Source organism: Neolamprologus multifasciatus, chromosome 5 (genome assembly GCF_963576455.1).
Source record: "Neolamprologus multifasciatus chromosome 5, fNeoMul1.2, whole genome shotgun sequence".
Classification (NCBI taxonomy): domain Eukaryota; kingdom Metazoa; phylum Chordata; class Actinopteri; order Cichliformes; family Cichlidae; genus Neolamprologus; species Neolamprologus multifasciatus.
Genome location: NC_140443.1, coordinates 33206421 through 33277459, shown reverse-complemented (window position 1 = coordinate 33277459; position 71039 = coordinate 33206421). Strand labels below are relative to the sequence as shown.

The 71039-nt window shown below is 41.5% G+C and overlaps 4 protein-coding genes across 7 annotated transcripts in view; 3 read left to right on the top strand and 1 right to left on the bottom strand.

The window, feature by feature from the left end:
• Positions 1-8664, top strand: part of LOC146519157 (phenazine biosynthesis-like domain-containing protein 1) — a 9413-nt gene extending 749 nt beyond the window's left edge. Inside the window, exons 1-10 of one of the 4 annotated variants that reach the window (XM_085159478.1) lie at positions 350-377; positions 1819-1918; positions 4826-4924; positions 5105-5214; positions 5345-5374; positions 5471-5559; positions 5799-5890; positions 7543-7626; positions 7827-7889; positions 7997-8662. In XM_085159478.1, the coding sequence (XP_085015604.1) occupies positions 372-377; positions 1819-1918; positions 4826-4924; positions 5105-5214; positions 5345-5374; positions 5471-5559; positions 5799-5890; positions 7543-7626; positions 7827-7889; positions 7997-8109 (786 nt within the window). In that variant the 5' untranslated portion in view covers positions 350-371 and the 3' untranslated portion in view covers positions 8110-8662. Of the gene's footprint in view, positions 1-349; positions 378-1322; positions 1561-1818; positions 1919-4825; positions 4925-5104; positions 5215-5344; positions 5375-5470; positions 5560-5798; positions 5891-7542; positions 7627-7826; positions 7890-7996 lie in introns of those variants that run through there. The other 3 variants (XM_085159479.1, XM_085159476.1, XM_085159477.1) reach the window with 3 other exon arrangements.
• Positions 8665-10266: 1602 nt separating this feature from the next.
• On the top strand, positions 10267-14187 carry snrpe (small nuclear ribonucleoprotein polypeptide E). The gene is made up of 5 exons (XM_085159482.1): positions 10267-10467; positions 11373-11399; positions 11503-11565; positions 12654-12732; positions 13978-14187. Exons 1-5 carry the CDS (start codon positions 10414-10416, stop codon positions 14031-14033), a joined length of 279 nt encoding a protein of 92 aa, XP_085015608.1. The 5' UTR covers positions 10267-10413; the 3' UTR covers positions 14034-14187.
• Positions 14188-14787: 600 nt separating this feature from the next.
• On the top strand, positions 14788-27002 carry cdc42 (cell division cycle 42). The gene is made up of 6 exons (XM_085159480.1): positions 14788-14910; positions 19565-19705; positions 20155-20227; positions 20452-20561; positions 20940-21137; positions 25218-27002. Exons 2-6 carry the CDS (start codon positions 19601-19603, stop codon positions 25305-25307), a joined length of 576 nt encoding a protein of 191 aa, XP_085015606.1. The 5' UTR covers positions 14788-14910; positions 19565-19600; the 3' UTR covers positions 25308-27002.
• Positions 27003-41728: 14726 nt separating this feature from the next.
• Positions 41729-70542, bottom strand: wnt4 (wingless-type MMTV integration site family, member 4). Its single transcript, XM_085159475.1, has 6 exons — positions 69602-70542; positions 48002-48083; positions 45469-45622; positions 44998-45129; positions 44543-44685; positions 41729-43079 (listed from the first exon to the last, which is right to left on the bottom strand). Exons 1-6 carry the CDS (start codon positions 69676-69678, stop codon positions 42609-42611), a joined length of 1059 nt encoding a protein of 352 aa, XP_085015601.1. The 5' UTR covers positions 69679-70542; the 3' UTR covers positions 41729-42608.
• Between the last annotated feature and the right edge of the window lie 497 nt (positions 70543-71039).

Genomic DNA, 71039 nt, shown 5'->3' with positions numbered 1-71039 from the left:
ACTTAAAATATTTTTACAGAACTATTGTAATATTTGCTGCCATTTCTGCTGTCCTCTTGGCCAGCTCACTCTTACAAAAGACATTTTAATGTTAATGAGATTTTTTTTAACTGCATAAATAAAGGTTATATAAAAGTCGCTGCCAAAAACTGATTGCGGCTTCTACCTTGTTACACGAATGTTGTTTGTGGCTCAAGATGACTTTATGTCATCCATAAGCGATGCATTTGACATATGTTTCACATATTATAGCCCAACAAGTTACTTATAGCAGTTTAAATACAAGCAATCAGTTTTTGGCAAATACCGGAAATCAGTTTTTGGCAGACAATCACTTTTTGGCACAACACCGGTGTTCCAGATGAACTCAAATGGAGGTCAGTCCACTACTGCCACCTGTGGCCAAGTGCCATAGCTTACTACTAGATTAACTTGTGACACATCTGCAGAAGAGGCTGAGCGGCTGCACTTACATCTGGATCATTCAAATCGACCCACAAACATGTTGAAAGATGCAATGACAGCAATGTGGATTGTCAGGACTAAAACCAATCATTAAGTAAAGACAACAGGGACCATTTGTTTCTGTTTATTTAGCATGCACAACATTTGTAGTCTGGCCTCCATTTGAGACTGCTCCAGCTGCTATGTGATAGTCAGTAGATCTGCTACAAATTGCAGATCATATGCAAGTTTTGGAAATAAATCATGAATATTCCTTGCTTAGCATTAAAAGTAAACATTTCTAGCTCTCCCCCACACCCAAACACAGATGACAAACCAACTGACACACCTGAGTCACTCGCTTTCTTAAATCCAATCACTCTGTTTGTTACTAATCACTGTGTAACAGCTGCAAATTCACGGTAACTGCCATCTCCTTACAAATGTTTATAGATTAACCACAATTACACAGACTGTATATAACTACAAACTCTCTCCAGCCATGTTGATGTTTTACTGGCTGAAAATGTTCATTTGCAGAGAAAAGACACAGGCAGACTATGCTTACAGGATGTGATGTTACAACACCAGTGAAATATGAATGTGTCATATATTTGTTCAAGACATATTTCTTTGTTATGGGAAGAAATATTGAAATCATCATGAACAACGGGAGTGGTGATTTCTATAACTATTTCTATAACTTTGTGTATATAATTGTGCATTTCTTACTGATGTAGGCCACAAATAAATACATAATACCATTTCATTTATTTTAAAGGTTTATTTGCAAGACATGCAAACAGACAAAATAGAAAGTTCCAAATGTATTGTGCATGAAATGAATTCAAACGTGGCGATAGAGCCAGGTGCAGATGTGTGTCACAAGTTAATCTGGCTGTAGGCTGTGGCACTCGGCCACAGGTGGAGCTAGTTGACTCGACTCCATTTGAACACAAAGTAAACTGCACGCTTTAGTTGTGAAGCGAAAACACTGAAATCGGAGTAATAACACGTACGAGGGGAACAATGACGACGACATGCTGTGAACAGCATCGGCATGGTGTTAATTGTTTGCCGTTTTCACGATCGCCTCCTGCATGAGAATATCACCAGGTACACAGGACATGTTCTTTAAACATTTAGTTGTTCATGAGCAACAAGATTGAGGTAACCTCACAAATATCACAGATGAAATGTTTGGTGTTTATTTGCTGTTTTGTTGGTAGCGGCTCCTGAAAAGCAAGTCTACCACACATCTGTTCGACCAACCCCAGTAAATCTGGAACAGCGGTCATAGCAGCTCATATCAGTGCATGTTTACACTCATCACAAATATTTATATTTGCTCGTCAAATCGTGTGTTTCTAACAGGAGCTGAGTGATGACTTGTATCACAAGATAGCAGCAGAGATGAACCTCTCAGAAACTGCTTTCATCACCAGGATTAATCCCTCTGACAGCTTTACTACAGGTATGTCTGTTTTAATACAGATCACATTTGGGTTGCCAGTGCCAAAGCCTCTTAGATTATAATGCTGTAATGGAAAGCTCCCTTTCAAAAGTATACAGTATGGTGTATGATTCACACACTGCTTAAACTTAAAAGTAGTCCCTATAGGTGCAGGATAGAAATGTTTCAATATAGATTAACAAGTTTGTATGACTTTGTAGTTATAAGAACCGTAGTATATCGTATTTGCAGAAAATAAAAAAGACTGAAATAAAACAACAAAAACCTGAAAACCTGAGTAACATGACAAGTGAAATAAATGAGTCAAGGAAATTGTATGATAGGAAAAAACGGAGTCACTATTTTAAAAAAAAGAAAGCTGTGAGTAGTGGTGAAGAATTTTCACAGCTGTGAGGCTCTAAGAGAAAACGCCACGTCATTTTCTAATGATGTGAGCTGCAGGAACAGTTAGCAGTGTTTGAATCAAACCAGTGGCTCTGTTAACAAAGTGAGACAACAGACATTTCAGGATCAAAATACAGTTAATTGGAGAAAAATATCTTTAAATCACCACAAAGTCTATTTCATGGCACTTTGTACCTATTGAGAAATGTCATTCACGAAAGGTTAGCCTTCAGCAAAATTAAACTAGTGCCATCAGGCAGAATTAAGGACCCACAACCATTAGCAGGAGCTCATTATTTTTCAAGTTTATCTGTTCAATAGCTTATGTTTACAGAGATCCTATACAGTTAAACACACACAGAGCTGCATTGTACTCACTTTGTGCACAAACTGTCCTCAGCAGTCTGTCAGGTCAACATGTAACATTGTATGGAGTCCAAAGAACTGTGCAACAAGCTGTCACAGTGAAAAATGCAGTGTGCAGTCGGTCCAAGAGGAATGCAGGTATCAGTAAGACAAAGAAGAAGCAGGAACAGATACAATAAGTTTAACTTCAGACTTAAAAATGTGACTTTTGAAGAATACTCTGAATTATATTTGCTGAGAAAGGAGAAAAAACCCGTATTAGAGGGAATTACAATAGTCCACATGTACTAAGATCAAAGGATGTAGGACTTTTTAAAGTGTTCCTGATATTTAAATTAAATAAGTAAAAAGTGAACCCAAACCATGACAGTAACAGTTCAGTATTCTTCTTGTAATTTGCCAAAAGTATCATCTGGCATCTGCAGTTCTCTGCTCACACACAGATGTTGTAGAGCCATCTCCCACATTTTTTCCTCATCTCCCACAATTTAATGACTTCCAGCTATGAGCAGCTTCTCTAAGGCTACGTCCACACTAGCCCGGATAGATTTGAAAACGGCGTTTTCGTCCGAAAACGCTCTGCATCCACACTAGCATCTTAATTCGTTTTCACAGAGTTGTGCGTCCACATTGAAACGGCCGAAAACGCTTACGTTCCAGTACTGTGCACGCGTAAAACGCAAGAAGATTCGACCTGCCTCATTTCTATCTGCCGTTTATTTAATTTCTGGCTCTTTGAAACGTCACAGCAAAATGTTGAGGAAAAACACCAAGTTTTTTTTAAATGGACTAACAATGAGGTGGAGTTGTTGCTGCGAGTAACACAAAAGTACAACGTTGCAAAAGCGAGTGAGAATTAAAGAATGTAGAAACTGATATTAATCTTTAATAGGGCTGTCAAAATTGAGAGCAAAAAAAAACAACTGCTGTGTAATGCCCTCCTCGATCTTTGTTTAATTGGTCACATGACTGCATCATATGACTAACATGTGTCATCGTTTTCGAAAGTCTGCGTTTTCAGTCCACACTGTGATGCCAAAGCACCGTCTTCAAATGTATGCGTTTTCGACAGCGTTTTGAAAACGCTGTCTCAGTGTGGACGGGAGACCAAAACGGAGAGAAAACGATGTGTTTTCAAACGAAAATGCATTAGTGTGGACGTAGCCCATGTCCCCCTTTGACTCCACTGACAGAGTCCAACACCATGAGCATGCTCAAAAATATCTCTATAAACAAGAAATACTCAGAGCACAAACCTTAGACCGCTCACTCTCTGGGCAGTATTTACTTTTAATAGTATTAAAGTATTTACCTCCCGCACTCTGTAATACGTGTGTGTTTAATAAATCACTTTTTGGACACTCCCTAGGACTCTGTCTGCGCTTACTTTTCCTTCCAAATCAAAAAGAACCGTTACAGGGAATAGCATTGTATTTTGTACATATCCCTTCAATAATTGGTATTGATTTGAAAATAACTGGACACACATTAACACATTAATAAGCTTCTCATATTATATTATACTATTGACATTGATGAAGAGGTCAGAGATACAAAGAAATATGGTATTTATAAACCCCATGTATCTTTCCCTGTATGCCTACATGTTGACAGTACAATGGCAGTAAGAAACACATTTAAGTAGCTCTATATAGCATTATTATAACATTGACATTTAGATGTCTTGACCTTGAAGGGGAGGTCATAGGTCGAATGTGACATATTTGACATATTTACAGTACTTTTTATATGTTGACAACACACCATGCTTTTAAGAATTGTATTGTTTTGTATCTTTATTTATTTCAGACATACAGAAAAAACGATATATACGAGTACACATACTTGCATTTACATGTACAAATATGAATATATATGTAAATACACACACGTATGTGCTCAGACAAAACAAAAAAGAAAATGAATAAAATAAAATAGAGTCTAAATGACATGAAATTACAATTATTAAGATGAATGATGGTTTCTAAATTATAAGGCTTTTTGTCAATCTTTAACCAATAAATCATTAAGTTGACCTTGAAGACCTTTGTGGATGTAAGCCAATCACTAACATTATTATCTACACTGCTTAACTCTGTGTATTTGAAACTAATACCAAAACAAAACAGAAAAAAGTCTTAAATGTGTGATTAACAGGATCAAGATTCCGCCTTCGATGGTTTACACCAACTACTGAAGTAGACCTGTGCGGTCATGCCACTCTGGCCTCTGCAGCAGTGCTATTCCAACACATCAGTAAGATGCAACATTTACACGCAAAAAGGTTTTTCAAAAAACAAAAAAGTGACATCATGGTGCACTAGAAAAGGCCACTGGAGCTATTTTTAAAGATGCCTGTAATGCACAATGCAGCTGACTGCAAGAAGGAGCAAAGAGGTGCCAGCATGTAACCATGTAATGGATTTTTTCCTTCAGAAAATGTAAATCCCACCCTGGTGTTTGAGACCAAAAGTGGAGATCTTTGCGTCACCCAGAAGGAGGAAGGGTACATCATGGACTTTCCCCTGAATCCCCCCACCAGAGTGGTAAAACAAACTTTTCCTGTTTAGTTACATGAACAATTTAATCAAATCCTGTAATGTAAAAAAACGAGCTCTTGTGTTTTATTAACAGTGTCTGTAAAATGGCTTTCTTTCTGAACTCCCTTTATTTCAGGATCCCAACGACTTCAAAGACACCATCAAGGTCAGAAATCACATTTTTGTGAGCAGTTTGTGAAAGTGTAACTACATTCCTGTGTGTGTGTTCAGCTAAGTCTCTGCCTTTACATGTGTGACACAGGCGGCAGTCGGACGCCTCCCGGTTCAAGAAGTTTTATTTTGCTACAACACCAAGAAGCTGCTGATTCGACTGGCTGACAGCTGTGACACGTTGGTTAAAAAACACTTTGCTTGTTGCCAAATTCAAAGGAATCTCAAGAGTGGTCCTACTGTTCATGAGATCTTAAACATTTGTTCAGCAACAACAATCAATTATATTTCTCAGGTGCCCGGCTAGTGGGGCTTATTCATATGTTTAAAGCCCAAACAAATAATCAAGCAACTGGCCTTCTACACCCACTCATCACGTTTTAGTAAATGTATATGTGCTTTTTGTGTATTGTCTCCAGCTCTGCGCTTACCGATCTGAAAGTTGACACTGTGGCTCTTGAGAATACTGAGAGAAGTGGAAGATTCTGCGCCGTCATCGTCACTATGAAAGGTAATCGGAGCTGTGCGTTTCGTAGAGTTGTAGACTTGCTGGATCGGACCACATGTAGTAATTCCATTAAAATGAAGACGTAACAGTAAAGAATAAACCAGAGGAAACCCAACATGAAGTGTTTAAGTGAGGTGTGGTCCCACCATGTACCATCAGAAAAGCTTCAATGCACCTCTGTTAGAGGGATGAACAGCACTCTGCCAAAAACATTCCCTCATTTGGTGTTTTAATGATGATGGTGATGAAGAGCACAGTCTGTGATTCCACTCATAATATAGGCCAGGGTCCCCAATCCCAGTCCACGAGGGCCGGTGTCCCTGCAGGTTTTAGATGCGTCCTTGATCCAACACAGCTGATTTAAATGGATAAATGACCTCCTCAACGGTCGTGTCCAAATTCATGGGCTGCATCCTCCTGAGGACCCGGCCTTTGCGGTCTACTTGGGCCGGGTCCTCAGAAGGTCGGGTAGGCCGGAAGTAAACGGCTGGGGAAATTGGACGGTCTAGCCTTCTGATCTGCGTCACCGCTGTCTCGGTGGAGTTTAATAAACTCGGCCGTCTGCTCCTTGCTATCTAAAATATAACAGGACACTGGCGTAAATTCTCGACCGTCTCACACTTCTGTTTAATCAGTTTTCTGTTTGACGTTTATTCAGCTGTGTGAAAATCCCGGAGGAACCCACCCGGGGGATTAATAAAGTTTTATTTTATCTAATCTAATCTAATAACTTTAATCTCAGCCAAACCGATTTACTCACGAACAAACAAAACACTGAAAAAAGCCCAACAATAACATTTTTAGATTGTCTAAGTGACTTATATATTACGTTTAACCCAAGTAGCGAAACTCTGCGGTGATCTGAAAATGATGTGCGGGAGTTGTGCCGTTCTTGGCCGCATCAGTGACCCTCGCGCTCCCGGCTTGCTATCGAGCTGGTGGGTAGCAGATGCTCCAAAAACGTCGAAGCACTTTTGCAAATATTTGATATCTTGATAAACCGAGCAGATATTTGATGTTTACACAGCTACTTTCTCGCCTGAAAATATGTTAAAGGTTTATTTTGTGACCCAGAAAGATTAGTAAGAGTAATTTTTAAACTTAGTAGCGGCCGCCATTATTGGAAACTGGAGTTTGGCTGGGCCGCGCTATGAATTCTGGGATATGGTAGGCCACGAAGGACACACCCGACCCATCCTTCAAATTCGGGGAAAAGGAGGACGCATTTGTCGGCTGCATTCGGAGGAGTCTACGAATTTGGACAGCCTTCGGCGCATCGCTGTGACGTAATCGGTCTACAAATGCGGCCTCAGGAAGAAGCAGCCCATGAATCTGGACACGACCAACATGTCCTGAAGTTCTCCAGAGGCCTGGTAATGAACTAATCATGTGATTCAGGTGTGCTGACCCAGGGTGAGATCTAAAACCTGCAGGGACACCGGCCCTCGTGGACTGGGATTGGGGACCCCTGATATAGGCCTTCACTTGGGTTGAGCTCTGGGGAAATGTTTGATCACAGGACAAATGGTCCGATTTCTCCTTTGCCGTCACCATCCTGTGGACTCGTTTGTTGCCCATTTTTATTTGTATAACAACATTCACTGAATGTTTCTGCCAACAAACATTAAACAAACACTGCTAACATGTGGAAACAGGATCACCTGACTGCCAGCCACGATATGACTTCTACTCGAGAGACTTTTCTCCATGGGTTGGCGTCCCTGAGGATCCTGTCACTGGTAAGATGGTTGCTCTTTACTAGTATGTAATCTATAGACATTATTCCTCAAATAACATAATTCTGACCATGTTTGTGTGTCTAAAAATGTTTACATATAAGCAGCTGGACTAAAGTGATTAAGGAGGATGCATTTACAGGTGTCTTATTACTGAGAGAAAGTGTTAAGCTATTCCTGCTATGCATTCTTTGTTCTGGCAGGCTCTAACCACACAATCCTAGGTAGCTACTGGTCTGAAAAACTAGGAAAGAAGAAAATGCTGGGTACGTATTTGAACCTTCTCCGCCTTTTACTAATGTGTCATTTATCTGATAACAGACGTTGTGTTCCACTTTTATCCATTATTAATCTGCTTATTGTGTCTGTGCAGCTTACCAGTGCTCCAGTCGTGGTGGCCAGCTGGAAATTGAACTGAGGGATGATGGAAGAATCAACATAGCTGGACAGGCCATCACTATTCTGCAGGGAACAATCAAACTGTAGGCTGAGACACATCCAAGAAGACGGTGTCTGATGTTGTGTCACAACCATTGTGTCCCTGCAGATAGACACTTTATGGCTCTTGTTTAAAAATGAGATGGCTCAAATAAAAAGAAAAAAACGCACTCAAGTCCTGACTGTTCTATTCTGAAATGATTCAGCTAACAAACGTAGCTTTGTTACGCTTTTTATCATTCATAACATTACAGCAAAAAAATTACAACCAAAAGATTTTAAAATGGTAAAAATGGTAAATGGCCTGTATTTATATAGCGCTTTTAAAAAAACAGAAACACAAGAACACAGCAGGTAACATTCGAAGAGTCACGATTAGCCTTGTGGTCAGGAAAATTTGCTACTTATTAATAAATGGGGTTCAATAAAATGAAGTACAGCTGATATGGACTAAACTAAAAAATGATACTGTGCAGATTCGTTTTGATCCTAAATAACGTGTACATATTCCTGAAATTAAAAGTTATCATGATGACATGTTTGTTTGTTTTTTTGTATAATCTGTTCCTGCACAGATGTAGTTCTGCCGATCTGACTCATGTAGGTTTTTACTGACAAACCTATGTAACCTATGACATAGTTGAGTTCTTTTAAAGTTGACATTTCTGGTTACATACTATAGCTCTATCATAGGAAATGACACTACACCTAGAGCTGGAGAATGTTAACTTTTCTCACATACAGACGATGATGGATGCTGTCATGGCTTTTTAGTTTGTTTTATGCTAAATAGTGATGGGTCGTTCGCGAACGAAATGGCTCTTAGAGCCGGGTCTTTGAAGTGAACGACGCGAGTCGGTGGGTTTTTTTTCTTTCTTTCTCTCACCCTCTCTCTCGCCCTTTTTTCCGCTAAACTCCGCACGCGCGGCCTGTACTTTGCGCTGGGCAGAGGGGGGAGGGGCGTTAGTTACACTCACAGTAGCACAGGAACAGAGCGGGAGGGAAAGAGAGAGAAAGAGAGCCAGGGACAACAACGTCACATTAGAAAGGTATAGTAATCATCCACTATTTTCAGTTGCAGATGATAAAGGATTCAGAAATCATGCAGGCCCATATGACAGAGAATGTGCATCTTCTTTTTGTTTTAATATTTTAATTTATATTTAATTGTGTTGTGGTTTGCAGTGTTTTGTGTTGTTTCACGTTAAATTTGTTTAAAAGGAAAAAGCTGAAAATTTAAATAGTTAAAAGTTTAAAACGTAAATAGTTGTTTTTTGTATTATATGATTTATTTATTACATTTTATGTGGAGTGAATAAATAAAGTATATTTATGGTGGCCCTTAGAGACAAAGCACGTACAAACTCCAAAACACGTACAAACTCCTAAGCATGTACAAACTCCAAAACGCATAAAAACTCAGACGCACTTACAAACCCCGAAGCACGTACAAACTCAGAAGCACGTACAAACTCCAAAACACGTAAAAACTCAGAAGCACGTACAAACTACAAAACACGTAAAAACTCAGAAGCACGTACAAACTCAGAATCACGTACAAAAGACAACAGAAGTGCTCCAGGATGCAGGGCGCAGTGTTGAGCTTTTGTTACCTAGTGGCTACACCAGCCAGGAAGTATCAACAACCGGATTTGGTGTGTGGTAGTAACAGGTAAATGATTTTTTTTTGAATTATTTGAATAAATATGAGTGCTTGTCTATAAATACACAAACAATACACACATGCTTTCAATTGTGTAATTTAAGTGATCTAGGTAGCTCTGTTTTGGAAGTTCAGTTAACGCTAGAAATGTGTTTTGGAGTTTGTACGTGCTTTAGAGTTTGTACGTGCTTTGTCTCTAGTGGCCATATATAAACATATATAAATAAAACCACCTTTTTTACGTTAGTAATTCCTTTTCTGCATAATTTATTGTTGTTAATGATTAAATAATTAAAGCAACAAAACAACCTGAAGAGCCGGTTCGGAGCCGAAAGAGTCGTCTCTTTTTAGTGAGCTGAGCCGAAAGAGCCGGATCTCTAAAAAGAGCCGGAAATCCCATCACTAATGCTAAAGACTGGGCGCGTTTCACACTGCCCGCAAACTTGCACAAGTATGTTCTCGCGAGATTTCGGGTTATAAACGTTGATTTGTTCTAGCGTTTTTATAGTGACCTCCCACCCGCAGGGGCGCTCTTTCACATCACAAGACCTCCGTGCTGGCAGAGCACGCGAAAGGAAACCCGCCATTGAAGACGTCTCACAACGTGAGAGTTTCGTTGTAGTGCACTCTTTTAACAAAAGGTGCAATTTTTTTCAGCATATACCTACAGCTGGTAATTAGTTGGAGGAATGGCATACAGAGGACAAGGACAGAAGGTCCAGAAGGTTATGGTGCAGCCCATTGTATCCTTTTGTATTGCAGAACGACACTGCGCGGTTGAATTGGTTGCTACAATAGCTTAGCAGCTAGGCTAACATTTAGTCATTCGTAAACATTTGTAGTCGCTCATGTGAGGAGAGGAGTTTTACAAGGCATGTAAGCTTTTGTGAAGACCAGTTTCACCCAGAGAAGTCGCGCGGGTATGAAATATGTTTGCAGAAAAAAATGTGGTTTATTGAAATGCAGTCAGAAAGCCAGTGTATAGACTTAGCCGCGTTAATCCCGGTGTCCGGCTCTGTGGTTCCGTGTTATAGCTAAACGCAAAAGAGGCTAATTTCTGCCTTCAAACTACTCAATATGATACCATATGGAGGGTCCACCAATCGATAGTTATTAACACCAAAATATAATATGATGTGGGAGAGTGAGGAAGTTACGGAATGCTTACTTAACGAAAGTGTTTTGACAGTTAATAGCTATAAAACTGAAATTACTTTCATCTTCTCAAATATTTTAAAAATATAATTAGTTAATTCTTAGTGAAACTTGGTAGTGTTTTCTTTGATTTGCTATCGATCCACGTTTACATGGTATCTTATGGGAATGCCAGCAACTGATATTAGTGCTAATATGATGTAAGAATTACCTAAACCTAAAATAATGACAAAAATAAATGTAACTATATTTTAATTATTTGTTAAACAGATTTTTATTTACAAAAGGATCAGGGGAAAATAAAGTTTGCCCTCAAGATATGAAGCCCAAAAGCCAATTTTAAGCCAGGAAGAACCCCTGACCCAAACTCTGAATCACATTTCCAATAACTTGGACTAAATGCAAATATAACCATTAACAACATATGTGCACATTTTAACTATAAACATGTTGAACTTGAGTCTGTGTGTATGTCCTTGACTGTGGTTGTCAGAATCTCATTTTCAGGTACCTGCAAAATGTAAGTAGCTTGTAACTTTTTGGTGCATCCTTCTGATTAGTTTTGTTTTCTGGTAATTTTGAAGATAAAACTGTATTCAGTTTATTCTCCCTCTCATTCCCAGCGCTCACGGATCCAGGTTTGGTTGTATGAACAGGTGAACATGCGGATAGAAGGCTGCATTATTGTAAGTAACATGTAACCTTTCTCCATTTTCTTGGTCAGTTTATAAAGCTTGATGTTGATGGGCAGTGTGGAAACCCCTCTTAGCCCGACGTCGTAACCTTCCAGGCCAGTCAGTTGTGGCGGGCTGCATTGACCTGGCAGGCAGATTTCTCAGGAGGTGCACGTCGGGTTATGTGGAAGGTTATGGCATAGGGTTAAAGGGGATTTCTGGTTATGTTGTAAGCTACAATGCAGATTTCCCACTGAAGCATAATCTGAGCCTCAGTAACCACCCTCTGTAACACACGTTCAAATGTGTCCAGTTGACAGCCAGTCACAGAGCCAGCCTTCCTGATCAGTTTATCCACTTATTTGGTGTCAGTGTATCTTCTTGTATACAGCCTCAACCTTAGTCTTCCAGTTCAGTCTGTTGTCAGTGTGGATGACCAGGTACTTGTTCTCCTCCTCCACATTAGCATTTTGTCCCAGGATTGACAGAGGTGGTATAGCCACCCATTTTCTTCTGCAGTCTGTCATCTCTGTGGTCCTATTCACATTCAGAAACAGCTGATTCCTCTCTGACAACTCCACCAAATCATCCACCATGCTCTGTACTCATTCTGCCCATCATTGATGCATCTGACCACTGCAGAATTATTAGTTTTGTATTAAGTAAGGTGTGCAAGGTGAACAGGAGTGGAGATGGCTCAGTTCCCTGTGGAGCTCCTGTACCATGTCATCATTTTGACACAGAGCACTGCCCAGTTTCACATACTGTTTACTCACATTCCCTTTAGCCTTCTCTAAGTAGCAGTGGCTGAAATGTGTTATACGCACCAAAGAAATCAAAGAAGGTGGTCTTCACCATGCGCGTGTTGCTATCTAGATAAAAAATAAGCTCTCACTAGGAACAAACCTTTGTCACTTGCTGTTGCCCTGTATGGCCACATTATGTCCTAGCATGGCTTAAAATGATTCCTCTAACTTGGAATGGTCTGATCTATGAGTAGCATTTCCACTCAGGCTGAACTTTCTGTGAGATCAGGCATGTACAAGTTCTAGTTAAACCGATGTGACTCACCTTTGTTGTCTTGTGTCTCATTGCCTTAGGGTTTCGATGAGTACATGAATCTGGTTCTAGACGATGCTGAGGAAGTCCACATGAAGACTAAGAACAGAAAACCATTGGGTAAGAGCGCATCACTTTTTGTAAAGCAGTTTTATTATTTTACAATTTTTAGGAAGGTTGACTGTGAAAGGTAAGAATGAAGAAAAATTGTGTGTCATCAAGACGTTGTTGCTTCTCAGGGATTTTTGAAAAACAATTGTCCTGCATATCCCAGAAACGGCAAACCCAATTCTGAAAATGTTGGGATGCTATGTAAAGTGTAATTAAAAACACTTACAGTGATTTGAAACAAAGAAGCAAAATACAAACACAAAACACGTGTAAGAATTTCAAGACAATCGTCAGTCTGCTTTGGTGCATTTTCTGTTTTGTGACATACTAAATGTTTTCAAATGGTGAAAGTGCAGGCCAATTCTGCAGCTGGACTCTGCTGCTACGAAGCCATGCTGTTTTAATAGCTGTGCTATGCGGTCTAGCGTTGTCTTGACATCATCAGGATGATATATATATATGTTGTTCTAAAGCCTGTATACAACGTTCAGCACTGTTGTCTTTCCACACCTGCAAACTGTCAATTCCATAGGCATAAATCCACCATCGGAGATGCAGGCTTATGAACTGAACACTGATAATAAGGCAGATGGTCCCCCTCCTCTTTAGTCCAGAGTTCATTTTTTTCCAAAAATCTTGAATCATCTGATCACAGAGCAGTTTTCCCCTTTTTCTCAGTTCATTTTGAATGAACTTTGGCCCAGACTGGAATTTCTGGATCATGTCCACATATGGCTTTCAACCTGCATTTGTGGATGGCACAGTGAGCTGTGTTCACAGACACTGATTTCCATGACAGAATCATAACAAATTTCCCACGTGTGAGACTAATAAAGGTTGTCTTATCTTATGTCTGATTTTAACGCAGTGCTGCCTGAGGACCTGACCATAGGTGTCAATATATATACAAGTCATTTTATTCTGTTTTTAATTTACAATTTACACAGCATCACAACTTATTCACAGTTGGGATTGTAAGTGAAATCAACTCTTGGATTTTTAGGTGTGTGTGTGTGTGTTTGTTGGGGGCTGTAGGTGGTTGGTGAGAATTGCTCTGTTGTTGCATCATGTCCCTGGCTACTGATCTACTTTATACTGATGTTAGATTTCACATTACTTTTACCCAGCGTTGATGGGGGCATGATGCTTTGTCTGAAAGTGAACAGACACTTTGCGCCTCCCCTTGTCCATCATCTGGCAGTTCTGTTCTAATTTAGCTTTGATCTCTCCTTCATTCTTTTCTGTGTTGCCCAGGGAGGATCATGTTGAAGGGAGACAACATTACCTTGCTGCAGAGTGTGTCCAACTGAGGCGAGAATGGAGATGTCTACAAACTTCAACTTTTGTAGAAGGAATTGGTTTTTGTTTTTCTTCAGAGATTAAGTGTTTGTGTTTATGACATGAATATTGTAATTGTTTCTTTCTACCACATGGATCTGTTTGGAGAATAAAGGTTTTTTTTTTCTTACAGTTGTTCTCTGTTAACTTTTTAGTGTTTCAGACTCTAGATGTGTTTTGGTTTAATGGACTGTGCTGCCGTCTAGTGGCAGACAGAACTATTGCAGTGCACGTATATAGGTCAAATGCACTGCAGCGGCGCAGTTGCATTTAATACGTCTGTCTTGTAAGTGCAGGCGTTATTGTGTGTGAAATACAGAAAATGAACATGTGCTTCCTTGTGTAACTTTTCTATGCTGTACATAGTATGAAAGCAAAACTGCTACAAAGAAAATTAGGAGGGCAGAACTTGGGTGCATGCCCAAATTACGAGTGCAGACTACTTAATGTATATGTACGTTTTGTAAGTCGTGTATAGCTTGTTTATTTTACTAAATGCAGGGCGAATATAAATTGAAACAAATTAGACAATGTACTTTGTACAGTAAATGCTGTATCTACTGGTCTGATTAGCAAACGGCACAGATGCTGTGAATGTTGATCTTGAATGTTATGTTGAAAAGTTATAAAATCAGGTTATTACTTTACTGGAACCACACACTACTTGGTTTAAACAATAATACCATTTTAGCTTTTGGCCTCAAAAAATGAGCCTTAATGTAGGCAAATTGATTAACGTAATTACGTAGTGAGTCGCTACGCAACTCAACGTGTCCCTGTTCTGTTGACTGGGAAACCCCTAGCGCGGAGCTGCCAACGCCCGGCGTAAAGACACAAATAGAGGATACGGTATGGAAATTTTTTACTCGTTTCTTATTACTATATGTTCTTTTGGCTAATATTTAGGTCTAACTCTTGTCACTTTACTGTATAATATGTATTCCTAACACGGATTGTAATCAGCAGTTTATCAGTCTCATTCAGCAACAGCATCCGCTAAGCTTAGCACAGCTCGTTAGCTCGCAAGCTAATTGGGGAGGACAGTAGTTAGCTAGCGAAACAGGCAGGGTGTCTATCGTTAGACCGGTGTGTAAATCGAGCTCCTGGAGTTACTCATAAAGCACACGCAAGTTTTTAAATTGGTGGTTCTGATGTTGTAATGATAAAATAAAACACCTCTTTGTTATTAAGATAAGTTGGTGACGAACCTAAGAATTGACTAGTTACGGTACGCGGTAAGTGGGTTAACAAACAGAATAAACGAGCATAACAAGAGTTTGGTTAAGTTATGATTTTGTAGACAGCATAGCCCCATCGTATAGATGGAAAGCGTAATGTCTGGGTACTAAGGAAAAGATTCATAACACTGACCCTGTAAAAATAGGGGATCAGTTGTAAGTTTATCGTTTTAACAGCGGGCAGGAAATTAGGCCAGACTGAGGCCGAGGATGTGGCCGAAATATATGGCTAATGCTACCAAGCTAACAGATCTTTAAGTGGTAGTTATCTCTCAAGTGTGAGGTAAAATGTTCCATAATAGGATATTTACATGCTGATCCTAACAGCTTGGCACACCACTCGCGGCTGCGTAGTTAAACATGTTATAAACTCAGTGTACCAACGGAAGACAAAGTCTAGTTTGAGATTTCGGGTCGGTGATGTCAGATCAAAAATACACATGATTGAGGTCTGTTTTTGTCAAGAATCAGAGGGTAACATTCTTCCCCCCAACGTGCGGAAGTACGTACATGTATCAGTGGAAATTAGAAGTAAGTTATGACCAATCTTTAAGGAAATGCCTCCAACGTAACGATCATTACCGGTTTGTGTTTAAATGTACTGATATTTGATCATGTAGATGACATACGTGTCCGCTTTAAAATAAATCCACACTGCTCAGAGGATTAGCTGACCCGAACATACAAAATCGCAAATTATACAGAGTCCATTTCAGTATGGCAGCTAAATATTTGGAAACTGTTATCAGGCTCAGTTGAGCCGCTTTCGCTATTAGTATTTAAGCAGGGCTGCAGTTAGTGCTGGCTGGCCTACAAACACAAATGTGAGGATTAAGTCTGGCGGCATTAATGCAGCTGCAGTCATCCTTTGGTGCCCATTGCCGTTGGCTTACTACATTGTTACACTTAGATTTATATTTTTTACTTTTACAAGATGAGTTGAGATTTTTTATTCAGATTGATGGGACACACAGTAAAATACTTGTGTTCATACACTACTGTGTTTCATGGATGTCACGGTGTTCATTGTACAGTGAAATTGACCATGCATTCACCAACCAAAGAATTGCTGAAGACAGTGGCGCTTTCTCTTAGTCAGTAATTAGTTGACTTGGTCCTAAGGCACAGTTCTCCTTGATGATGTGCGTTGGAATGTTGTTGATTAGTGTTATGCTTGATTCATCTGCCAACATATGTAATAACAGTGTTCTTGGTTTTCGGAGACAGAAATCTGTCAATTTGTTGATATACCAGTGGTGTGTACTCTAAGTGGACTAGAACATGATCAGATAACACCTGCTACTTGTCCATGGTGTCTGCAGCAGTTTGCACGTACATCTACGCAGGAGTGTAATCCCAGCCAAATGGAGTGTCTTCACTTTTAGGATCAAGATGAGGCATAATGCAGTTGCTTTATATATTGATTTTTTGGGGTCAACCTTGATAACATATGTACTCTGATTAATCAAGTTTTGCATGTCTGACTATTTACTTGTTCAGTAAGAGTGCTTCCTGGCTCAAAGCAGACCAGGGGTGACAGTCCAGGTAATCTTGATGCATTTAAGGCAAAGAGTCTGTTTGACCTTACTTACAAGTCTGTGCATTTTCCTGTTATTATTGTAGGGTATGTGTTTTTACAAAATGATTTAAACTTGAAAAAAATCAAAGCCAACTTAGTCTCTGTTTTTTAGTCTTGTGTCCTGGTGATTTTACTTTGAAAGGCCAGACTCTTTTTGGTGGCACCAAATTTTTGTTCATACTGAGAAAACTGCTGTGTAGCATTGTGACACACATGAAACAGTTATCACAACATTAACAAATTCACATGAACGGACAAGCATTTATAGTTCAGCATTACAATTCAGTATTTTCAGGCAATGTACGTATGGTCAATTTTTTTGTTTTTACATGTTAAAGTTCACATTATTCACATTATTTTATAAAATCCCTCCTAAAAGAACTGCCCTGTATTGCATCACACCTGGAAAATTTCCAGCCGGAAGCGCCCATTGTTCAGTTTCCGGTAATGCTAGCTGCTCATATGATGCACTTGCGGTAATGGGTAAGCTCCATTAGCACGTACAGCTCCATTCAATTAGATGTTTAACAGCTGTAATTGTGTTAAACATTGTTGTATTATAACAACATACTGGATAGAAACATGTTGTATTTTGTGATGAGGTTTTTGTTAATAAGGGGAGATTTGACTTGTGCTCAGAAAATGGTACACGTGTGGGGAAATGATTTTTGGTTTAGAAATGTTCATTATTAGAAGTGGACAACTTCATTTGATTGTGCTGTAATTGCTGGAATAAATCATTAAAGACTTACAAGGCATTTTAAACAATGACATATGCATTAGACATATGCAGTGGCATAGTGGTAGAAATCACATAAATCTGTAGCAGGCATTGCACTGATGATGCCAGGGAAACAAAAACTTGCAGGTCTAATGTAAAAGCCTTTTTTTGAAAAGGAGTGGTATGTTGAAGATATTTGGGCTGTTAGTTGGGCACCTGTTTTAACAGGCTCTGTTTCTGTGTTAAACACTGTAGCGTTTGGTGCCTGCAGTTTTGTCCCTCATGCTTCTCTCAATGACATCCCCACCCCCACACTGTGCTGCAGAGCTCTGCAGTGGCTTAGCACTGACAGACTGTAACTTACAGAGGAGAAATGGGGGAATAGTGTTGCTTGTGTACTACATACAGTGCGTTGTCTCTAAAATCAGGCACACACTGAACAATGTTGTCAGACCAAGAAAATAGTGCTGTGACATTATACATTACTTGCCAAGAAACATGGAAAGACAGGCAGCTTTAGAAATAAAAGCAAAAAAGACGAGCAGATGAAGTCAAGCAAAAGCTGTAGTTAAAGCTATACATAGTCATTTAGAAGTGGTTTGAGGTGGATGATGATTGTTGAAGAACCATCAATGACTGTCAATGAATATTGAATAGTTCTTTTGGTTGAGATTCCCATCCCTACGTAGAACTTGATATTATATATCTATGATAGCCTAATATATCAGGAGTGCCCCAACCTTCTATATGCCTGTCAGTCACTCAGTTAGCATAACAGCAAAGCATCAGCCCCATCAATTAATTTTCTTTGTTGGCTTAGTCTGGTTCCTTTTCATAAATCACTTGTTGGTAAGTTTTTATTTCACTTAAAGTTACATAACAAATTGTTTCCTAGTCGAGTCTTCCTGTCCTCATTTTTATGCGCACTGTCTGCTCCACTCTTAGTGTGTTAGTGGGTGCAAACAAAGTGAAACTGAGAGCGGAGGAAAATGCAAATTAGAATGGCCATAATGGCAACAAGTGAAGAATTCACACTAAGCTGGAAGAAAAGTAGTGCAAATACATTAGCTTAATAACATATATATAATGAGCCCGTGTGCATCCTGTAATATGGACGTTCTGACATGTTAATATGCGTGTTGGTTTCAACAATAAAACACGTCAGTGTAGGTAGAGCCTTGGTGGTGTTCCTACTGGCTCACTATCACAACTGAATAGAACAGATTTGTTGTTTCTTTTATTTGTGCAATTTGAGCTTTTCCTGTGATAACAGTCAGAAAGAACTTTGTAGGTTAGCTTTACTCTTGGAGTTGTGTTCACATCTACACTACATTCATGTTTGATGTTTTAGTTTCTAATTTTGTATAACAAATTAAAACAAATAAAATAAATCATGAAGCCACCATTAGTGTTTTTGAGTCTGATCTGTTTCTTGGGCCATATGGGGAAGAGAGACTGCGCCAGCTGATGTTTTCCCTTTTTTCCCAAATTTCCTTTCATGTTTCCTTCCTTCATTTGTGTGAAGCAGGCCTGTGCTGTGTCCAGTTGTTAAGCTGTACTGACCCTCAGTCCATTAACTGTAAAAAAGCTCATTGGAGCCTTTCCAGTTTAATTCCCGTAGTTAGTGGAGGTTACTGGTTTTCACTTCACTTCCTGTGGCAAGTAAATCACGATTTGTAGTCAAAGTTTAGGTAAAAAGTTCTTAACCAACATTTTGTCTTTTACAAATAATGAAAAAAGCCATCTGGTACTCAGCTTACAAAAAATGGCTAGTCCTTGGTCCATGCATTTTTCTCCTAATATGAGCTCACCTCAAACAAAATGCTCCTATCAGAAGTCCACATGTATTATGTAGAGTAAAATAATAATGATCAAAGATGATATTTTTAAATTTATCTGTGGTATGTCTGTGAAAGTTGTTCAGCCAAAAAGTAAATTATTAAATGTGCCTCTTTTGTTTTCCAGATCTTGAATGAGTAGCAAAGACTGTAACACACAGCTATGCAGACCATTAAGTGTGTTGTAGTTGGTGATGGTGCCGTGGGTAAAACCTGCCTGCTCATCTCTTACACCACAAACAAGTTTCCCTCTGAATATGTACCTACGGTAAGTGCGTCAATCTCTACATTAGATTTTAAATGTTTTAGTTACCACGTGTTCAGCGAACCACACGCACGTGAGTTTATATTTGCTTGTTGCACAATTTACAGAAGATTCAGCTGGAGTTGGGAGTTTGAGTACATACAATGCTGTTTGCATGTTTCCGTTGATCCTGCAGAGGTCTGAGCAGGATGTTTGCTATTGTTGACTAATTGGCCTTGACCACTAAGTACGTGATCAAAGTTGTGTTCTGTATGCAGCTTTACAAACACACAATCAGGTCGAAGAACCTGCTGGAATATGGTTTATTTGAAGGATGTTGAATAAGAGTAACAGACGAGCATTTTGAATATATTATTTCTCAGCTCTGTAGTGTAAATAAATGTGTCTATAACTGTATCTTTAGTTCTATTGCGTTATGAGTGGCTGAGCTGATTTTGGTCTGTGTGTTGCAGGTGTTTGATAACTATGCTGTAACTGTAATGATTGGAGGTGAGCCCTACACTCTGGGCTTGTTTGATACAGCAGGTATGTTACATTTCACTTTCTATTATAAAGTAGGAATCATGCTTTCAGAAGCAGCTTGTCTGTCTTCACACTGCAGCCACAGGGGAGCTTTAGTAAATGTAGAGTTTGTGTGATGTTTTCTTTCAGTCAGAGTTGTGCTTTCTGTTTTTGTTGCTCAGCCTCTGTTGGCTTACGTGCCGACCAAACAATTAGAGTTAAGTATAATTTTTGTGTGGCTTCTCCAGGTCAGGAAGATTACGACAGGTTACGACCTCTGAGTTATCCCCAGACAGATGTCTTCCTCGTCTGTTTCTCTGTCGTGTCCCCATCCTCCTTTGAAAATGTCAAAGAAAAGGTAAGTGTGACCTGTTCATTTTGGCTTTTTTCTGTTAGTGTAAAAATGAACATGTTGTAACAGTTTGTTTCATACTGTGTAATATATACTGCATATTGTTTATTTTGTAAAAATTATGAATTATGGGTTGCTCAAATTTTACTGGCAGGTACAGTACTAATTAGCCGTTTGGTACAAAAAGTCAGAGGGAAGGGAACTTGGTTAGAAATGCACTGCTTATCTGAGGATGCAAATGCCTTAAAAAGGGTTAAAATAAAGGGCTCTCTTCAAATTTCTAAAATAAAATTAACATTTTCCTAATTTTGTTTAATAAGAAACCCCCCCCCGGTATTCCGCACATGTGTGGTATTGTGCTGACTCTTGTATTTGTCCATTTAGTGGGTTCCCGAGATCACCCACCACTGTCCAAAGACGCCCTTCCTTCTAGTTGGGACTCAGATCGACTTGCGAGATGATCCCTCCACTATAGAGAAGCTGGCTAAGAACAAGCAAAAGCCCATTACTCCGGAGACAGCCGAGAAGCTGGCAAGAGATCTCAAGGCTGTGAAATATGTGGAGTGCTCAGCCCTCACACAGGTACTGTATATACTCGGATATAAAAGATTTACAGTCACACACACACACTCTCAGAGACGAGTATGATGGATACTTCAGTGGCAAGAACTAAGAAAGTGGAGGAAAGAGGAACATGCCTGTACCCCCACTGTCCTGTGCATGTTTGTTCTGCATGCTGGTTTGATCTTGGTAATTGATGTAACTTGTGGGTTCACTGATGTTGCTAGTTGGAAATGATCCTTGCTACAGTAAGCAGACCTTCATTTAGGTAAACTGTTACTTATTCAGCTGCACTGGTCTTGAGCATAGTCACATGGTAGATTAGCCAACTTTTCTTAACAGTGGGGTGGATTTTAAGCAAATGCACTAAATGTTAGAGTTTAGGATTCTGGGTGAGCAGACCTAAAGCGATTAAAGCGTAGGAAGGAGTGAGTTCATGTTTTGCAAACCTCTCCAGTATATGTGCTTGTTAAAGCCTATGGGCTTTACACCACATCATGGACCAGCAATCGCTCCTGGGATCAGCTGATGGTGTTTGCAGTAATAGAACAGGCACAAACACATTATTGTGTCAGCATTTTGACTAAATGGCAAAGTAAAATGTTTCTAGTTTATGAAGGCAAACCTGCTGCTAGTTAGTTGTTTGTTTGGTTTTTTTGCACTGTTTCTAAAGAGGACCAAAGGTAGACAGTGGGCTTCATGTCAAATTTAGGAGCGTTTGACTTCTCTGTGGTAGATTAAATGTTGTATTATTGAGTGCTTGTGTTGACTAAATCAGTCAGTGCCTTTAAAGACTTTACCTGCTCAGTTATGTCCCGAGTTTGTTTGCGTTGGCGTTGATGCATAACTGTTAGAAACTGAAGCACAGTAAGCATGACTCAGAGGAGAGCAGGTGACTTGGATCTCTGATTCTGAACAATAGTGTTGATAAAGCTGGGGTGCCCCCACCTCCCTGCTCTGCTCCTTCCTTCCTCTACTCCCCCCTATCTCACTGGCACAAAAGTTGCATAGCTGCTGATGTCATTTCCTGTTTCCTGTTGGGGATCTCAACACCCAGGCACCCAGCTCACTTTCAGCCCCCTGCTAAACAACTTCCTTGTCTTCATTCAGTGTTGACACGGCTGCACGGCACTCCTCGTCTTTACGCTATGAAACCTTCCTCCTCACTCTGCCATGTTCCTCTTCTTCTCCTCCTCTTCTTTGGTCTCTCTCTCTGTGTTTGCTCTGCTAATTACACTCTTGTTCTCTTCCCTCTCTTCCTGTCGTCATAGCGAGGGCTGAAGAATGTTTTGACGAAGCTATCCTAGCTGCCCTAGAGCCGCCTGAGACGCAAAGAAAGAGGAAATGTTGTTTATTTTAAACTTTCTGTGCCACATCGCTCATGTCTTCTTCCTGTCATTGCTGTTTATCCATTTTTCATTCCCTTACTCCACTTCTCTCCTCCTTCCCATTTTCTCTCTCTCTCTCTCTCTCTGCATTTGCTGCTTAAAACTCTCATCTGTCTCAATCTCAGCCATCTATTAACAGATCCACCAGTTTGATACTCACACTGCTTCTCTGCTCTGCATTAAGATTGCGTTTCTCATCTTTGTTTTGTGGCTTGTTAAACTAACCAGAGGCCTTTCTGCACTTAAAAATACTTGTTGCGTTTTCTAATTTGGTTTACTCGGCATCATATCTTCATATTTTTCTTCTGGATTAGTGTTACCACCTGCATCATTTCACATCCTAATTCCTGGACCACTCTGTGTCTTAAACTGTTTTCACACATGAACTCTGGACAGTCAAACACAGATACCTCCTTCATTCTAACATGGACTTAAACGCCACCACGCCTCTGAATTGAACTCATTCTAAAAGATGAGATTAAACATTATTGTGTGTGTATTTAAGAGCCACTGAAAACTGATCGCAGTCAGTGGCCACATTTTTTTAAACGTGTCACTTTCTGTAGTTTATAGTGCTCCAGACACATAATGTTAGGGTGCTGAATGTAGTAGCACCAGCAGTCTTCTTTCCTTTTTAAAATACGAATGGAAAAAGAATAGAGCAAAACTAGCTAGAAAATACAAACTGTAAGAACTCACACATCTGTGCAGCGCTGTTTACTCACTGCTGTCTGTAGGCTGTTGACACAGTCTGCAGACAACTTTCCACTCTCTACGTCAGAGTGCTACAGGTCATCTGTTTTACTTTCCACATTGTTTGTTTGTAATTTCAAATTAAAGAGAAAGCAGAAATAAGCCTAACACCAATATTAAAATCATACAATAATAAAATGTGAATAAATAGCACAGCAAGAGCAGCAGCTGCGTACATTGACAGTCATTCACACACTGTGTTGAAACAGCCGGGTCGGTAAAGCTGGTTCATTGTGACACCGTCTGAAAGGTTCGTGTGTGAAAACGTCTTGAGTTTAGCTTATTAACAAGACCTGTGTCTAACAATAGGTGGCTAGTGTCTAGAAGGATACATCCTTTGTTTGGGATGGTCCTCGACTCTTCTCTCTGCTCTGTGTGAGTAGTAGTCGGTGTGAAGGTGGTGGCTTTACAGGCTGAGATTGAGCTTACACTCAACAGAGCTTCCATTTTTAATGCTAAAGTATTTTTTATACTTCTACAGTTATGTTTAATTTATCAGAATCTGAAGTGTGACTGTGGTTTCTCACGCAGGGCTTTTAACTGCTCAAGTCACCTATGGGAGTGTCTGACCTCAGCAGACATTGCTATGTGCTGGTGTCATGGTACTCTCATTGATCTATTTTATAGCTAAGCCACATGTGATGATACTTGCAAGCCGTGTTTAGTGACTTATTTTGCTTTCTCTACATATAACATCAGCGTGCCATTACCTGTGGTACAGATTGTGTTGTATTAGAAGTCTATATAATAATAAAAGCTATAATTGTGTGAAATGACTTGTGAACTGAATTAATAAAGGACAACTTGCGCTCATCTGGCTTCCGTCTTTTTTCAGTGCCGTGTCAGAGGAATTTAGTAGCTTGGTCAGCTGAGATAGGCAACGCAGTGCAGCTCTGGTTACCTCACATGACTGAGCTCATGACGTAAGCAGTTCTGCTCGGGTTAATACAGAGGTTCCCCTCTTGCGCTCGGCAAGTGCTTGATTGTGGTCATGTGTTTGGAACATGAACCAGTGAAGTCAAGAAAAAGTTCTTGTTTGCCGTTGTAATGTCAAGGGTTATGTCCTGTTTTTCCTCCACTTGCTTGTTTGACTTGCCTTTGATTTCGGCTGTCTCAGGTCAGCTGCACTTTTCAGACATGCATGTGATTTGTGTTGTTGACACTTAATCCCTGATCTGGCTTACACAACTGAAAGCACCACAAGACATCGTTTCCCACACACAGACTTTACTTGGGAGGGTACTCCAGGGATGCTGATGGCTAACTAAGTATAGTGTGTAACTTATTTTTTATTTACAGTGTGATCGATTTAGTCACTGCTAAGCATGTAGACTAATAATATAAATTCTGTAATGCAATTGTTTGGTTCCGCAGTCAGATAAACTCCAAGTAAACTATGCTGGACTGCAGCTGGTCAAAGTAGACTTTATTCTACTTAAAAGATGTGCTTTAAGGCCACTCTAACCTGACCTCACAGCAAGATGTAGCTCACTGAGACCACAGAGCAAAACAAGGACTACAGTCAGCAGCTCTGCACAGGATCAGGAGTTTAATGTAGAGGCAGCAATTTTTGCGTATTATTGTCACAGAGAATGTGTGCTATTATTTGTTAAATTATTTTAAAAAGCACAGGTGCACCTCCTGTGTCATTTGTCTGATTCTGTGGGAAACACTACATGACAGTCTCCTGACTTGTTCATTGCAGATCCTACTTGGAAATTTTATGTTGTTTATCTTTTTCTTTGCATTCCCACCAGCTTCCCCCCTTTCTTATGAAACCCCTCTGAATTACCTTCAGTGTGTTTTGATTTTTCACTGCCCCCCCCCCCCCCCCCCCCAAGTTGAAGCCATTTCTGCCTTTTGTTGCAAGATCTTTTTTTTGTTTGTTTTAAATCTGTGTGTGTGTGTGTGTGTGTGTTTGCGCTGCTCCCTCATTCTGTTTGTATGTTTTTGTTCACAGAAAGGACTAAAGAATGTGTTTGATGAGGCGATATTGGCTGCATTGGAGCCCCCAGAGCCCAAGAAGAAACGCAAATGTGTGCTGCTATGAGAGGCTCCTACCTTTCCAAAGCACACACCCCCTTCACTCACGCATACACACACACACACACAGAAATACACACGTCTTTAAATACATACATCCCTGCCTCTCCCAAACCCCCCTCCCTTGCTCTGCTAAGGCTGCTTGACAGCATTGTTTTCCTTGTGGAAGACTAGGAAGAAAACAGCCTACCAAGTTTCAGATAATTCTCTGCAATAATAACAACCAAGCTTCACCCCTGCGTCTGAGTTCGGGATAAAACATGAACGTTACATGGCCAAGAAGCCAGTGAGGGCTCAGACAGGGATCCAGATACCAAGCATACTCACAAGTAGAAATCCCTCTGTCGAGCTTTGGATAGCTGATTTCATTAGTTCAGTCAGTGTTGTGGCCTAATCGAGTTCTAGCTGTCCAGCCGTGTAGTCGTCTTCAGCCAATGTAAGGGTCTCGTGGACATAAGCCCAGCCCCAGCCCCTCCCAGCTGCTTAATTAGCAGCTGCTCATGCTGCTGTTCCCGTCGCCTCAGTTGACGAGCACGCTCATTGCTCAGCCCCCTCTATGTTCTCACTCAGCACTACCACAAGAGATGCTAACAGAGTAGTGTTGTTGATTTTGTTTGCCAACGCCTCCTTTATCCCTCAAACAGTCTGAGATATTTACTCGATGTTCCAAGTAGACGCGCTCTTAACCACTAGGACACCGTGGGGGTTTGACACAGCTCGGTAATTCAGTCAAGGCTCCATCAAGCCTTACCTCCACAGTACAGAGTAGCAGTCTTTTTAGAGTGTGGAAATCACTTGAAAAGCTAAAGGCATTCATTAGTAATGGGTCTCATAGTCGACCACAGGAATTGGCCTTTTAGATGGAGGGAACTTAAACAGTGTTAGCAGAACAAGCGGTTGTTCTTCATGCGTTGCCAGGGACCAAGTAGAATACTGTTTTCACATTGTCATCACCGTACACTGAGAACGGGCATAGCAGAGACAACTGTGTTAAATGACGAATGCTTATTGGCCAGACAACAGATGAGCAAATGTGAATTTTCACCAGATTTCTGTGCCAGGTCAGAATTTGGTGCCTTCCTGTAGTGCGTCATATCCAGGCAGAGGTGTGAGGCCTGTTGTACCCGTTCACACTGTACGGTGCTGCATGTAGCTCGGCCTTGGTCTCTGTTCTAAATGATAGGTTTAACAGATGTAATTATAATGTAAGCTGGCACACAATGTTCATGTAGGCTCCAGGTGTTTTTACCAAAATCTGTTTTTCTTTATCATTTCTGTTTGTGTGTTGTTGTTTTTTTAATTTTAATTTTTTTTTATTATTATTTCATTCATATATATATATATATATATATATATATGAATGAATAAAAAAGGTTACTTTCACTCCTTTTACATTTTAGGGGTCGGAACTCATCTGAACTCTCACCCGCCAGTTTATACCAAGTAAACCTCTGATTGGTTTAGCTGAATAAAAACCTCCAATGGCAGCGAGACTGTTTGGTAATGATTATTTGTGATTGGTTGGTTCTTGTTTTTCTTTACTGGTGTGTTAGAGTTGGGTTGACGTCCAGCCCAAGTCAGTAAAATTATTATTATAACCTGTTGTTGTTTTGGTGCAAAACCAAATGCTTTGTCTAAAGTCTTTGTTCTTTGTATATGCATTCTTTTCAAAAATATTAAACTTATACCTTAATTGCCTTTACCACGTTGCACTTGCTGTTCTTTGTTTTTCCAGCCAGCAGGTGGAGCTGTCTAATCACATCTCCATCGTCTATATCCTTCATTCGAAGCTGATATATGAAAATGTTGCAAAACGCCCACAAAGGTTCACTGAAATGTTTTGTTTTTTTTCCATTACAAAAACCTAAAGCATCATTACAAAAAATATTAATTATGTTGACAGGTTTGATCAAATTTTCAGGATTGCATTGTCAGAATATTTTAGTTTAGAGGTCCGTACGTTGGGAAGGTGTGTGTTTACCTGCTGAAAACTACTTCGCTTAGCATGTTACCATGTTATCCTGATGAGAGACGAAACCATTTTCCTACTCATGGACTCATGACCCATTTTTTACTGTGTATCATTGGTGATGCTCTTAAATTGAGGGGGGAAATGTAAGTTGTCTCCATTACATACAGTATTCATCTCATTACATAAGTCTTACCTTACACGGTAGTAAAGTATAGCCCCTTGTACTTTGATTAAGCTATTCTGTAATACTTGGCCAGTAATTAAAATACTGATCATAGTTAAACTGTCTAGCCAGATTTTCATTCTTTTCAAAATGAAAGTGCACTGTTACTCTAGTGACTCGATCCAGAGGTTCAGCCTCAAAGAGAGATCAACAAACCAACTTGACTAGGTAGGATTTTTTCCTTTTGTAAAATAACATATATTTTGGAGCCTTTTTTGTTTCTTTTCTACAAACCAAGCATCCCCATTAAACCACAGCGACTAACACCTTGTGACGTTACCTTGCTTGTGTGCATTAGATTTATCCATAGACTATATAAAAAGATAGCTGTAGCTCCCAGATCCTACAAGTAAAACTTCCATTCATTTTAATGGCCAGTAGAGGGCAACTTCTGAATAATTCAGATTATATAAAAATCTAAAGGAAAACAGCCCTGCTTTTGTTCATATAGCACCAAATCTCAATAACAGTCACCTCAAAGTGATTTAGAAGGATACAACCCTTATTGGGGAAATTCATGTATTCCTGCAGCAAAGTTACAGGAAGATGGAGCATCTGGATTCATGGTATTATTATTAATAATAATAATAATAATAATAATAAATTATTATTAAAGGTATTATTTATATTGTAAAGACCTAAAGAGGAATCTCCAACAATCGGACGACCTCTTATGAGAAAGCACTTGGCAACAGTGGGAAAGAAAAACTGTGGGTGGGTGGAGGAAGACATGATAAAAGACACACTGTGGAAGAGAGACAAAGATTAATAATAACTAATAATTGCAGAGTGGTGTATAAACACAGAGAGAGACATAGTGGGTCAACATCCCTCTTAAGGGTTTAAATACATGATTGTACCATTTGATTGTAGAAGTTTCTTGGATGACAGGTGAGATGTCGTCATGAAACTCACATAAATCCAGTCCCTTTCTTTTCAAGCTCCTTTGACTATCGTTACCTGGATGACAGATCACCCATGTCCTTCAAAACGTCATCTAGCCAGCCAGTGCCATATTTTAAAGACGATTAAAACATAGTTTGAACGTCGCTATTCTCAAATGTGATCTTTTATTTCCTATCAAATGAATCACTCGCCTTCCATCACGCGCACACTCACGCAGGATCCAGCCGTGTGCTGATGTCAGATGGTGTTGAGTGATCGGTATTGTTTTCATACAGCTTGCACAGATGTCCCAAAATTCCTCAAATGACAGCAAATGAGGGTAATCTCCCAAGTTTCGTGACCTGGATCATCTGCCACAGACAGTTGGGATGGATGTTACGCAGCAGCCCCCACCACCCCTCACCCGTGGATCCCCTATTCACCCTCATCCACCCCAGTGAGGCGTTCACACATTCCCTGAGTTTCTGGAGTGCTGTCTGTCAGCGCCTTCTTCCGCTAAAGAGACGCTGACAGCCATTAATTATCACACGGGCTGAACGAAGGGCATTCCTCTCTGCTGAAATATTCATGCAGACACACACGCAGATGCTCCTCAGCCCTCTGCATCCACACACATATGCTGAGAGACGCCACCTGGCCTCCACCGGTCTTCATTGCATTTGACAAATGAGTAAACGTTTTGTTCCAAGCAGTTGTCCGATCCCCGCCGAGCCTGGGACGAGCAGGCCGAGGCCGCGATGTAATAACCGCTCACCACACCAGCACACATAAAAACACACGCAGCGCTGGCCTTCAGCTGCATGTGCTGCACCCACTTTTATGAGACGATTTTATGATGATCTGCACAGATACTGATTTGTGATGAAAAGCACGCTGAGGATTTTAGCAGTTTATCGGAGCTAAGCGGTAAATCACCGTCCCGACATCTCAGCTGTATACAGTACGAGGGCACGTGTGCGCGATGTGTGCGCGCGCGCATGGAAATAACTCTCCAGTGCTGGCTGAAGCCACAGGACACAGCACTGAACGCTTGACAGTTTGTGTTGTTTCAGTGTCCGGAGTCGCTTCCAACACACAGAACACAATGTGGTTTTTTTTATGTGGATGTTGGCTGGGGTGTAGAGGTGCAGGTTTGGTTTAATTGCTCTCCAGCAGGTAGAAGGGGGAAGCTGAGAGAAAACTGAGGGTGGAGAGTGTGGGGTCTTTATTTTTACGCCAGCCGTGTTATAAATCATTGGGGGAAGTGGCCCTGAGCACTTGGGTTTATTCCATCGAAAAGCTGTTTGTACTGGATGAAGAGATTGTCATTCTTGCTCGGTGCCAGACACTAACTGATGCAGCTTACAGTTACCCAGCATTGGGAGCGCTTGACCACACCTAGAAAAATCACTGTGCAGTTGTTTTTGACCCCACTTACACTGATAGCACAGTACATTTTAGGGAACGTTGTAGGACTGTCTGAGAGAAATTGCTTAAATATGACAGTGATCTGCTAAAGGATGAAGACTATTTAACTATTTCTTGTTCATTAGTAGGGGCAGAGTGATCAGTGTTGGGGAGTAACGGAATACATGTACCGCCGTTACGTATTTAAAATACAAAATATGAGTAACTGTATTCCGTTACAGTTACCGTTTAAAAAGGTGGTATTTAGAATACAGTTACTTTGTTGAAATAAATGGATTACACAGCGGTACTTCCCTGTTTCATGTTGTGGCGGGTCAGGACTGTTTGGGTTTTGTTTGACAGCTACGTTCTGTTGTTCCAGGCCATGGTTACAGGGTGACGCTCTCTCTGCGTGTTTCCTGGGTGAGAGAGGCCTTTTTGTTGTTGTTGTGCTAAGCTAATAGGCAGAATGCTACAGGTATAGCTCTAAAGAATGTAGCATCATAGGCAGTGTAGTCCGTGCTGCAGGGAGAATGGACTGCCATACCCGTTATGTGTCTGTGAGCGAGGGAGGGAGAAAAAGGAAAAGTACGAGCTGTCATCGAGCAAAAACGGGAGCTGGAAGCATGTAAATATAATAATAACCACTGCAGCCAAGAAGAGTGCCAGACGAGCCCAGTTGTAAGTAAGCTATTAAGACTCGACTGTACACCGTGTTCGTGTTTTCCTCCAAAAACAATAAGTTCTGTTGGAGCAGCTTTTCAACGCCTCTCTCTGTCTCTCGCTAGCAAAGTTGACCCAGACAACAAAGTAAAGCTAGTTTTCGGCTACGAGCCCGACACAGAACCCACCGTATTAGCCAGAGGTCCCTTTACTACGCGGACCTTCAGTAACAGTAATAAATCACAGCAATAGTACATTCATCTAGTTGTAATGATAATATATTAAGTAATCCAAAGTATTCAGAATACGTTACTCTCATTGAGTAACGTAACGGAATACGTTACAGAATACATTTTAGGTCATGTATTCTGTAATCTGTAATGGAATACATTTTAAAAGTAACCTTCCCAACACTGAGAGTGATGCAGGTGATTGGCAGATAGGCTGGTGTGGCAGTAAGTTTATTAGTAAATCAATGTGCTTAACTTCAGCTTTGGGTAAAGACCAAAAGACAACTAGCTAATCCGTGGCTCATAGTGTTACCATTCATGCAGCTAGGAATCATTGCTGCTTCCCAAACTGAATGATTGGTACTCTGGAATCACAGTCCAAGAAAAACAATGCAGTTAGTGTCTCATAAGGTGATTCAAAAACAGTTAACCAATGTGACAGAGTTGAGTTTTCTCTTACACTCAGGTACAAATTTGTTTTTTCTATCGATCGCTCACAGTTTTTTCCCAGGGCTGGCCAGGTGGATGTTTTGACTTTTTTTAGGCAAAGTATCTGTCCAAAGATCTGTTTGTTTCTTGAACTCTGCAGGCTCTTTGAGATATTTTCTGGTAAAGTCTCACCTGGCCTTCCTGCTCTTGAGCGTAACTAGTGATTTGTAACCCCGCCGCCCCTTCCATTCATGAACGCATCTCTTGATCGTAAACTTTGATACTGTTATGTCGACTTCCTAAAGACTGTCCTTGTATGATCAGTAGATCATAGTTAGATGTCGAGATTTTCTTAAACAAGAACCAACAAAGTAATCTCATACTGTCTTCCGGAGCCGTTAGGATTGGCTGAGTTGGCCAGCAGATTTCCTGTTTGTTTGTTTTTTAAGAATGTACCACATTGTTGATGTGAACACTTCTAAAGTTTTTCATTTCTTTCTTGTTAATGTTTTGGTCTTTGAGCCTAATGATGGTCTCCTTCACTTTCGTTAACATCTCTTTGTACTACGAAACAGCTACCAAATCCAAGTTTAACACTTGGAATCAAGTCCTGATCTTCTATCTTCTATTTGTCATGGAATATAATGAATACCGTATTTGGAGTAATTGGACCATTGCTTGTCCATCAATGGTCCAATTATTCGTGAGGCTGGGGCACTGGGTATAAAGGTTAATGCAGTACTTTTAAACCCCTTAAATCAAAGCTGGAGTCCTCAGTCACATCTTGACTATTTGATTTGAAATTCACTGTGGCTGCGTACAGAGGAAAAACTATGCACGTCACCATCTAAATACAGCACTTTCATTTTACCTTTCTGTTCATTTGGACATGGACATCAACACATTTGCTTGAAACGAGTATATTTTCACTGTCACGGTGTTTGTTTGGTCCTCAATTAGAATTATAGAAGTTTTTAAAAGGTCTTTAAAATTCGTAGGCGCCCTGTGTGAGTGGAATACGTGTCTGACAGCCAGGCAGCCATCAGGTGAGGCTACCACTGGTCACCGCAAGGATTATTTTGACACGGTGGGTTGCTGTTAGTTAATAGATACATGTAACGCACGCACACAGTCTAACCTCTTTCGCCCGCATACACAGGCAGCTTCGGTTTTGGGAATATGTGTATTCAGTGTCCAGGTGTTAAGGGAAAGTTCTTTGCAGTTAAGCTGATGACAGACATGTGGCTATAACTACACATAGAAAGTATGTGTGCAGGAGCAGACTCAGTGATCCTCCATACCAGCATCCAGAGATGAAGCTGTGGCAGCTAAAGCCCCCATCAACAGTCTGATCCACCATCTCTGTGGGGGAGAAGCTGTTTCACTCCTCCTCTCTCTGATGTTTCCTTATCTGATCCGTCCGCTCTGGGATGAATTGTAATCTGAAAGATCTTAACTCGCTGTTTGGAATTTTACTACGATCTAAATAATTTTTGCATGTGAGAAATAGGCCGTGTTAAATAAACTATAAATGCCTCAGCGCAAGTCCAAAACCCTTGGTGACACTTGGTTTTTATTTACCCTGCATTACGTTTTTATGTTGAATTGCACTATTAAAAACTAGATGTGTAACCTGGATCGCTAATCAAGCTTCAAAAAAGTATTTACAACAAAATATTCAGTCACAGAATTTTATTTAAATTGTTTATCCCTGTTTTATTATTATTATTATTACAATCTAGTTTTCCTGGCACCTCATGTTGAATACACCCTCACTTCTAAGCTCTGAGAGGATGCGACACACATTAAGTATGTGGTACTGGTCTGTGTAGTCATGGATAAGTAATAAAACAAAAGCATTTGTTTCAGTCTACACCCTTCTCCATCTGTCTTTTGAGGCCTTTAAATTCAGCCTGGTTTCACTAGAAAACGTCTGATTGCTGATTTGTTTGGGATTATCGTCCTGTTCCATGATCCAATTTAAGCAAACCTTCAGCTGTCAGACACATGGCCTATCGAGGAGCTCATGGTTGACTCAGTGACTGCAAGGTGCCCAGATCCTGTGGTTGCAAAACAAGCCAAAGTTATGACCCCTCCCCCACCGTGCAGGTCTGTGTGCTGATATGCTGTGTTTGTTTTTCCCCCCCAACGTGGAGCTGTGCATTAAATGATATCAATGTCATATTTCATGAACTAACATGAGACTGGGCTGTCATACCACAGACCAGAAGTTATAGGTCTTTGTGGTTTATGTGGTTTCCAGGACTTTCATTATAAAATCCCCAGTGAGATGCTGAGAGCAGATTTCATGGAAAACATTACGGGAGATCCAGGATTTTCTATCATTTGATTGACTTGATCTGTTCGGGACTCCCAAGCAGTGTAAGGCAGGTAGAATACAGCACACACATTTTTAATGTGAAGTGTCAGATGTAAAACACTGATGCTGGTGTCTCAGTGGCCACCAGCATGGTTTTAACAAACGCTCTTCTTGTGTTGCACAACGCGACCGTTTCACAGCAAAAAAACACTGGAGACACTAAGAGGAAAGCCGAGAGGGAAGATGAGGGGAGGAGAGCAGGAGGAGAAAGAACTGCAACTGTCATCATAAACAAGAACCATCTGTCTCATTTGTGTAACTTGTTTTCTTTTAATATGAGAAGTATGCTGAAGAGATCTGGGAGTTTGAGAGAGGCCTGGGAGGGCTGGGCCCTGGGCTAAAGCCAGCCTTCTCCTGGGTTCTCTGAGCGACTGGCATTAATATCCAGCCAACCTGCAGAGTTAACCCTTTGCACGCTCGCAACACAGACTGATGGAGAAAGACGGCAAACTTTTAACGGGCTTTAACCTTTAACGTGCGTAGGTAGCTGAGTGGTAAATGGAGCTGTCTGAGGGATGAAGTGTTGGAAAGGAAATGCATTGGGATGAATACATGAATATATTCCAAATTTAATTTGATAGAGCTCCCCAAAGATGCCTTTTAATCATGCTAACACCGTGTCTGCAGAGAGCCAGAGCTAATTCAGAATTCCCAGGCTTGGTTCCATAAGTGAGGAAACTTTGTTCACTATCCAGCTGATTTGATCTCACAGAGCAGCCTCAGAACAAATCCTTACCTGATATTCTGTAATGTTTTTGACTTTTTTTTGACAAAAGTTGTTCTTAATAATGCATTTGAAATCACAAAACTTCACTTTTGCAGTAAATGAAAAGTATCAACCCCCCCAAAACACTACACCTGAGAATATTGTTTAGGGAATAACAACTTTATACCCATAGCAATGGTCATTTTGGTACATATAGTAGGGTGCAAAAGTCTTGCACCAACCCTTACTTCTTCATGTTTTGCATGAAAAATGGGAAATGAGTGCAGCGATTTATTGAAACGTGGAAATACAGTATATGTGAAAAAAGTTTGTACAACTGTAACAAGCTTGAAAGTCAATTTTTGGTGTGATCATCTTTATTCTTCAACGCAGCCTGAACTCTCTTAGGCAAGCTTTCTTGTGATTTCTTTAAGTAGCCTTCAGGAATAGTTCTCCAGGCTTTTTGAAGGACTTTCAACGCTCTTCTTTGCTCTGCTGATGATGGCACACTGCTTCAGTAATGTTCAGGTCTGTGCTCTGGGGAGGCCAGACCATGACTCATAGTGCTCTCTGTGTTTTTCTATCCAGGTATGCTTTTACTGAATTCACATATTAAACAAAATTACCTTTTTCAATGTGTGAAAGAAGATAGGTAGACAGATTATTTTCCAAGAAAATATACAGTGGGGCAAAAAAGTATTTAGTCAGCCACCGATTGTGCAAGTTCCCCCACTTAAAATGATGACAGAGGTCAGTAATTTGCACCAGAGGTACACTTCAACTGTGAGAGACAGAATGTGAAAAAAAATCCATGAATTCACATGGTAGGATTTGTAAAGAATTTATTCGTAAATCAGGGTGGAAAATAAGTATTTGGTCACCTCAAACAAGGAAAATCCCTGGCTCTCACAGACCTGTAACGTCTTCTGTAAGAAGCTTTTCTGTCCCCCACTCGTTACCTGTATGAATGGCACCTGTTTGACCTCATCATCTGTATAAAAGACACGTGTCCACAGCCTCAACCAGTCAGACTCCAAACTCCGCCATGGCCAAGACCAAAGAGCTTTCGAAGGACACCAGGAAAAGAATTGTAGACCTGCACCAGACTGGGAAGAGTGAATCTACAATAGGCAAGCAGCTTGGTGTGAAAAAATCAACTGTGGGAGCAATCATCAGAAAATGGAAGACATACAAGACCACTGATAATCTCCCTCGATCTGGGGCTCCACGCAAGATCTCATCCCGTGGGGTCAAAATGATTATGAGAACGGTGAGCAAAGATCCCAGAACCACACGGGGGGACCTGGTGAATGACCTGCAGAGAGCTGGGACCAAAGTAACAAAGGTCACCATCAGTAACACACTACAACGGCAGGGAATCAAATCCCGCAGTGCCAGACGTGTTCCGCTGCTGAAGCCAGTGCATGTCCAGGCCCGTCTGAAGTTTGCCAGAGAGCACATGGATGATACAGCAGAGGATTGGGAGAATGTCATGTGGTCAGATGAAACCAAAGTAGAACTTTTTGGTATAAACTCAACTCGTCGTGTTTGGAGGAAGAAGAATACTGAGTTGCATCCCAAGAACACCATACCTACTGTGAAGCATGGGGGTGGAAACATCATGCTATGGGGCTGTTTTTCTGCCAAGGGGACAGGACGACTGATCCATGTTAAGGACAGAATGAATGGGGCCAAGTATCGTGAGATTTTGAGCCAAAACCTCCTTCCATCAGTGAGAACTTTGAAGATGAAACGAGGCTGGGTCTTCCAACATGACAATGATCCAAAACACACCGCCCGGGCAACAAAGGAGTGGCTCCGTAAGAAGCATTTGAAAGTCCTGGAGTGGCCTAGCCAGTCTCCAGACCTCAACCCCATAGAAAATCTGTGGCGGGAGTTGAAAGTCCGTGTTGCTCAGCGACAGCCCCAAAACATCACTGCTCTTGAGAAGATCTGCATGGAGGAATGGGCCAAAATACCAGCTACTGTGTGTGCAAACCTGGTAAAGACCTATAGTAAGCGTTTGACCTCTGTTATTGCCAACAAAGGTTATGTTACAAAGTATTGAGTTGTATTTTTGTTATTGACCAAATACTTATTTTCCACCCTGATTTACGAATAAATTCTTTACAAATCCTACCATGTGAATTCATGGATTTTTTTTTCACATTCTGTCTCTCACAGTTGAAGTGTACCTCTGGTGCAAATTACTGACCTCTGTCATCATTTTAAGTGGGGGAACTTGCACAATCGGTGGCTGACTAAATACTTTTTTGCCCCACTGTATATCTTGAAAAGTATCTGACATATGAAGCTACAATCTTTATAAATTAATAAGCAGGAGACTTGGTTGATTTGATTTGATATGTCGATGTGGCTCGTGTCTCTTTCTTACTCTCACTCTCTTTGATTCTTGTGTAAGATGGATCATTTAATTACAGTTTGGATTTTGGTATTTAAATGAGTGGATAGCCCACATTGTCCTCATAATCCACTGCAAAAATAACAATGATAGTTTGATATTGTTTCCTTAAGTTTTACACGTGCCTGCATCTACTAGAAGCAGTAGTGATAAAAACATTAACATGTAATTACAAGGCCAAGCCCAAATGACTCTAATGTGTCCAAAATCAGAATACTGGGGCTGTGCCTGAATGTCATGTTGAAAAATTAGGCTTTCACCACTCAGACTCTCTCCACATAGATCAAAATCTGATGGTACATTTCAGAAAAAAACATGGCGGGTACAGGAAAATTACTTTTTAATATAACTGGATACATGACCACTTTGACTGAGAGGTGTGGAGCTGTAGTTAGGCAGCCCGTTCTCACTCCTGAGACGTAACATGCCGACGTTTTGTCACGTCCTGCGGCGTTCCTGAGGAACGCGAAAGGAGACCTTCGGCGTTCATATGGTACGTGGCGGGTTATGGCCGAAATCCAGTGCAATGACGCTCCCGCGGTAATAGACGTTCCAGCCCTGTATTCCAGCCCTAAACCTAACCTTATCCCTAGCCCTAACCATAACCTTTTTCCTGGGCTTAACCAGGACTTTAATGATGTTAAATAGCGTGTTTCCAAGTGATTTGAAGAAAAAGAGCGAACATGTGTAGATTGAGTTCATACGGTTCTCATTTGTCCTTTTGTCCATTTTTCCGAGGTCGTCATTTAGGAACGTGGTGGGTAGCCGAAAACGTAATATGTTGACGATTTGTCACCTAGCGTAAAATGTTACGCTTTGGGAGTGAGAACGTGTTGCGTTAGGCCTCGCCTCCATTGATTTGGCACAATGAACTGGATTTCTTCACTTTGTGGTGAAATGCTGTGTGGTACAAGTGGTACAAGGCTTGTTCAAGAGAGCTGCACTTCACTTTTGGTGAGTAAAATTCTGGTATTTTAGTAGTCTGATGCTTAGCTGATGGGTGTCACTGTTCATTCCGCCCATACAGTTTATGGCCGACTCACTAGGGATGGGAATTGATAAGAACTTAATGATTCAGATTTAGCGTGTTAGAGGTATTTCTTCTTGTGATCAGTGTTGGGGCCATTACTCAAAAAAAGTAATGTATTACACATACTACACAGAACACAACGGCTTTAACATCACTCTGGGTTCTTGGCTAGCTTAGCGTTAGCAGGCACCGAAGATGTGTCAGCAGCATAATGCGGTTGATTCTGTTGTGGACGCAGTTTGCACTTTACCATTGAACTGTTGTCCTTTTGTGCAACAAAAACAATTGTAATGTCAATATCCAAGCTGCAGGATGCACCTAGGGTTGCCAACTCCCTGAGAAATAAATAAGGGACACCTCGTGGCCAGGGCCGGGCGACCCAGTTGTCTTCACCCTTCCCAGTGTGGTGAATTTTTTAGCTCTTTTTTGTGTGCGAAATTATTTTTTTAACCATTTGACTTGAATTTGATTTAAGTAGATGCGTATTCTTTGTGATATCAAGACATGGGAAACAAAAATCATTTAGCCATTTATTTTTAGCTCAAAATGACAACATTAACACAATAAAACAGGTCTCTTTCTTAAACAGAAGCCTGTCATGCTTAACTTTTGATAATAAAAGTAAATCTTTCTTTAAAAGAACTCTGTCCTGCTTAACTTAAAATTATATAAATTAATAGAAAACAATAGAAAGAAAAACATTCTTGTAACAGTGCACATTTAGTGCATTTAGTGCAATTGGCTTCAGCAGAGGCATTATTTCAGCTTTTGCTCCCGTTTGTAAACCCACTTGTTCCCATGATTACGCATCATAACTCATCATCATTATTCATCTATGTATTACTTTTATGTATTACTCATCTATTTGTTGCAATATATCCTTGCAGTTGTTTATTACACAAAATAAATTATATTATCACACTTCTGGCCACATAGCGCTGATATTCACTGCGCATGCCCATTTTAACCTTAACCAGAGGGTGTAAAAACAAACAAACCAGTGTTTACATACATATCTGCTTCTGCCGTGGCCTGGTGGACAAAAATTGGTTAAGGGTTCCCCGAGCTTTCACGCCCCTCATGTTCTTCATGTGCCCACCATTAGAAGCACGCCTATGGAAAAAGTGCGCCGGCACACAGTGCAGTGCGCTTTATAGGTGTTATTGTGCACTTTTCCAGCCAGGTGTTTTCCTTTTCCCATTCTTCCCTGCACTTTTGCAGCCTTTTTTTCTTTCTCTGAGAGGAACAAACATTGCTGGTCTAATGCTGGGCTCACACTGTGCGATTTTTGGCCCATTTTGAGGCGATTTTTGAGTCGTGCGACCAATTTGGTGATCGGCCCGATTTTGGTCTTCATCGTGCATCGTGTAGTATACGTGGGGTAACGAGAAGCGATTAACACCTCACGACCAGCTCCCGATCATCAATCGCTCGTGAGGGTGTCACCGCAGCCGCTCACACTGCGCACGCGCAAACACGTAAACGTCGGTGAAAAAGACGGAGCAGCACGGCTGTGCAGCGTGTGATCTGGACACAAGCGATGGAGGCACAACTTGTAGAACTTTGGAAAGCTCATCCGAGCCTTTTCGATGTGGCATCACCAAATTATCACGACCACAACAACTGTGAAAATAGTTGGATGGACATTGCTGCTCAATCACAGCTGCCTGATCAGTGTTTTTCATTAGCAATTTAGCAAAGTTGATGGTGGTGTGTGTCTGTGCGAGTGAAAGACAGAGAGGGAGAGCGAGCGACAGATTTTCTGTTATAACCTTCATTTTATGGAGGCACAGTGTGACTCAGGTCGCATCAGAGCATCGGCGGTATAGTGTGAGACCTGCATCGTCACCTACGAACTTGTAACCCATGCGAGCCAATCGTGCAGTTTGAAAATCGCACAGTGTTTGCCCAGCTTCAGGTGTACTGTCGTCTGAGACTTGCACCGCAGTGTCGCCGTTTGTTTCCCCGTTGGCCATGCTTTTTGTTGTGGTCATCTGTTGTCTTCCGGTATTTTCTCCGCAAGCGACCTTTCCTCAACCAATGAGATGAGCGGTAATCTGAATTGTCATACTCGAATTGTCATAAGTGTGCTGTCAGCTCATTGGTCACAAAGCAGGAGCGGGGCTGGGAATTATGTTTTCAAACAAAGCGTTAATTACATTAAAACTTATAGACTACTTTTGATTCTCACTGTATTACGGGACAAAGTGCGTCCCTTATTAGCTCAATACGGGACGTGTACTTTTGTTTCTAAATACGGGACGATTCCGTTTTTTAAGGGACGGTTGGCAACCCTAGATGCACCACTATTTTCCTCCTCTGGCACACAAACTAGCGCAAGTGCAAGGGGAACCAATAAGCTGAAGGTCCGGAGAGACATGATGAGGGGTTCGGTCATTCAGTGGACGAATGCACGTCTATCACCTCGTTGCATGTCTATGAAAGGTGCGTGTATTCGATAGTGAGTGCCTCTTTTTGTTTGGGGAGGTTGGTTATGGCCTGTTAAACGTTTGTGTGGATGGTATGCTAGGTATTAGTCTAATATGTCAGCTATGATTAGCTTAAACATTTATGTTTCAGTGCTCATAAATCCAGATTTGTTGCATTTTGATTCTGACAGACTCTCTAGTGTACACAGATTAAGTGGTAAAACCCCCACTGTCAGCCTCTTGTCTCTGCCACAACCACAGAAGACCACAAGAAGCATTAGCCTTCTCTGGCTGGCTCGCTGTACAATACATGTCACTATCTCAGCGTGCGCGCACACACACACACACAAATTTGGTTGCAGACTTTCGCAATCAGCGTGGCCACCACCACCCACCTCATGTGGGCCATCACAGTGGCTTAATGAAGGACAGATCTGAGAGTGGTTACAGTTACGTTTTCCGCAGAGTGGAGCGCTGACTGGGTCCAGTGTTAAGTCAACGATATTGGAGACGAACGAGCAAGCAAGCCAGAGCTGGAAAGGTGCAGGGGGGTAGCATGATACTGATAGAGATAGAAGGAGGAAAAAAAAGCATATGCCATGTGGTCTGCATTTCACTATAATCCCTGTTCTAGCCTGGTGTTCCTGCTTGTGCTCCTTCTTCAGCCCAAACGCAATCAGACGGGCTTTGAAATCTGAGCAGTCGCTCCGGTTCTTCCCAAAACTGCCTTCCCCACACTGCAGGAAATACATCCTTGGTTGGTGTAGCATAAGCGCTGATATATGGTGCATAAACTGTGTTTATAGGTGTCAGGGGTGCAGGAAAACATCTCGGGGTGTACTGCTCACACACTCATACACACACACGCACGCACACACACAAAATACTGCACAGTGCAAACTGTGGCCACATAATAATGTAGCTGAAAGACACGGGAAATGGGTGATTTTATTGAAATATGTGTATGTCTGTCAGCAGAGCTCTGTGTGTGTGTGTGTTTGCAGTTGGTGGTGGAGACTCTGCACTCTTTTACTTTCCATCTTCTTGTCTATTATATCTGCCTCTCTCTCCTACACACACACACACACACACACGTGTTTTATAACAAAAAGCGACAAAAGCCTTTTTTTTGACACAGCATATATTCATTATTAACATACATTCATAGGCAGTATAGTCTTCAGTGTATAAGTCTTTACAGATCTACAGTATGTCTCTATGATGATAGCAAGTTATTATAGGAAAGCTTGGCTTTATGATGGTGGTACAAGATGACAGTAGAGTCCTGAAAGTGGCATGAGAAACTGTGTGTGTAGTGTGTGTGTGTGTGCGTGTTAGGAAAGGAACAGGGAACACTTGGTCGTGTGATTTTGTGTTTGTTGCTGTAGGGCGAGGGCTCTATGTGCGCTTGGAGAGAAAGTGCTTCAGTCATCATGTGTGATGAACATGCTCGGCAACCCTCTGGCAGACCCCTTTCTTTGTATGTCTGAATGTGTATTTACATTATGTCTGTTTGGAGATGCGTGCATGTCGCTGTGTGTTGTTTGCATTAAGCTGACTAGCATTTGGCAGATGACAGCGTGCAGCAGAAGGTCAGAACCCCCATCGATTCCCAAACATGCGCCGAAGCTGACGTAGAAAGTGTTTTTCACGGAAGCTGTCTGGTGTGTGTTTGTGGCTAGCAGCTGTGGGTGAATGCAGGTGTGAGTGTTTTGTTTGACCGACGCCCATCACCTGCCTACTGAAAAAAACAGGACACAGCTGACAGTGGCTTTCGTCCGTCCGTCATCGTCCTCTTGTCGGTAGGAAGACAGTGGATGAGTGAGTAGAGCAGCATCAGGGTGTTGCGGAGGGCAAAATAAGCGACTCAGAGGCAAATGAGCCTCAGCGCAGCCGTGTATACTCAGAAAGCAAATCACAAGGTGTTCCTCTTTGTTGTTTTCGCCTGTCCTGTGACAGACTCGCAGTCTCCATTTTTGTCCCCAAGTGAGTCCCTGAAGCAGCAGCAGCAACAAGGGCTGACGGCCAACAACCCTCCTCCTTAACACAACCCCCAAACCTCCAAACTGCCTAGCCGTTTGTCTAGTTTGTCCATGATAATCTCCACTCGTCGGTTTGTCTGTAGTCCTTCTATAACTGCCCCTGTCAACCCCCTCAGCAAAACTCTCAACAAATAAGTTAAACATTACAAAAATAAGGATCAATGACAAACTAAATATGACTGTGAGGGAGCGAATCAGGAACTGAAAGATGCTCTCTACTTGAGAAGAAACAAACAGACTGTAGCTTTATAGGAAATCCCATGCCTAATCTACTGATGTCCACTAAGGTGGCAAAAAAAAATAAAGGATCGGATGACCTTTGACCTCTCAGGCAATCAGTCTGTGTCTGTTGAATAGCAGTAGGAGGCTGGGATGGTTAAAGGAGACGAAGGAACCAAACAAGTCCTCCCTACTCCCTCTTTTCTTTAGCCGATCAGGAGTACGGGGCATTTTTTGTCTATCAGCAGTTCCCTCTGTGCCTCCGCCTCCATCACCGGCACGTGTGAATCTCCACCATTTTACGGCACTGTTTGCATTTGACGTAACAGCACCAGTGGAACTTACAGCTGCACCTGTCCACCACCTCCACCTCCTGTGTCTGGAAGCCACGGCCGCAGCACATCAGCTCACAGCCGTCGATGGCCTTGGATGTTCGGTTACACTGGCGACCCACCGTGCCCAGCATCCCTGGCGTGCGTGGATCGTAATCGCAGAAATCTGGACTCGGTTCCAGGTAGACCAGGTCTTCATCCGTGTGAGGTTTGAACTGGGAATTGCGAGGAACTAGGACTTTGGTTGTGCCCACCTTCCGCTGCTCTACCTCGGTAGCGCCGTCAAACTTCTCCTTGATGATGTTGCCCACCTTGCGAAATGGTGGCATGGCCTTCCAGCAGGTCTTCACCTCACAGGAGCCTGAGACGCCGTGGCATTTGCACTCCACACGCATGTGAGACAGGATGGCCTGCAAGGATTCCAAAGAACATTTGGTTTGCTGAAACAGCTTTAAAAGCAGCACATCTGGATGCCAACATCTGTTTCTATAACGCTGGATTTGCTCTCAGTAACACCTAAAACAAAAATGGAGCTTTGACTCGTATTTCTATTAAATGACTTGATACCTGACTTTGCATTTGTCTCAAATAATTTGTTGTCTTTTAGTTTTCTCACATTTTTTTAGATCTCTCTTCAGTAACTTCATATTTAATTTGGACTGATGTTAAATGACTGAAGACCAGACTTGATGTTTCTTTTCAAAGAAACTTGACTGTACATTAATGCAGTGCCACACTACAAAAGGGCAAATCGAATTACTAGAGACTTGATTCGAGGGTTTATCTCTTATAATTTGGGGCTTAACTTTCTATTTGGTTATGCTCACTTGGACTTTTCTCGAATGGCTGGACTAGACTACTAACATCAACAACAACATTAAACTTAAAGAACTTGTGACATGATTTGAGAACTCTGGGTTTGACTTTCTAGGCTGACTTGAGAATTGACATTGACTTGTCACATATGGTGTGACTTGATCACAACTTGGCTTAAGCCTGTTTTTAACGAATATAATCCTGACTAGTTTTCTTTTAACTGAAGGACTTAAAACCTTTCAACTAAAAAAAACTTGTGACTTGTCTTACATGTGTGTCCAGTTACACCTTGGACCTTTCACTGGTGACTTAACACTCAATTTAACCTTATTCTCAAGAAGTTAAAACCTGACCTAGATGGACTTGTCTCAAATGACTTAAGATTTGACTGTAATGGACATCAAACTCCTACAAAAGGGTAAAAACTACTTTTTAAAATATCTTGATCCTTTGAATGGCTGGAGACTTGACTTGGGAAGTGTCTTATAACTCTTATGACTTGAGGCTTCTAATCTACTTGAGAGTTGACCTTGGATCTTCTGTAAATAAATTCAAGGTTTCAAGCTTTTTTTTTTGTTATCTTGAACGACTTGATTGTTTCAAATAATTTGAACATAAGCCACGGCTCTTTATCAACGCACAATCTGATATCCTTGTGTTGGTGTTGTTCCCAGATCATCATAGTAAAGGTTGTTCCAGGATCAACATTGCAAGTGACCAATCAGAATGTTGTGATGTCATACTTTTGCGACTTCGGGAAAAACCGGCGTAAAACAAAAAACTGTACTTAAGCTGCGAGAAACCGCTTCTGTCCGCCGATCAACGGACCCTAACCCTGACCCTAACCCTTTAATAAAAGCTAAGCAGAATTGATATTGTCCTTGCAACATTGGAATTTCATAAATGCACGAATGGGTTGGTGCGCAAAAGAATAACGTCACAATAATGTGATTGGTCACTTGCAATGTTGAACCTGGAACAACATTTTCATGATGATCTGGGAACAACACCAACACGACGATACCAGATCATCCCTTTATCAACAGCAGTGGATTACCTTTCTGCCGGCCTCGTTGTTGTGCAGGTTCATGAGAGCCCGACTGGAGGACTGGCCTTTACTCCTCTCCCTCACATCGACAAAGGACTGAGAGAAGGCCACTCCATATGCAATGTTATCGCTGCAGCCTGACCACTGGAACCCTAATAAAGGATATTAACACAGAGACAAGAAACAGTCATTGTAAGGCCTCCAGCTTTTAAATGTTGCACTGATACTATACCACAAGCTATTTTTCAGTCAGGTTTTATTCTTTATAAACTTATAATTTAATGTGGAAATGTGTGTGGGGTGGCTTTAAAATGGCATCATTAACAGTCTGACAGTTATGTCTGCTTGGAAAACAATTTTCATATTATATAGTCTTATTTCTGCATTAAACTGTACAGGATCAGTTGGCCCTTGTGTTTCCTTTTCTGAGTGTGTGTTTGTGTGAAAGAGTGAGAGAGACCTACCCTCTGGACTGACTCCATGTACATTGTGGTCACAACCACATTTTTCCAGCTCCCCGCTGCTGCAGGCCCTCGTGACCGCAAACGCCACACTGGCTGCTGAGATGGCATACACAAAGGCTGCTTCACGGGTGCCTAACACACAAGCATAAACACAAGCACACAGTCACATTGTGTCATTATGCAAATGAAAAGAGCTCGTACTTCTGATTGATCAGATAAAGTGTATGTGTGTGTGTGTATACACACAAAAGTGTGTTAAAATCTAAAGAATTGGGCCCAGACATTAACACGCTGGAGCCAATATAAATGGAAACAAGCTCAAACATTTCACAGTATATAAAACATGATGAGTTATTTATGTTGCACTTTTGTAAATGCAGAACAGATAAACCTGTTTTAGCATTATAGACCAGCTTTAGTGTTGTCTGCCATTAAAGTGTCTTCTGGAATCGCTGCAGTGGATAATCTTACCTTGCGTGACCACTTTCCCAAACACAGGCATCGACTCCAGTGTGGAGCAGTTCCATCGACGGTTGCGAAACTGAAACTGACACTCATCTATAGCCAGCTGGGCTCCACGACGCACCGCATCCATCACCTCCACGCTCCGCTTACAGATCTGAACCTGTAGTGGACACACAGGAGCTGCGTCACCCACAAACGAAGAGCATGCAGCTAAAAAGATTTTACTGCTCTGATCTAAGCTTAAAATTAGTGGCATGGCTACTTTGAGAGGTGTAATAACAAAGGCAGCCGGAGGGGACATTTGCCTTTTAGGGCTCTCGTTAGCTAAAACGAGTCACTGGGTTGAACTTGTCGATTTTGTTGGTGCTCTTGGGTCTTTTAGAGCATTCGTAATGGAATTATCTGGAAAATAATACAGTTTGCTGTGTTTTTCCACCTATCCAAGAAGCTTCCCCATCAGCATTTAATAAGTTTGTCACTTACACTGATAAGCAGGTCCATTTGTGCACTTCATGGATGTAGTATTCAACCCAGACTTGCTCCTCTAGCTAATGAATTAGCTCCCCACCCTCTCATCTGTTTATATAGTCATTTCTGAGTCCAAAACCAACATGGGCAAAAATATGAGTGCTTCAGAACAGATCCTGAAAAAATGATAGGCAACATCATCACGGTTACTTTCATCTTTTAAATACGGTGTATTGTTACTGCCTGTTTCGTCACTTCATGATGCTTATATGCTCAAACTCTCAGTATTAGCATAATACATTATAACACCTATGCTGCATGTGCTCTAATAATTTGGGTTGTCTGTGTGCTAGTAGTTATGTAATACCTGTATTCTGTCAGAAACCAAAGTACAAGACAAATTAAATTTGACCTGATGGAGGGGCCTCATGACAAGTAAGAGGATCATCAGAATTAAATTCCACTGTAAATTTTCCTGAAGGGCAAATGTCATTGTAACCAATCCAAAACTTGTCAAGAAAATTTCACCCCAAACCACAAATGTCAACTTTGAGGTGGCGTCAGAGGAAAAGTCAGGGGATCAGCAAAGTCATGTCTGGGACCCGGGAATGTCTGTAGAAAATTATGTCCCAATATATCCAGTAGATGTGGAGATATTTCGCTGGATAATGGAACGTTTGGGATTACTGGTGGCACTACAGGAAATGTCTGGGGATCACCTGAGTCAATAGGAGTCAGGAATGTCAGTGTAAAATCAGTGGCAATGCAACCAGTAGTTAGTGAGACATATCAACATGCTAACTTTACTACCTCTAATTTCCACGAGCCTATGAGTTCCAACGATCGTGGCAAAATTTTGTCCATATTGTTACCCATATGGTTTTCTTTAACATATGTAAACTTCTATATGTAGTTTTGTAAATGTATTCAGTTTTGTTTTGGATGACCTCTTGGATTTCATTTGGGAAATGGAGCCTATATGTTGTTAGTGAGGCAGGACAGACCACAGGTCAGTGTGCACGGCTGTGCGTTCAACTCAGGTTGGAATTTTCCAAGTTGAGGATTACAATTTCCAAGCTTGGAGTGTCCAAGACTCACAATACCAAATGTAAACAATCAAGATGGCTTACAACGAGAAACCTTTTTTTTTTTTCATGGCAGGCAATGCATAGAAATCAGCAAAGCTTAACTGGATATGGAACAGAGGAGGACAAAACAACAGCTACAAGTGGCTGGAACAAATAATATCACCACATATCTGTTTAAACTACCTGACAAAGCAGTAAACCAAATGCCATAAATGTTGCAAACAATGTCATAATGTAGCCTAGAAGCCTTTGATTTGTTCTGTAGATGCTACCATATCGAGTAACATAGTAGCCTTAGCTTGTTGGGGTTGATGTTGGGCTATATGGTGTTTATGTACAAGTCAGGCCCCAGTTTCTGAATCTTCCAAGGACTCATCTATGAAGTGTTGTCCTCTCAAGAGGAAGCAGGCTGGTTTTGTTTCCGCTAACAACTGACATCAGAAAACCAACGAGCTAACAATCCTTAAAACTGCTTTATGTACACATTTCTTTTTACGCTCAAATTCTTTGAATGTAGAACTTGAGAGCTTGGTTTTACTAGTCTACACTATCAAACCTTAAAAATGATTGATAGCAGTAGTTTATAAGTTCTTTTTCATGATTAAGGACTTACATGCTTATTAAAATCATCTGCAACCCTCAGTGATGCAAGTTGAAATTCCTTTGCAGGTCCTTCCATGAACATTTCAGGCTGGGTCCAAAAATGATCCCCCAGAGACTTCCATGTTAAAATGGCCAACTTTACAGCCTTAGGAAGCCACTCTTGTAGGCTGGTGCAATAAATATGTTTGCCCTGTATGGATAGTGTTGCTCTTTATGTATATCCATACTGATATTGGAGTTTCGGGTGTGGACTGATGGACACTGATGGACAGCTCACCTTGACTGAATATAACTTTTTATAGTGAAAAACAAGTGCATTTGTAACTTCATAACTGACTTAGTAACTTATTACTACAAAGTCAGTAAGTTGAGTGGAGTACCTGTCTCTGGATCAGGCCTCGTAACCTCTCACACGTCTCCTCGTCCCTGATGCTCCCCACTGATGACAGCTTGGCGAGGTACCTAGTGGAAAAAACAACAAGGCTTTAGTGAGCTAAAAAAAAAGCAATATTTCATTTTACAAATACACATTGATGTAGGAGACACAGTAAATGGCCTCAAGGTGGATTTGAACAGGGCTCTGCATTAAACTTTATGCTATATGGGTTGCTTGCTAAACTGGCTCCCTCCCCCCTCCCAGATCATCATTCAGTGCAAATATGATACACAAAGAAATTTGTGAGTCTTGAACAAACATTTACTTGGAGCCTACAGGAGGATGCTGGTGAAGTAAGAAGAGTAAGGAGAGTCAGCCGTATGATGCAAGCAGCAACTCGAGTATCCAGCCTGAACTAACTTGCAGACTTTCTTGAGCCATGCTCATCATTAATCATTCTTACAGTTGGGAAGCAGAGCTGCAAAAAGCTCCCGTGCCTTTGTGGGAATGTTTTGGATGAACATCCAACTGTGAGGACACTGAGAGGAGGGAAAGTGGCTTATCACACAAACACACCACCTCCAGGCCAGACAGGTCAGGGAGATATACTGCACACACACACACACACACACACACACACACACACACACACACACACACACGCACACACACACACACACACACACACACACACACACACACACACACACACACACACAGTCTGGATGCCCTGACCCTACCACTTCCACCTCAGCCTCATATCTCAAGTCATAGCTTCACCTTACAGAAATAGGCTTTCTCATAACTACCCAAGCTGTGTACTGTCTGCACCCCTCAGTGTCCCAAGACGTCATATGCATGTACATGTTGAGTCTAAAATGTTTTGTTTTTCTAAAACAAACGGATGTGATCCTTAGTTGTTTTCATTTTCCCAAAAAAGAGGAAAAAAAACCAAACACAGGTTAGAAATTGGTATCTAATAATGATTAATTTTATTTTGGTAAATTATTTTGGGAAAATGTGAAGGCTGAAGTTTAACTATTACACCTGCTTTTGTGAAATACAGCAAAATGGCAATTTTACAACAAGATTTTGCCAAAACAAAGACAGAAGAAAATAATAAAAAGAAAATAATAAATGAAGAATAATGTTTTCCCATATGGAAAAGAAATAGTAAAAACTTATATGATTTACTCATGAAAGTGGCCACTTTCTCATTACTTTCATATATTTTTTTAGTAAGTATCCAAAACATACAAGTTTCATTTATATAATTTTTCAAGGGATCTTATATCTGTTTTCACTCTTGTATGCTTTTCATACAAGTTTCATACAAGACAGATACAAACTTTATAAGATGTATATATATCTTTTCCATATGGGTTATAAACAATGATAATGATACTAACACTTTTTCCTGAATTCATATTTTATCTCTAATTTCAAGACACTTATGAATATCATTTTCAGACAGTGAAGTCAGTGAATAAACTGGTGTATAAAAATATTAAAATAAAAGTTGTATTCCAAATGTACTTTTTGTTTGCTTTTTATGCTAATTTTTGCATCTTGCTGGAAATTGATATGAGCCTCATATCTGTGAGTAAATATCTGCAGAGGAAGATTCAGGAGGTGCTAATCAGCTACAGACCAGTTGGCAACTGGTCACACAAGGCTACAGACCAGTTGGCAACCACCTTCACTAGGGAAAAGTGAGTATTCTCCAACTGGTTGTGAGTGGTTTCTGGAGGTTGCTGTCACTCACTGCTAAAGCTTCAGACACACAGGTCTAAAAACTGGTCCTCAAAAAAACTGTTATTAATGCATCAAAAAGCTTTGCTAAGACATGGAGGGATGCCAAACTGTGTGCTTTAGCAGGCGAAATCCAAAGAAGAGCTGAGTATTGATCTCTCAGTTCTCAGGAAACATTGGATTGTGATGTGTTCTGTGTGGCTTCACAGCATCAGTATATATAGCAGTATATGTATTAACTCAAAACGCTCAAAAGCTGGCATACACTTTCAAATGTGGTATCATATCTAGATTTTGACGTGAACACCCTGTTTTATCAGGTATCTTTCCACAGACCTGTGCTGGATTCTCAATCACATTTTGAAAGAAACACATGCACATTTGTTAAATGTAATTTATTTTCTTGCCACTTTTGGGGCAAAAAATGACCTTGAAAACTGAGGTTTTCAAGGTTTAATATAGTTAATGTTTGAAAGCATCTATTGTAACTTTTGGTCATTTCCAAAAGTTAGTAAAAAGGAGTCTAAATCTGAGATTACAAAAAGAAAGCTTAGAAGCCAAAAGGTTGAAATAATGGGCTGTGACTAATTCTTTAACCACCTGTTGGTCTCACTGTAAGGTATTTCTGAAGGGAGAAAACGAGAGGAAAAAAAGAGCACTGCATATAGTTATATAGTCGTATAGCCATGTCTTTTTAGGAGACATGGCTGATTTTACTATGTAAGAAAGAATTCAGTAAATGGGCACTGGTCAGAGTTTGAATACCAAAATGTCCCTTAATAAAGGCAAATTCCAACAGAATTAACTTTTAGACTATTATTCTGTACAAGTAGACGTGTATTTCCTTCAGGTTCCCCGAGCTGCTTTTATGAGTCTTGGGTTATGAGTTCCCAGACCACACATACCTCTGTAAAGCCCTGCTTGCCCATCTCAATCAAGCCATGGCGCACAACCAGACTGCAAAGAATTCTTCTGTAAGATTACAGACCAAACTTTAATATAACACAAAGCCAGCTGAAGTTCTTTACACTGGCTGAGGCTATAGATCGTTTAATAAAGTTGGCTCGTAGCCACTGCTCAACTCTTTTAACCTCTTAACATCCACCAGATCACTGGAGACCTTACTAAGATTAGTTTTCTTTAAGTCATAAATAAGTAAAAAAGCTGAAATCGCATGCATTCCTTTTGGCATTACAGCTTCCCTGTTTGGGTGTAGTGACAAGCGTTCTATAAAAAGGGTGGACGCTAACGTTACCAAAACCCTACCCTGACCCTAGATGGGACACAATGACCTGGTGGATGTAACACGTGTTAATGGGGCAGTATTACGATGGCGTCCTTCTTGAGGTCAAACAGCTCCTCCTCCCCCTTCACCCCCTTCATCGCCACCTCTCAACAGCTGAGATAATGTCTTCCTCTCTCTTTCTCTCTGTCTGTTCCATGGACTTTTTCTCTTCCCATCCAGACAGTGTCTGGATTAAACACTCATCACTGTGATAACCCTACTCTCTGCCACTCTGCCACCTCTTAGCCGCATCTGCTCACATCCTCCCAAACGACTGACATCATGCGCTCAGAAAGTCAAAGCACCTCCACGCTGACCTTCAACAGAGAGTCTGTACAGACTTACACATGCAATATGTAAAAATTTGAAATGGTTACAATTAACTCTATGAAATGTATCACATTTTAGTGTATTGCAGAAGTAACATGCTCTGATAAATAGTGACTTGCATGTTGGCTTGGACAACATGTAGCATTAAGCAACTACAGAGCCACAGAAGGTCTGGGCTGGAAAGAGAAAGTGTGGATATTCATTGCGGAGGTGCTGTAAACTTCCATTCTTCCTAATGACTAGCAAGTGGGGGATTTCTCTTATTGCAAACACAAGTCATGCATGAAAGTCTTTATGAAAATGACGCCCATTCCTTCACAATTTATCACCTCATTTATTTTCAAATGTGTTCAGGGCTTCTGTGGCTACTTTCAAGCACTCTTTACAGGTTTGTTTGTTGCATTGTGATTTAATTTAGAGTAGACTAGATGATAAAGCAAGATGCTTCAAAAGACCTGAAGACTTCTGTGGCGGGGCGTGGCGGGGCGTGGCCTGCGGTGCCGTACAGGTGCGCCCGCCTCCTCTGCACGGCACCGCAGGCCACGCCCCGCCACAACTTCATAATGAATATTGAGTTAATCATTTAACAATAAACCGTCATTTTATAAAATATTTGTCTTTTTGAAGCCAAACTGAATCCATGTAAATCACTGAACTTAAACCTTTAACAAAGGACACTAAAACCTGACATTTGCAGACCTCATTATTTAGTGACATCATCATTAAACAACATGAGAGTGTGAAGGATCATGAACAGTAATCAACAAACAGGTAATCAGAGGAGACATTATGTATGCATTTCACTGAAATGTTTATCTGTGATGTGCTGATTTGGTGGAAAGAGGACTCGGATGTTTTGTGAATTGTACACAGTGTAGAAATGTCAACAAGCAATACAAATGAAAAGTGTAACAAGCAACAAGTACTGGAAGAATATAAATGGCTTACTGTCTGGACAAGATACACATTTATCATTATTATTAGAACATATTGGCTCAAAGTAAATTCCCAGCATATGTGGATTTGCACAACTCCAATCTGAACGACCTCCAACCTCCAACCTTTCTAATCAAGGCGCGTAAGTCAAAACACCTGTGTGCACACGCAGTGCCAAATCATATTTTATAAGTCACTCAGCGGTTTGGGTTTGTGAAAGGGAAATATCTACAAACTACAGCTACCAGAGTAATGTTTTTAATCAGAAAAAAAAGAGTACGAGGTATTTTACAAGACTGAGTACAATTAAATCCAATACATTCAAAGAAATGTACATGGTAGCGTACGTTTAAACGACAGCGCTGAAGACAAAGACACAAAGTCAGCAAATTGTATCACTAATCTGAGCCATGCGTGGTCCACCTGGGTCTTAGATCTGACGTCGATAAAGCTGAACAGTGTTGGGATCTTGAGCAATGCTGACAATGTGGAGCTGCTTTGGTAATCGTGTGTTCAGAGTGTTCAGAGGTAAGTAATACAAGTCACTCCAACCACAAGCGCTGGTGTCATACTATTAACTCACCATGCAACAAGTCACACTCCTGATTGGCTGTACTAAAACGTGCAAGTGTGTATTTTATTGATTATAAATGTAACTTCTGATTCCTCTTTGAAAGGTTAATGCTGTTGCAGAAACTGGGAAAGAACAGAAGTCCCCATTGAGCAAAAAGTGGCTGAAAAGACATGAAACACGACTTTGCCAGTTGTTTGAATAATGTTGAGATTTGGTTAAAAAGTGAACGGTGCAAACATGACAGTTTTCCTTTAACTCTTCAGAGACAACGGTGTGAACCACGGCGCCCGCATGTGAGAACAATAACTTTGGATTTGCCTGAAGCTTGTAAAGATAAGGTCACCCTTCCTAGCCCAGCTAGGAAACTAGCAAAGTAAGTACACCCTTACTGCTTCTGTAGGAAGTAAGAGGGTAAGTAGCAGCCAGGTGCTTTTTGCAGTTTCCTGGTCTGGAGCGTTCAGATGTGTGTTAACACACAAACCACAGTCCTCCCAGGAGTGGATGTCGCCCCAAGGTCAGACTGCGCAACGTTATAGAAATTACATCAGCCTGACTGAGATGCTGTGGTGAATGAATATCAGCAAACCTCAACGAACGGAAGCACCCCTCTAAAGAAGAGTACCCACAATTATCAGAGACTGATAAAGTCATACAGAAAATGATGACTTCAAGTTATTGCTGCTAAAGGTGGTTCTTTGTGCAAATTCTTCAAATTTAGCCTGGAAATGTTTTGCTCAGGTAAATCCGCACGGTTTCAAGGGAGCCCTGGGCCTCACGGTCGACCCTCTAGCTCCCTGTGAGGTACATCCTCTGATCATTTTCAACAGGTCCTGCCCCTCATCTCCCTCCCTCCATCTGAACTGGATCGAGTCCACTTCAACTCTCCCCTCTGATTTGCTCGATTGCAGTTGCACGGCTCTCATCAAAGACATGTGGGGCTTTTGATCTGTCTTTGTTTTCTAGCATAGCCTTGGGCATGGTGCTACGTTTGGGTCAAGGCATCCAGCTGGGAGACTCAGCACGAAATAATCCCCCAAAACAGAAAAAGGCCCAAAATCGCAAAACGACTGACAGCAGCACCCACACAAAGAGACAGAAGCAGCTGGATGGCATCGCTCTGGCCTGACATTCACCCTGGAAACATTTAATAAACAATGGATAACTTGTTATTCAGGTAATTTTATAGATGTGTGTGTGTGTGTGCGTGGGAAAGCTAGTTGAAGGCCTTGGGTGTGTGTGTGTGAGTCCTCTCCCACTTTATCTGTTCATTTTGCAGTGTATACACTTCACTTCCCAGAGATGAGGTTAACAAAACACCTCTACAGAGGAGTCAACCCGTAGAAGGACAGAACACCACACACACACACACACACACACACACACACACACACACACACCATCATCCCGGTTTCTCCCCCTCTTCTCCCTCTGTCTCTCGGGTCTCTGGTGCTTGCGTGCCTAAATCTCAGAAGCCTAAGCCTAGTGGAGCCAATGGTGCTGTGAAGGCTGCGACGTGTAATGCAACACAAACACACAGCGGCCTGCGAACGCATCGCGCTTCAGGTGGAATGCTCCATACCTTTCACCCTCCAGCCCACACTCATGAGAGGCTGAAACTGAAAATAACAGATAAATATAAACAGAGCGCCGCCAGAACTGCAGGTTTATTGCAGCTACATAAAAAAGAAATGAATACCATTCAAAAACTCCTGTTTGTATTTCTATGACAATATGAGCCCGGTGTCACCATCAGAGATGGGCAGTAACGCGTTACTGTAATCCCATTACTTTTTTCAAGTAATGAGTAAAGTAAGGGATTACTATTGCAAAAAAGTAATTCGATTACTGTTACTTTCCTTAAGCACGCCGTTTGAGAGAGTGTCTCATGACAATGACGTACGAGCGTGCGACGCCGTGGCAGCAACAGACGTGTGCAGATCAACAATGGATAATATGGAGTTCAGGAGAGAGTACGACAGTGTTTAAAGTGTGCAAGTACTGACATTACTTTGAGTTTGACTCTGTAAAAAGTGACAAAAACATTAGCGTCCGCTGTTCACTCTGCGTGGGAAGAAAACTTTTTTCTACAGCAAAAAATTTAACTTGAAATCTGAGCAAGTACCGAGCACGCTGCCACGGGAATGTGACATTCACAGAGAAACTCCCACTGACATGACCGCTGTGGCACCGGGCAAACCTCCACCCGCCCCACTCCTGCTAAACAGGTGAAAATAGATTTAAGAGACAGGACTCAGTGCTGCTAAATCTTTGATTTTATTTATTTTCTGCTTTGTTTTACTTGCATTTATTTGAAAGAGTGAGTGTAAACACAAAACTTTATTTTATTTTATATGCTGGAATATGCAGAAAAGAGGTTCAAATGTTAAACACATTTTTTCAACTGTTGCATATAATTACATTTTTGCTTAATGCAATGTGCATAAAATTCAAACTAATAAAACAAATTTTAAAAAGAGGCTTTCCATTTGTTTCAGTTTCATATGATGGATTATGCAGAATAAATAGAATTGGGCTGAAAGGTCTGTTGCTTTATTACGTATTCAGGTTGTGTATCATGTTTTAAAAGTAACTTAGTAATAAGTAACTAATTACTTTTGAAAATAAGTAATCAGTAAAGTAATGGGATTACTTTTTTGGAGAAGCAATCAGTAATAAGTAACTAATTACTTTTTTCAAGTAACTTGAACAACACTGGTGGCCATTAACAAAGCTTTTTCATATAACTCATTTAAAAAATGATAACATTTTGTCAGTTGTAATAAAGTACTCTAAGCTCAAATATAATATCTGGTCAAACACGCACGACGCTCCTGGTTTGAAGCTGTAAAAAGTCTGTGATTTAAGATGTTGCACTAAAACCAGACAGAGTGATTTCTGAACCCATGTAGGTTCAGGGGTGGAGACTAAGTTCAGTTAATGTTCATCTTTTTTAGCAGAATACTGTTTGCAACACCCACAAACTGAGAAGCAAAACTTCATTGTTTGGCTCAGATGTGAGATAGATATATTTTGTACCAAAACTACCATCATGCTTTCAAGGGCACACACACACACACACACACACACACACACACACACACACACACACACACACACACCCTACACCAATGCCACCACAAGTACCCGAGTGCAAACCAGGATATGTTGGTACGTATGAACTTTGTTGGTACAGACTGTAGTGGCTATATGAGATATCAGTACAGACAAATGATCAGAATCAGCAAGTACCTTGAAGTGAACCAGCTGAGGTAAACTAAGTGCAAATGCAAGACTTTCTCTCTTCTTTGCTCTCTTCCTGTATCAAATATATAGATTAGAAAGAGAGAGAGGGGAGTGTAGGATGACCAGTTAACCTAACCCTTCTGACTGTGAGTCTTTGGACTGCAGGAAGGAGACAGAGTACCTGGACAGAGTGCACAGAAACATCCCTGCTCGGTGCTAGATTTGACCTCTCTCCTTTCAAAAGTCTCTCTTCTCACCACAAAAATAAAAAGAGGGCCAAAAGGAAGAGAACCTGCAGACAAGAGAGAGCTGGGATAGAAGCTGTGATCTGTGCTTCAGTCAATCTCTTCACACAAAATGACACAAATGCTTCCAAACTGCAGCACACTCTCTGTACCGCCATCGTCTCCAGTGTGTATTTATATGAAAATATCCTCATGTTTGACTTTCCAGTACTGAACACACAGCAGAGGTACACAGTGACCGGTAAATATAGCATAAATGGGAAGTGCGAGGAGGAGCGCTGCAAGAAAAGAGTCTTTTCTGCCGAGGGACTGTGTGCTTATTTTACAAGAGCTGAGACAAGCCTACTACCAGTTACAGTCAACACGCACTGACGGTCATTTTTCAGCAGCGCAGTAAAAGCAAATGAAATAATAAACTTTTACAATGAGCTCTGCTGGTGGAGAACATGAGGGCAGTATACATTCAAAAACAAGTGGCCCCAGCTAACCCTCAGTGTGCCCTCTGCAGTGTTTCACACAGCATGTAAAGCAGATACTGACCTGTAGAGGGCACTGTTCTCTCAGTTTGGCTTAAGCCACCTTCCCACACTGAGCATCAACACAGTACTAAACTCTCCAGCTTCTAAACTTCCTGATGGCTTTGCGCTGCTGTGAACAGCCAGTGTTGTACATGTGCCTGTACAAATTAGTATTTGGAAAACACTCTGGCAGTGGTAGAGGCTTCTTGTCCACATATCCAACTGTAATAGGGTTACAGCTGACCTTATATGGAAGTGCAAAAATGATTGACTCATGACGGATAACATTTAAAAATCCCTAACGAAGGTGTCAGTGTATGCCACATGGAGATAATCAAGATATCCAAACGTTTTCTGTCTCCAAATATATGCACAATATAAATACTTTATATCCAGCGTGTGAAGGAACCTGCATAATCCACTTTGTCAAATCGACGCAGTGACGTTGCGCTTGTAGTGTTTTATAACCCAGTCTTCCAGAAACCACATTTATGCTGACTGGTTTTGCAGCAGGCGTTTTTACACCGCGATCAGTAAAAATAACTTTTTTAAAAATTTTATTTTATTTTGTTATTTGAGTGTTTCCAAGTGGCAACACTGGTGCCAAAAACAGCAGTTCCTCCAATAGGCACTTGACATTGGGATCCTAAAGCTTCAGCGCAGATTCTGAAAAGGCTGCATATGGCTTGCTGTGTGGTAATAATGGATTGGATTTATATAGCGCTTTTCAAGGCACCCAAAGCGCTTTACAGTTCCATTATTCATTCACTCTCGCATTCACACACTGGTGGAGGCAGCTACGGTTGTAGCCACAGCTGCCCTGGGGCAGACTGACAGAAGCGAGGCTGCCATATTGCGCCATCGGCCCCTCTGGCCAACACCAGTAGGCGGTAGGGTAAAGTGTCTTGCCCAAGGACACAACAACCAGGACAGAGAGCCCGGGGATCGAACTGGCAACCTTCCGGTTACGCTTCCCAACCCCCAGCGCCACGGTCGCCACAGTGTACTGTTGGTACAAACTGTGCCTCAGTTTTGGTGAATGAAGTTATATTATTTTAGTCGTTTTTTAGCACCGTTCAGCAGGTGTCTGTTTGCACCGTATGACTGCAGCTTGAAACTGCTTAAAAGCAGAACTTCAGTGATTTTATACTTTTTACATTGCTCCTTCTGTCTCTGGCAGTACATCTGCATGACATTTCTATTTCACGTTTGAAGCCAGCCAGTTGCTTTTTGATTCAAACCAGTGGATGGCCAAAATTGCCAAGCGTGTACAGCCCAAAGAAAAGAAGAAAAATGACATCTGAGTGCAGCGAATGGCTTCACAGTACGTATTCTGATCACTTCACTCCACCTACACACAGGTTTACTTCTTTTATTAGATATGTTTTTATTATATATTTAAAAAATATTATATCTGTTTACCCAGGGTAATGGGTAAGACATGTTTATCTCAAGTTAAAAAGAAAATATAATTTATTAACCTCTGTCTCTCTTCCACAGCATGTCTTTATCCTGTCTTCCTTCTCTCACCCCAACCAATCACAGCAGATGGCCCCGCCCCTCCCTGAGCCTGGTTCTGCCGGAGGTTTCTTCCTGTTAAAAGGGAGTTTTTCCTTCCCACTGTCGCCAAAGTGCTTGTTCATAGGGGGTCATATGATTGTTGGGTTTTTCTCTGTATCTATGAAGCGCCTTGAGGCGACTTTTGTTGTGATTTGGCGCTATATAAATAAAATTGAATTGAATTGAATTGAAATATATAAACTAAAAAAAAATGCCTTAAATGTAAATATGCGTTAGGAATGGCAGAATGTAAAATGTTTTGGGATAGCACAGCATTTGCTCAATTATATATGCAGTTAATGCTTTTTCTTCACTCCTCTTTTATTATATAATCTAATTAAGCAGGATCATATCTGCATTTATAATGGCAAAGCATCGTTAGGAAATGGACTTAAAACAAAGAGAAGCAAAAAGTAGAAGCACCTCATCACTAAAAATGACCCACTAAATTAGTTTTTTTTGTTTTGTTTTCTTATAAGCCCTCATCGCATGCATGATATCTCTCTCTCTCTGCATGTCAACACCGCTGACATGCAGTAGCTGGTTTAAGAAGCTGGTGTCTGTGTTGTTTGGTGGATGAGTCGGGTGTTGTATTCATTTGAGACATAATACTCAAAACGTCCTTGTGACACCCGCACAAAAAATAAAAGTAGGGGAGAGAGACAGTACCTTCAGTGGAAAGAATGAGAGATAAGGAGGGGAGGATGGAAAAAAGCTCAGAGGGAATCGTTTAAGGTCAGACGGTGAAGGCAAGAGAAGGAAAAGTGGCTGTGAGGCAGGGAGATGGTTAAGTGATAAAAGATTAAAGTGTCAAAAGGTGAGAGGTCAAACAGTCTGATGAGTTCAATTAATGCACGGTCTACAGTTTGCTCTGCAGCTGTGTGTGTGTGTGTGTGTGTCTGCGCGCCTCTACGTTTGTCTTGGTGTATTTATATGCTGCTGGCTCCACTAGAGCTGCTCATTTCCCCCTAAAAATAACATGCTCTGCCAACCCCACAACCCTCACACACTTGCACACAAAAACACATTTTCACACACGTTTGGAGAAAGAAGCAGTAAAAGCCATGAAATTAACCTCCTGCCTGGTAGCCTCAAAAGGCTACGAGCCAATTACTGTGTGTGTGTGTGTGTGTGTGTGTGTGTGTGTGTGTGTGTGTGTGTGTGCGCGGGAAACAATAGCTGTGAACAGCTGATTATTTCTAAATGCAGGACTTGGCCGTGTCTGATTCCTGTGACATGTACCTGTGGCTGTTTCTGTTTAGGTAACATTAGCCAGCTAACTGGATGGTTTTGTGTAGCTGGGTTTAGGACAAAGATGATAGGCATGCATGATGATATCAGCTTGTGAGCAAGCAAGTCTCTATTTGTCGGTCAAAATTCTCTCATTCGGGTGATAAAGCTAGTAGTCAAAGTATGCTGGTGTCGATTTCCTTAAAAGCTGACAAATAGAGGCAGAAACAAAATTGGTGGATGGTACATATAAAAAATCATCTTCTTTAAATAGCACTGAGCCAGTGTCCATCCTACACTCCTGTATGCAAGCATATTGCATATATTTGAATGGTAACCCATTCAGACAACCTTTGGGAAGATCACATTCAAGCTAATCCAGAGGTTAGCTGTAGCAGCGCTCACAACCACAGTGGAGTTATCTCCTGAAACTGTGCCCATCAGTGTAGGGCCTGCTGCATGCTTCAATCCAAGAAACAAGCGTCCAGGGAGTAATAAAAAATAATTTCCGGACTTTTAACCACAAGTTGATCAAAGACAATCACATTGAAGAACAACAACAACATGGTCGTGTCCAAATTCATGGGCTGCATCCTCCTGAGGTCGCATTTGTAGACCGATTACGTCACAGCGACACGCCGAAGGCTGGCCAAATTCGTAGACTCCTCCGAATGCAGCCGACAAATGCGTCCTCCTTTTCCCCGAATTTGAAGGATGGGTCGGGTGTGTCCTTCGTGGCCATATCCTAGAATTCATAGCGCGGCCCAGCCAAACTCCAGTTTCCAGTTTTCGGCCGCTACTAAGTTTTAAAATTACTCTTACTAATCTTTCTGGGTCACAAAATAAACTTTTAACATATTTTCAGGCGAGAAACTAGGTGTGTAAACATCAAATATCTGCTCGGTTTATCAAGATATCGCATATTTGCAAAAGTGCTTCGATGTTTTCGGAGACGTCTGCTACCCACCAGCTCGATAGCTAGTCGGGAGCTCGAGGGTTACTGAAGCCGCCGAGAACGGCACAACTCCCGGCACATCATTTTCAGATCACCGCGGACTTTCGCTACTTGGGTTAAACGTAATATATAAGTCACTTAGACAACCTAAAAATGTTATTGTTGGGCTTTTTTCAGTGTTTTATTTGTTCGTGAGTAAATCGGTTTGGCTGAGATTTAAGTTATTAGATTAGATTAGATAAAATAAAACTTTATTAATCCCCCTGGTGGGTTCCTCCTTGGTTTTTATACAGCTGACTAAACATCAAATAGAAAACTGATGGGAGAAGTGGGAGACGGTCGAGAATTTAGGCCAGTGTCCTGTTATATTTTAGATAGCAAGGAGCAGACGGCCGAGTTTATTAAACTCCACCGAGACAGCAGTGACGCTAATCAGAAGGCTAGACCGTCCAATTTCCCCAGCCGTTTACTTCCGGCCTACCCGACCTCCTGAGTACCCGGCCCACGTAGACCGCGAAGGCCGGGTCCTCAGGAGGATGCAGCCCATGAATTTGGACACGACCACAATGTGTCACTTTCTTAAGCTGCACTTAAATGCTCTCATGCACTTCCAGAGAAATTTAAGTAAATGTGTGTTTGTCTTGAGCCGTGTTTGTTTAGCATGATGCACCTTACCTGAAGACATTAATTAACTGAGTTTAGTTGTTGAAAACCACTGCCTTTCATTTTAAAGTAATCAGGAAGAATATCAGTTAATAAACCAAGACATAAGCTAACGTGGGCTAGAAAGAGCCAGACGTGGCTAGAATGTACATAGAAGAAAAGCGATCAATAATCTGACTGCAGCTATTATAACCCCAAAATATTCCATTTATTTAGGGCGATCGTGGCTCAAGAGTCGGGAGTTCCGATTACAAGTCGCCTTGTAATTGGAAGGTTGCCGGTTCGAGCCCCGGCTTGGACAGTCTCGGTCGTTGTGTCCTTGGGCAAGACACTTCACCCGTTGCCTACTGGTGGTGGTCAGAGGGCCCGGTGGCGCCAGTGTCCGGCAGCCTCGCCTCTGTCAGTGCGCCCCAGGGTGGCTGTGGTTACAATGTAGCTGTCATCACCAGTATGTGAATGTATGTGTGAATGGGTGGATGACTGGATATGTAAAGCGCTTTGGGGTCCTTAGGGACTAGTAAGGCGCTATATAAATACAGGCCATTTACCATTTATCCAATTCAGAGTGGGAAGGGGGCCTTATGGTAGGAAGTCATTGGACACTTAGTTTGCATCCCCTTTGCTTTCAGTCTTAATTTTTCAGGGTACATTTTCAGCAGATTGCTCATCAGAGATTTTGGTCCATGTTGTCATGACAGCATGGATGTGATTTGACCTTTGTGACAGGGTGCTGCTGGAAGCAGCTGCCAGAAAGAGTGTACACTGTGGTTATAAAGGGATGGACATGGTCAGCAACAATAGTCAGGCAGGCTCATCTGGTACCGAGGTGTCCAAAGTGTGCCAAGAAAATATCCTCCACACCATTACACCACCTGAGATCCTCCAGGATGGATCCATGCTGTCATGTCGCTTGGTTCATTTTCCAGTTTTTCCAGTCTGCTGTTGTCTGACTTTGCCCTCAGTTTCTGGTTCTTAGCCGACAGGAATTGCAACTTGTGTGGTCTTCATCTGCATTGACGTTCGCCGTTGTGTGTTACCAGGTGCTGTTTTGCATAGCCTGGTTATAACGAGTGGTTATTCAGTTAGTGCTGCATTCCTATCAGCTTGAAGCAGCCGGACCATTCTCCTTTGACTTCTGGCATCAACAAAGAAACTTCACCAGAAGAACTGCAGCTCACCAGTTATTTTCTCTTTTGTGGTCCTGGAGATGGTAAGATTGCAAAATTCCAGGTTCTGAAATACTCAGAGCAGCCCACCGGGCACAAACAGCCATGCTCAAAGTCACTTATATCACCTTTCTTGCCCGTTCAGATGCTCATTTCAACATCAGCAGGTCATCTTGGCCACGCCTGAATGCACCGAGTTTCTACCATGTTGATTCGATTAGATATTTGAGGTAACAACCAGTTGTACCAGTGTACCTAACAAACTGGAATAAAGAGGATAGAATAGGATTGGACTTTTTCCACAGTGTCAAAGACATTTTTATGATTATTTTTTTTTAATTTTCACATTCAGGTTGGATAGATAAGGAGATAAGCTGGCTTGTGAGAATGACATCCTTCATGCGGAGCAGGCAGGTTAGGACTTGCACCATTTACCGCTGCTGCTTACTGTTTACACAGTTAACACATGTGCACATAACCCAAGTATTGTACATAACACTGGATATATAAAGAAGTCCCCGTGCGTGTGGTTAGCATGGTTCTTCTCACCTTTTCTGCTACCAAGTTAACACTACTCTATAGAATAACCTACTTTATACTTATACAGAGAATCCCATGAACAAGTGATTGCCTGCTCCGACTTAAAAAACTTTATATTCAGTTCAGTTTTATTTGCATGCTCGCATGCTTTATATTGTGAGGTAAAGACCCCGCAGTAGTTTAGGATCTCATGCATTTGTTTCGGGTCATCTTGAATAAAACATTAAGTCAGTTTTGTAAATTTTGATCTTTCTGAGTTTCTTGCCTTTGAGAAATCATTAGCTATGAGCTTTTTTACTGTCAATAAAATGAACATTAGTAGCGTCTATTGTAACGCTACAATAAGATACTGAAGATACTCATTCTATTAACCATTTACAGTGTTGCCAGTTGTAGCAACAGTGGAACAACTAACTTCACATTGTTTAAGAACACTTGTCTGCACCTATGACTGTCCTGCATCTGCGTACGGTTGAGATATTTTTTGGAACATTTCCTATTCCTGCCTCACAGGAGCATCGCAGACGCTGTAGTACAAAAGCAGAAATGCAGTCAGCTGTTCTCACCCCAGGACCCCCCAGACCTCTGAAAGCGTGTTATGTCTTCTAAACGCCCCGTGCACCTCTCTGTTGGTCAGCCAACAGAGAGGACCGGCTGTAATCTGGTTATTCCGTGGCTCCAAGTGTGCCACGATAATTGCACAGGCTCTGGTGACAAGAGGGCTCGAAATAACATGCCACTGATTTACCACATGTGCGAGCGTGTGAGAGAGAGAGTGCGCGTGTGAAAAGCAGCGTGAGGCGCCAGTGTGTACCGCAGGGCTTTCTCTGACTACTGATCAGCTGCCATCTCTTTATCACCTCACCATGCTCGTCCAGGACGCGCAGTACGCTTATATGTTCACACACAAAGACACTGAAAAACAAAACCAACACTTTGCCCTGCTTTTAACTTCCATTCAAGACAATAAGAAGACACTGCTGAATCTGTCGCAGACCAATGTCAACTAATCTTTTTGTTGCCACTGCAGTTATTAATTATTTTAAATCATCCTTGGCGTCAGTTTAGCACGTTATCCTTACAATATTTGCAAACAACGCTGCTCAATAACAATAATAACACACAGTCAGTTAAACTCAGGGATATTGATTTGTCCACTTTGGAACAATAAACTAATGTCAATCCACTTAACCTGCTTTAGGGCAAATCATAGTGACGACAGATGCAAGGAGACAAGACAGCTCCCTCGTCTGATAGATCGTTCTCTTGTTTGCTTTTTGCTGGTGTCCCTGTCAGTGCTTGTAGCTTGAGACAATGTCAGGGATGATGTGTTAGGACCAGCAAGTTAGATTCAGGTTTGGGGAACCTGAGGACCAATCAGTGGCGTCAATATCTTCGTCATCAGGAACTGCGTACACATACCGACCACTTGGGGTCAGGGTTGTCCAGGGCCCACTACACCGACAGTGTGAGCATGGTCTCATCTGTGACGAGAACAGAGTGCCAGTGGCAGATCTGCCAGTTCTGGTGTTCTTCAGTGAGTCTTGCCGATTGATCTGCGCGGTGCTATGCTGTGAGCAACGGCCCCATCTGAGGATGCTGAACTCTTATGCCGCCTTCAGTGAGTCTGTTCCTGACAGTTTGAGTTTGCTGCACAAACAAATACCAGCCCTGCTATTGGATTACCCCCCCCTCTTTTTATCCAGTGACCCATCTCCTGCTTTTTCCTCCATAGTCTTGACACTGTGTTGGGAGTCACAGCACACCTTTCTGCAACATCACGTGTAGAAGTGTCATCCTCGGGGATTTGCAGCTGAAATGGATCCACAGTGGTTTATGCTTCCTTACCCTGAAGTTTAACTGTCTTTGTCTGTCTGTACTCTGATGATTGAGTGTTCCCTTATTATTTTTTCAGATGATCCTGTTAGAGGAAAAGTTAGAAGCTAACCAGGGATTTTATAAGTCATCATGAGCAGGACGGCGTCTATACAACAACACCCACTCAAGTCAAAGGTATCTATAGAAGAAAAGCCTGTTGATCAGAAAAGTCTGATCATCTGGTGGCCGTGGATTTCTGCACAAAATCCATCTGGTTAGGACTTTTCACTAAAAGCCAAAGCAGTAAAACTGATGGAGGAAAAGCGATGGAAGTTTTGAGGTTCCTAATTGGAAGATGGGTTGGTGACTCTGTCAGCTGGAAAGTGTCCTGGGAGGAGACAGGTGGCTAATTTCTGTGTTTACACTCTGTCAAACAACAATATCGGATTCTACTGCAGTTTGTTTGCGGTTGACAATTGTAGCGCTGTTGCGCAATATCGAGACGATCACAAACCTTTGTTAGTATCCAGGTAAAAACAAAACAAAACAAAAAACGAATTAGCTGCATCCGGATACGTTATCTGATTAATCACCTTCTTTTCATTGGTATTCGCTTTTTCTCGCTTTTGTCATCTCGATTATTATCCACAGTTTTAATTATGTAAATAAATGAGGTGGAGTTAAGTGAACTACTTGTCAGCAAACACTCTATACATCATGACATGATTCTGCATGAGCTCTGGTTTTATTCCAGGGCAGAGCTGAGGCCGATGATAGTGCCTGTGCCTTTGAGAGCCTAGCTTTGGTTTATGGTGTGAGGCAGCTGGAGCTTGACCGCCTCAGCCTGTGGTCTGCCTCACTTTATGGTGCTCAGGTGCACAAACATCCTGCATTAATGCATCTTTTTCCTGTATGCAGATCAGTTATTCACATACAGATTACGTGTTTATACCAAGTGTAGATGGAGAATACATCTGTGTGTGTGTGTAGGTGTGTGTGTGTGCATGCGTGCGCATGTATGTAAGTGGCTCCCATTCCCCTGCACAGTGTAGTGTGGTAATTACTGAGCGTGTGCCACTGTTGGGGGACATGCCAGCTCACATACTCAAGTTCAAAAATCACAAAGACACACACACACACACACACACACCCACAAGGCCAGGAGCAGCGGGCAGGTGCAGCAGAACCAGTCGGTGCAGGGTAAGAGGAAGCCGAGGAGGAGGAGGAGGAGGGTGATGATTGACAAATTAATGAAAAGTAGCATTCAGATCCCTGCTTGTCAAACGGGACACTAAATGTGACTCAGCAGCCGCAGAGATCTGGCAAACGGATCACATCCTGGTGGATGGGCTACAGGTGACACGGAGAGCTGCAGGTGAAGTAAACAAACAGCCCGGTTCAGGCTGCGGTTCAGCGTGATGTAAGAACAGCTGAGAGGCGTGACGAGCAGTTTAACCTCCTCGTCAGTCAGGATTTTAAGAGCTCTATACGGGAACACAGCCTCAGCATTCAGTGTGACTCTACTAGCCTTTACTGCTTCAACAGAAGTTGTAGTTCACTCAGTTATTTTGTAATATCAACTAACATGCACATTATTATTTTATAGGAATGGATTTGTTCTCGTAATTCATAAAAGTGAAAATGCCCAGCAGTTTACCAAAGGCTAATTTTAGATAGATTTCATGATGTCATCTTTAGCTATGGATCAGAAACGAAACAGGCGTGTGTGTGTGTGTGTGTGTGTGTGTGTGTGTTCCAGGATTTCAGTTTAGGAGTATGACTCAGCATATTCCCGATCCTAATTATGTCATAGTGATAACATCAGGGTTATTTTGGCTTGGAGACAAAGCATTGTTATGTTATTATTATTATACATTATACTGAAGTGCCTTTGTTACAAACAGGGGCCAAGTAGTTTTAAAGGTGTGGGTATTTACTGGGCCGGAAAGGTCGACTGGTCTGATAACAACACTATCAAGTTGCATTATGGGCAACGTAGGATCAAGCTCATGAAGAGCTTAATTCTCAGAGTTAATTTCGGGGTATTCTAGATTTTGCCAATTCAATTTTTCTAAGAATTTGGAACTGTTTGGAAGTGTATCACTAAATCCTTGTAATGTCCCTTTAAACCCCTGATTTTCAGTGTTTCTATTTCCAGATTTCTAAGTAAGTCGTGTTATAAGACACATTAAAACGGTAGGCGCATATCCTTGGATTTAGTCTGCATCCCTTCTAGTACCTATTAAGACTAATACTTTTGAATTATTACATCATACGTGTTGATTATATTGAAATATATATATAATTTGAAACTAAAGGTTAAATATGCTCATTCAACTTCTGTTATGTTTTGTCTGCTTTTGAAGCATATTTCTATATATCTCGATATCTGAAGCTTCTCTACTGCTTTGGGCATTAAGTTTACATAAAAACAAAAACTAAAAGTAGTGACTGGATTTAGATTTGGTCAAAGGAATAATCATGAGCTGCTAATATAACTCTTTCAGCATGTCCCTTTCCTTTCCTCCCTCCTTTAAAGCCCAAACACTTCCCTCCAGGCTGTGGAATGTTTGCTTGAGTTCACACTTATTTAATTCATTCAGTTAAATTATTAACTAATAATTGAAGCTCATTTAAATCCCCCCCTTTTTAAACAAATGTGAAGAAATCCACTGATTTGGCCAAAACAAACAAAACAAAAACCAGTAAACACAATATTGGGCAAAATAATGGTAATTACTTTTTGCCATTATTGAACAACACTAGTGGGCATCAGTCAGACTCTTCTTCCCTCAGCTTTGCAAAACCAAACACATTACAGCGTTAAACAACCACATCTGATTGATGAATCATTAGCCAGTGACCATACTGTTTTATCCTCCTATTTTGACTTTGCTTGTAATTTACAACATGAACAATGTGTAATATTTGGTCTTGAAATGTGCAGCTGACATTATAAACTCATCAGGAGAGTGTCTAACGAGGTCACAGATCAAGACGCCTGAAGATAGTTTTACCACAGAGTTTTATACGACAGGACAACTTTTTGCAACTACAGAAGTCGCCCCCTGCTGGCTTCACACAGAATACGTGTTCAAAACTCATGCCATGTCCATCTTCTATATACAATTTATGGTTCCACACAAGTCAACTGACCACATCAAGACTACTGTATGTCAAAATCCTAGTATAAGTAAATAACATTGCATGCAACTCCCGTCTTCTGTCCAATCAGATACAGTGGTAACCTGCTCTGTTACACAACAGGTGTAGTTATTGCATGTTTCAGAGCCGCTGTAGTAACAGCAATGCTGAAACTGCTTCTCATCCTCTGACCCTTGCTGAAGCGTGGAGGACTCACACACAGATTTTCCTCAACAGTTTAATCCTGCAGAGCAGACTGGCAGCTCGGCAGCCTGCCTGTACATGCCTGCTGTGTGCTGCTGTCACCACGCCTTCAGCCCCAAACAGCACAATTACCCTGTACTCAGTGACAGAGTTCAAGGTAGGCAGTGCTGTTTGGCAGGGCTTTAATTTAACTTACTCTGATGAATCTGTCAGCAATATCAGTCAGGCCGTCTGCAGCACCAGCCTGACGTAGACACAGAAGGCTACTATAACTCTCCCTACTACGAGGAAATAAAAATACAAATCGTCAAGTGAGTAACCACAGTTTGAGAATACTGTAGTTATTAGTCACTACATAGCTCTCTGTCAGCTCGACTTCATATCAACAGAGCCTCGATTCTATGGAAGAGGGGGGGAAATGAAACAGTCCCCCCTGAATGATGAGCACTGCTTGTAAATTTGCTAAAGGTGAGTGGAATGAATGGCAGTAGAAAATGGAGCGGAGCCTGCAGAGGAATGCAGAAACCCACCTATCCACCTCCCACAGGCAGCCTTCAGAGCAGGCACACACACGCGACCCAACCGACCGGCCCCCAGAAGAAGAGGTGGCACGGTGCGCTTCGGCTACAGCGTCGGGCCGTGTGTTACACCTTTCGAAAACAAATGCATGATACTGATGTTTTGCTTTTAGTGACCTCACTGAACTTCTTATCTTTAGTCATGCACCCATGCCATTAGTGTTTGTTTGCAAAATCGAAGTTGCTATTTTATTTCACTCATTTAAAAAGGTTTAAAAGGGAGTACTTTACTTCAAATAAAAACCTGCAGTTTCTCTACAAGTTAAAGAAAGGGGACTTTTATTTTGTATCTATATATGCATTTATTTATCTACTTTATGCCTGGTCTGGTTTCTCAGAGTAGGAGGAATTGTTCAGTTTTGCAAAACAGAAAAGACCTAATTCAAAAACTCCCTCCTAATTTGACTTTTTGCTGCTGATAAGAGCAGCACACAGGAGCCTCACATTGAGTTTGCCCACTTTTCTCTTGGGCTTTATGTTAAAAAATTTTTAAACCAGTCAGTTAATTACATTATGTAGACAAAAATCTTTAACTTTTTTGCGCAAAATGCAATTTATCGTCCAATCACTCCAAAACAAACAGCTTACCAAAAAATCAACTTGTGTGTTTTTCTTTTTTTTGGGTTTTTTTTTTTTTGGGGGGGGGGGGGGTAGCCATATTAGTAAGTTATTAAGTCTGAAAGAGAAAGTGAGAGAGAGACAGTGTGTGCCTGATGGTTAACCATTAACCTGTGCGCCCACTGAGCCGGGGTTGGGGGTTAGACGAAGATGATGTGTAGATGAGGAGGAAAACAGGAGCACAGGTGAAATACGAGAGCGGAGATTTGTGGATTCTGGTTTAGAAATGTGAACGTCCAACTTACAGCCAGTTACTCGCGTTGGCCGAGAGAAGCGCGCAGCAGAGCATCAGGACGCACCGCAAAACATATTCCTCGGTCATCTCGAGAGGGAAGGAAGTGGGGTCAGTGAGAGCCGAAATAATCCCGAGGTGGACAAGGGGGTCGTGCGTCAAGCGGCACAGCCTAGGCTGTTAATCCATCATCCCGCATCCAATGGGTCCTGCACCGGGGAAGACGCGCAGCTTCACGGTCCGTCCGCCCGGTTCTCCCGTCCCTCCTTCTGTCACTGCGCGCTCAGAAGGGACGGGGAGAGGGGCTCCAAAGGGATGCTTAAAAAAAAAAGATCTAGTGCAGCTTTGGCTGAATCGACCCTTCTTCGGAATCAACTTGTTTGCTTTCCTTCTCTGCGCCGGGAGAGCGCGTGGAGGAGCAGTCAAGTTTAAAAGCCAAGATGAAGCAGCTCTCCGCCGGTTCTTCTTCCTCCCGCTGCTCTTCTTCACTTGAAGCTTTATCACCGCTCTCAGACAAGCGGGGCTCTCCTGTCAGCGTGCTGGGGAATCTCCGACCTTACCCCGAGACATGCGCACACACACACATACACACACACGCGCGCGCGTATACACGCGGGTCCTCCTCACACACTGCCGTCTCCTTGAGCGTCTGGCAGAAGAGAGAGCGTGTGCACTGACTTTAGCTGAGGGGCGGCGCGAGGTTATAGAGGTACGGCAGAGAGATGGGAGTTTTTTGCGGATGAAGGAGGCGGGTTTAATGCGCTGCTAAGGTACTATGGTGTGTGTGTGTTTTAGAGGTCTCCTGGGAGGATGCAATAGCACAGCCATTCACTAATGCCCTCCCCAGCCACCCTCCACTCCTGTCCAACACACACACACACACACACACACACACCTCAAACCGCACGCACTTCTTGGCAGCGCCTCGCTCTCCCTGTCACACACTCAACCAAATATTCTGCGGTCAACAGTCTATTTAAAGCTTGGCTGCAAAATGTCTGCATTTGAAACCAGAAAATCCCAATAATATGACAAATGTCAGCTCCACGCTGCTGATTGATGAAAAAGTTGTAGGAGGATAATAAGGTGAGGCAGCCATTCTGGGCTCGCGCAGGACTATTGAGGACTCCACATGACTCACCTGATCCTGGCGCAGAAGGAGAGGAAGTGGAAGACTTTTTGTTATGTAAATAATATTAAAATATCACCTTACAAACAAATCGGCCTTATTTATTGTGCACGATTCAGAACCATCACTTCAGTTGACCGCTGAGCTTGATTTTTAAATGCACTGAAAATCCCCAAACTCCATATATGCCAAACACGTCTGAGTGAGTTATGGCGGAAATGTGCATAAAAAGATACACAAACATGTAGAATATTTCTGGTTAAGATGCTGCAGCCATAAGAAACATGGCAGTGGGTTAGTTCGGAACATTTATTCATATGGA

What these genes read in the sequence shown, in the direction of transcription:
- snrpe (XM_085159482.1), top strand. Translation starts at nt 10,414, where the DNA reads ATGGCATACAGAGGACAAGGACAGAAGGTCCAGAAGGTTATGGTGCAG. An exon ending in AGGTTATGGTGCAGCCCATT is followed by an intron (nt 10,468 to 11,372) that starts GTATCCTTTTGT and finishes TGTGGTTGTCAG; the next exon opens with AATCTCATTTTCAGGTACCT. An exon ending in TAAGAACAGAAAACCATTGG is followed by an intron (nt 12,733 to 13,977) that starts GTAAGAGCGCAT and finishes TGTGTTGCCCAG; the next exon opens with GGAGGATCATGTTGAAGGGA.
- cdc42 (XM_085159480.1), top strand. Translation starts at nt 19,601, where the DNA reads ATGCAGACCATTAAGTGTGTTGTAGTTGGTGATGGTGCCGTGGGTAAA. An exon ending in CCTCTGAATATGTACCTACG is followed by an intron (nt 19,706 to 20,154) that starts GTAAGTGCGTCA and finishes TGTGTGTTGCAG; the next exon opens with GTGTTTGATAACTATGCTGT. An exon ending in AGTGCTCAGCCCTCACACAG is followed by an intron (nt 21,138 to 25,217) that starts GTACTGTATATA and finishes TTTTGTTCACAG; the next exon opens with AAAGGACTAAAGAATGTGTT.
- wnt4 (XM_085159475.1), bottom strand. Translation starts at nt 69,678, where the DNA reads ATGACCGAGGAATATGTTTTGCGGTGCGTCCTGATGCTCTGCTGCGCG. An exon ending in ACATGGAGTCAGTCCAGAGG is followed by an intron (nt 44,686 to 44,997) that starts GTAGGTCTCTCT and finishes ATCCTTTATTAG; the next exon opens with GGTTCCAGTGGTCAGGCTGC. An exon ending in ACAACGAGGCCGGCAGAAAG is followed by an intron (nt 43,080 to 44,542) that starts GTAATCCACTGC and finishes GAATCCTTGCAG; the next exon opens with GCCATCCTGTCTCACATGCG.